General features: G+C 33.2%; 3 protein-coding genes across 4 annotated transcripts; 2 read left to right on the top strand and 1 right to left on the bottom strand.

Annotated features, from left to right (window-relative positions):
* The first annotated feature begins 18,669 nt into the window (after positions 1-18,669).
* Positions 18,670-22,789, top strand: LOC139865992 (transcription factor MYBS3-like). Its single transcript, XM_071854118.1, has 3 exons — positions 18,670-19,104; positions 21,035-21,243; positions 22,022-22,789. Exons 1-3 carry the CDS (start codon positions 18,825-18,827, stop codon positions 22,562-22,564), a joined length of 1,032 nt encoding a protein of 343 aa, XP_071710219.1. The 5' UTR covers positions 18,670-18,824; the 3' UTR covers positions 22,565-22,789.
* Positions 22,790-34,439: 11,650 nt separating this feature from the next.
* LOC139867564 (acid phosphatase 1-like) lies at positions 34,440-37,002 on the bottom strand. Of its 2 annotated transcripts, none has more exons than XM_071855933.1 (4): positions 36,312-37,002; positions 35,175-35,450; positions 34,771-34,981; positions 34,440-34,507 (listed from the first exon to the last, which is right to left on the bottom strand). In XM_071855933.1, exons 2-3 carry the CDS (start codon positions 35,393-35,395, stop codon positions 34,816-34,818), a joined length of 387 nt encoding a protein of 128 aa, XP_071712034.1. In that variant the 5' UTR covers positions 35,396-35,450; positions 36,312-37,002; the 3' UTR covers positions 34,440-34,507; positions 34,771-34,815. The 2 variants fall into 2 exon arrangements, with proteins under 2 accessions (XP_071712034.1, XP_071712033.1); XM_071855932.1 differs by having other exon boundaries at positions 35,175-35,447.
* A 7,064-nt stretch (positions 37,003-44,066) lies between these two features.
* LOC139867744 (uncharacterized) lies at positions 44,067-46,073 on the top strand. The gene has a single exon (XM_071856100.1). It carries the CDS (start codon positions 44,067-44,069, stop codon positions 46,071-46,073), a length of 2,007 nt encoding a protein of 668 aa, XP_071712201.1.
* The last annotated feature ends 26,016 nt before the right edge of the window (positions 46,074-72,089 follow it).

Raw genomic sequence — 72,089 nt, 5'->3', positions numbered from 1 at the left:
CTAATTTCGGAGGTTCTTCTATCGATGATTTATATCGATATCTGTCTTCTTCTTTTAGCATTTGAATTTCTTCTGTTGTTGGTTCATATCCATTAGCTATAAGTGTAGCTAACATTTCAGCTTCATCAATTGGTTCATTTCCTTCTCCTAAGGAACATTCTCCTGTTCCTTGTAATTCTGGAAATTCTTCTAATAATTCTGCATGTGCATCTATAGTTTGAATATAATAACATGTATCATCTGCAGATTGTGGTTGTTGCATGGCTCTATCAACTGAAAAGGTAATACTCTCATCCTCTATACTTAGGGTCAGTTTCTTACCGAACACGTCTATCATTGCTTTAGCCGTGTTTAAGAATGGTCTTCCTAATATGAGAGGAACTTGAGAATCTTCTTCCATGTCTAAAACAACAAAATCTACTGGAAATACTAAAGTACCAACTTTAACTAGCATGTTCTCCATTATCCCTCTAGGATATTTTATTGATCGATCGGCTAGTTGTATGCTTATTCTGGTTGGTTTCAATTCTCCAAGGTCTAGTTTAGCGTATAGTGAATACGGCATTAGATTTATACTAGCACCTAAATCAGCCAATGCTTCTATTGAACTAAGACTACCCAGAAAACATGGAATTGTGAAACTTCCTGGATCAGATAATTTTTCTGGTATCTTATTCAACAGCACTGCTGAACAATTGGCATTCATAGTAACAGCCGAGAGTTCTTCCATTTTCTTTCTATTCGTGATTAGATCTTTCAAGAATTTAGCATATCTTGGCATTCCTGAAATCACGTCAATGAAAGGAAGATTTACATTTATCTGTTTAAACATATCCAAGAATTTGGATTGCTCGGCTTCAAGTTTTTCTTTCTTCATTTTACTCGGATAAGGAAGTGGTGGTTGGTATGGTTTAACATAAGGTTTATCCTTAACTGTGTTATCTTCATTAACCTTTTCAACTACCGGTTCTTTTTCCTTATCTTGATCAGGTTGTGGTTCTTGTGGAGTAGGAATAGTTTCATCAGAAGTTACAGGTATTTCAGGTGGTTTAAGTGTTGTACCACTTCTTGTGGTAATAGCTTTAGCTGTTTCATTCCGGGGGTTAGCGTTTGTATCACTTGGTAGACTTCCCGGTTTTCTTTCACCTATTAACCTTGCTAGGTTACTTACTTCTTGTTCCAGATTTTGAATAGAAGCTTGTTGATTTCTAAATGCTTGAGCATTTTGTTCATTGGTTTGTTTTTGAGATGTGAAAAACTGCGTTTGAGTTTCAACTAGCTTCGTCATCATATCTTCTAAATTCGGCTTTTTATCATCGGTTTGTTGTGGTGGTTTGTTTTGAAAATTCGGTCTTTGCTGATTGTAAGTATTATTAGATAATTGTGGATTGCTAGGACCTTGTTGGTTGTTGTATGGAATATTTCGGTTATAATTCTGGTTTTGATTGTAAATCGGTCTTGGCGGTTGATAATTATTCTGATAATTATTTCCAGGCCTTTGGTTTATGTATGAAATATTCTCTCTTTGTTCCATTGTTAATTCAATACTGAGACAATCTTTTGTCAAATGTGGTCCTCCACACTGCTCACAACTAATTCGTATAGCATGAATATCCTTAGTCATCTTTTCCATTCGTCTCTCGAAAGCATCTATCTTTGCGGAAATGGAATCTAAGTCATGGCTAGAATCGGCTCTAGCTGCTTTAGATGATCTAATGATGTCTTTTTCTTGGTGCCACTCATGTGAGTGGGAAGCAGTGTTATCAATAATTTTGTAAGCATCAGTTTCGGTTTTCTTCATAATAGAACCACCAGCTGCTATATCTATGTCTTTTCTTGTAGTGATGTCGCATCCTTGGTAGAATATTTGTACTATTTGACATGTGTCTAAACCATGTTGCGGACATCCTCTTAATAACTTTCCATATCTTGTCCACGCCTCATATAGAGTTTCATTTGGCTTCTGTGTGAACGTAACAATTTCTGCTTGAAGTCTTACTGCTTTAGATGCAGGAAAAAATTGTTTAAGAAATTTGTCAATTAAAACGTCCCATGTATCGATCGCCCCTTCAGGTAACGATTCCAACCAATCTTTGGCTTCTCCCTTTAAAGTCCAGGGAAATAACATGAGATATATCTGTTCATCCTCCACTTCTCGTATTTTAAATAGTGTGCAGATCCTATTAAAGGTACGTAGATGTTCATTTGGATCTTCCTTCGGCGCACCACTAAATTGGCATTGATTAGTCACCATGTGTAAAATTTGTCCTTTGATTTCATAATCTGGCGCATTAATGTCTGGATGAGTAATTGCGTGACCTTGGCCAGTGCGTTTAGCTCTCATTCGGTCTTCCATACTTAAAGGTTCCAGATTCTCCATAATTGAATTTGTTGAATCGGTATCACTAGATGCTTCAGATTTAATAGTTCGTTCCTCAACAATCTCTGTTTGAATGATTGGTGGTTCCGGAGGAAAGTTTAATGGTTCAGGATCTACGAACCGTTCCTGAATATTTTCTGGATTCTCAATTGTGAGGTTTGTTTCAAAAACTGGATTATCGGAAATTTGAGCTGAAGTACTTGGTCGACTGGATGACGATTCTAAAGAAAAATCAACGGCGGTTATATTTGTTAAACGATGTCTTGATCGAGTTACAGGTGGTGAACGTACAAAAGGTGGTGAACGTCTTGCTCGGTGCATTCACTGAATATCCTATTAGTTTTTAAAAAGGAAAGAAAAATTATAATAAGTTATCCAATCAATAGACTTTTCTGATTTTGCCCACGTTTCGAATAGCCAAAAGATGCAGCAGAGGGGCAGGATTCGTTTGGTCTCAATATAATTGAGGACTGTTTGGCTCCAATAACCCGGTCCACGTACAAATCCAACTATTACTACGAACCAGAAAATTTTGATGTCTATCAATTTAACCACTTAAAATAAATTTTCGTAATTTTAAGAAATTTAGATAAGAAGTAGAATAAAAATCTATGTCCTAAAACTAGAATGGCGAGAAATAAGAAAGAAAAAGAGTTCGTCGCAAAAGGTCGAAAAAGAAAAATGGTTGAAAAATAAAAGTTAACGGAAAAATAAAAGAAACTTATAAAAACTTAAAAATACTTAACTAATTTAACCTTATTACTACAACTAACTTAAAATTATAATCGCAAATTGAAATTACTAATTGGAATGATAATTGATACATAGTAAAAGGTCTAAAAATATTAAAGCTTACAAGGAAAAACTAAATCCCAAATGGAAATAACTTAAAAAGAAACTAAAACTTAAAAAGGCGTCGCAAAATTCTAAAGCACCTAAATCTTAGTCTAAAGAAAAAGCACTTAAGGAATTCTACGGCAAAGCCTAAAAATCTAGGAGTAAAAATAACTATAGCAAAAACTAAGTTTAAAATTAATTATGAGCTAAAAAATACAAATATTACGCTACAATGATTAAAAAGGGTACAAAATATAAAAATATACAAAAAGTTGTAAAAAGTACAATTTTTATAAAAATATTATTTTTATATTATTTATTTTACTAAACTACTAATTTTACAATTTTAATAAAACTAATTAAACAAAATACATAAATATAAAGTAAAAAGTAAAAATAAAACTAAAATTAATAATAATAATAATAATAATTAAGTTAAATAATAATAATAATAATTAAAACCCCGTAATCAATGCTTGATTAGGGTTTTGTCCGTGTGTCAGAAACCCTCCGCGAGTCGCGGCAATTAAAGAGGAAAACCCCGCGAGTCGCGGGGTTCAGAAAAACAGTTGACAGGTTTCACTTTTTACGCGTTTTTCTTTATTTTTTTTTTTTTATTTTTTTTTTTCTGTTTTTAGTTTAAATAAACGATTTTTAATAAAATTTATATTTTTATAAATTAAAATAAAGATAAAGAAACTTATAAAACTTAAATATTTAACAAAATCCTAAAAATACTTATATTTTTGTTTTTCTTTTTATATTTTTGAATAATTAAAACGTAATTTTTACAAAAACGACTTTTAATAAAAGTAGATAAAAATCTTTTTTTTTTTTTATATATTAGCGTTGCGCTTCCGGCTTTTAAGATAGTTCCCCGGCAGCGGCGCCAAAAATACTTGAGGTCAAAGCAGAGGGGTATAAAATACTATTAAATTTTAGCAGGAAAATACTATTAAATACGATACAATTTTACACAAGATATTTATTTATTTATAGAATGGATATACTTAAACCTTGCTACAACACTTATAGGCAGTGTACCTAATCGTATAGTAGTGTAGTTTTTAGTAAGTCCGGTTCGTTCCACAGGGAAATCTTTAAACAAAGCTCAACGCTATATTAGTTTACTTTTATAAAAATACAAATATATATATAAGTAATATTATTATTATAAAGGGGGGTTTTTACCGTTTAATGACCGGATTGTCGATTTTAAAACTTTAGTCGCAGTTAAAACCTAATGTAAAATATAAAATAAATACAAGACTTAAATTAAAGCGTAAAGTAAATAACGATAATGAAATTGCGAATAAAAATGCGATAAAATAAAATTACGATAATTAAAAGGTACGATAATTAAAAGTGCGATTAAATAAAATAACAATAAATAAAAGTGCGATAATTAGAAGTGCAATTAAATATAAAATAAAGGAAATTAAATATGAAATAAAAGAATTATGCTTATTTAAACTTCCGTAATCATGATGTTTGACGTGTTGATTTTAGTTTTATGCCCATGGGTTAATTGTCCTTTGTCCTGGATTATTCAATATGTCCGTCTGGTTTTTGTCCATAACAGTCCATCAGTCATAAATATAAATTGCAAGTGTCCTTGTCAAATTATTATTATACCCGAAGATAAATATTCCAACTAATTGGGGATTCGAATTGTAACAAGGTTTTAATACTTTGTTTAATGAATACACCAGGTTATCGACTGCGTGTAAACCAAGGTTTTACTACTTTGTTAACAATTACACCAATTACCCTTGAATGTAATTTCACCCCTGTTTTAATTATTCTAGTGGCTATTAATCCATTCCCGTGTCCGGTTAAATGAACGATTATTCGTACATATAAATACCCCGCCCATCGTGTCCGATCGAGTGTATATGGTAATTTATAGGGACGCCCAATTGTAAATCTTTATATTAACATTAACAAACTTTCATTTAGTTAAACAAATATAAAGCCCATTAATAGCCCATAGCCTAGTTTCCACAAGTGTCGTTCTTTTGTCCAAACCCCAATTATGGTACAAAGCCCAATTACCCAATTTTAGTAATTAGCCCAACATCATGATTACTTCGTTTTAAATAAGCATAATAATAACTTAGCTACGAGACATTAATATAAAAAGGTTGAACATAACTTACAATGATTAAAAATAGCGTAGCGTTACACGGACAGAATTTCGACTTACACCCTTACAACATTTGCTAACATACCCTTATTATTAGAATTATAATTAAAATTAAAATATAAATTATAAATATAAATATATTTACGTTGAAGAGGAAGAGAAAAAGGATGATGATTTTGATCAGAATTCGGGTTGATTTATAGCCAGACTTGATTTTTGGGGCTCCGCGACTCGCGGCAAAATGGCCTTCAAACTCCGCGAGTCGCGGAGAGGTATTTTCAGTTTACACCCTTGGAGTTTCCTGCTGCCGACGGTTTTAAATATATATATATAATATATATATAATTAATATAATTAATTATATATTATATTATATTTATATATATAGTTAACTTGTAATTTTTAGTCCGTTGCGTCGAGCGTTAAGAATTGACTCTGGTCCCGGTTCCGGATTTTCGAACGTCCTCGCGTACAATTTAATATCTTGTACTTTGCGTTTTGAATCTTGTACTCTTGTGATTTTGAGACGTTTCTTATCAATAATTGGAACCTTTTTGATTGTCTTTTGTTCTTTTGAGCTTTTTGGTCGTTTGCGTCTTCAAATCGTCGAATCTGTCTTTTGTCTTCACCTTTTATTATTTAAACGAATATCACTTGTAAATAGAACAATTGCAACTAAAAGCTTGTCTTTCTTGAGGAATAATGCTATGAAATATATGTTCGTTTTTAGCATTATCACCTGTACCGTCTCGCCTTTCAGAATGTATAAATTAGCACCCACCTTTTCTCCTTTCATAAGTACAACCGTGCCTTTCTTGATTATCATGATCTTCTCATGTATCACCATCTTACAACCAAGATCATCTAATTGTCCTAAAGACAATAAGTTCTTCTTCAAACCCTCCACGTGTCGTACACCTTGAATAGTACGAACTGTACCATCGTGCATCTTCAGAATGATATCTCCAATTCCAATGATCTTTAGTTCATGATCATTGCAACTGTATAAAGATCCTCCTGAGATACGTTCATATTGTTTGAACCATTCTCTTCTAAGGGTTATGTGAAAAGTAGCTCCCGAGTCAAATAACCAGACATCAACAAATGTCTTTCTGCCTTCATTTGCTACCACTGCCTCACTAACCAAAGCAGTCCCATCTTCTGAAATGCTTGCGATATTTCCTTGAGGATTTGAGTTATTTAAACTCCGACAATCCTTCTTCAGATGACCTTTCTTGCCACAATTGTAGCATGTATAGGTCTTCTTCTTTTTAGACTTCGGTTTACCATGATTGTGACTCCCACTTGGGCCACGTTCCGTTGATCTCCCTCCTGACACCAATAAGGCCTCCACTTGTCGTGAACCGGCCTGTTTGTCTTCCTTGTTATTGTGCCGATTTTCTTCTTCTAGAATAGCAGCCGCAACTTCATCATAGACTATATACTCTGAGAGAACATTATTGGTTAAGTTAATAATGAGTTGATCATACGAATCAGGTAGACTCTGAAGTAAAAGTTCAGCACGTTCTTTTGGCTCTATATTGCAGCTTAATGAAGCGAGTTGAGGAAATAGAGTATTCAAAGAATTAATGTGCTCATTAACTGAAGTAGATTCATTCATGCGTAGCGCATAAAGTTTCCTCTTAAGGAATACCTTGTTGTGGAGTGATTTGGTCTCGTACAATTTTACGAGGTGATCCCAAATCTCTTTCGCCGTCTTCTTTTCTTCAATGCTAGACAAAACGCCATCTGCTAGTGCCAGATGAAGATTTGCGATAGCCTGGCCGTCCATCTCTTCCCATTTTTCATCAGTGACTTCAGCGGAACGTCTACTGATGGCCGCCAAACACTTATCCTTTCTCAGGATAGCTTTCATCTTTAGTTTCCATAACGAGAAGTTACTCCCGTTGAACTTTTCAATTTCAAATTTCGTAGACATTGCAATAATTACAATCTTCTTTTCGACAATATTATTTTTCTTGAAATAACACCCAAGGATTTTTAACGAGTGAAAATAATCTTACTTATTTTCTGATGTGGACGATCCACTCCCGTGGCAACCACATAGCATACGATAAGTAGATTAATACACACAAGATATTAGACCTTAGCTCTTGATACCACTTGTTGAGAAAGCGACACCGAATTATAGCAAACCGCTAGTAATAATTGAAATAATGACAATAATAGGACACCGAGATTTAACGTGGAAAACCCCAAAAGGGTAAAAACCACGGGCAAGGAAAGAAACGCTTCACTAATAAGAATAATAGGAATTACACTTCTCTCTAATTACAAGGATAAACATTAATCTTTATATCTCTTGTAATTAGGAGATTACTCACAAACTCTCTATTTAACTCTTTTAGTACATGAAAGAAAGAAATGATTTTGGGATGCTGAATGAACTATCTCATACCTCTATTTATAGTAAATGAGAATGCGGTTGGTGAGTCTAAACCTGAAACAATTTTGATACAAAATGGTAGGCACCAACCAAAAAATGGTAGGTGTGGTTTGCCAAGTTTGACTATCTTTATCAACCATCCACCGTCCAACTTTTATTTCAATATCCACCAACCACCCACTTTAATATTTCAACAGAACATAGGTTCTAGTAAACGGTAGCCCAACATCCGAATTCACACTTGAGAAGGGTCTTCGTCAAGGAGATCCTCTATCCCCGTTCTTATTCATAATTGTGATGGAGGCGTTGAACATTGTAATAAATGAGGCCGCAACTTGTAATAAATTCAAAGGTATATCAGTGGGTCACGACGGCCTGCAGATAACGCACCTGCAATACGCTAATGATTTTTTTCTTTTTCTTTTTTTTTTTTTTTTTTTTTTGGAGAAAGTTGATTAATGCTAAATATGGTGATAATGGTGTGTTGGCAGAAGCAAATAATGATAATATCCTTTCTCCTCTTTAAAAAAGGGATAAAAAAATGCGGATTAAGATGTGAAAAAATGGGCATTCCTTTTCTTGATTCGTTCAAAAAGAAGGTTGGGAATAGGGATTCTCTTGAATTTTGGCATGAAAAACGGCGGTCAGAGGAAAACATTAACCTATGCTCCAAGTTTCCTAGGTTGTACGCCTTGGAAAAATCTAAAAATTGTTTGGTTCAAGACCGAGTCGTGAATGGCAAAGAGGTCTAGTTGGGCAATGGGATTGGTCGAATCATGTAAGAGGCAGATCCTTAGCCGAATTAAAAAATATGAAGGGATTTCTTGCGGGGCTGCAACCATTGTCGGAAAGATCTGACACTTGGAAATGGGCTTTAGATACAAATCGGCGGTTCATGGTTAATAAATTAAGATCACTGGTTGATTATCACCTATTGGGTGCAGTTCCGGATGTCTCGAATATCATGTGGAGCAAGTTAATTCCCAAAAAAATTAATGTTTGCGTTTGGAGGTTAAATATGAATAGGTTACCGACGAGGGTAAATTTAATTTCAAGAGGTGTTTCGATATAAACGGTTACATGTCCTTTCTGCCAAGAACACGCCGCTGAAAGATTCAAGGTGTGTAATTATTCAAGATCAAGGTGTGTAATTACACACCTTGATAGGCAGATCATGCATGTCTCATCTATGGATCAAAAGCATATGTACCAAATTGAAGATTGGCAGGCAGATCCAAGGTGTGTAATTATTCAAGATCAAGTTTGAAGCAGGTGATTAGTTGGTAGTTGTTAGAGACCTGATGCTTGCAATCTTTTTTTATTGTAATTTGATATAGAAGAGGAGTTCACGAATTGTAAATGTTGAAGAGGAGTACATGTAATGTTTTTCATTGGTGAATAACAATCGAGCTTTCCAAAAAAAAAAAAAAAAAAAAAAAACATCCATGAATGAACACACAATTAAATAAATAATATAAAATTGACTCTTATTCGCATTCGGTAGATAACAAAATCAAATAACAAAATCAAAGATACCAAATATTTAATAGTTGAACACTACATCATTAAGCCCATGTCTCACGAAAAAAGAAACAAAAAAGATAATTCAAAACTAATATGGCCAACGTTCTTCTAAAGCCCACTCCACCAATTCATTTTCTTTTGATGTCCAAGTGTAAGCCCACTAATTACTTATAATTAGTTAATCATTAATTAAGTTCACAAGGCCCATTTTATGATCTTAGCCGCTTGGTGGAGATTAAGATATTTTGATATCCCAAAAGCTGGCTTGTCTTTTGGTCACGGTTGGCACCCTTTCTTTCGGTCGAAGCCACCACTCCCGGTCCAAGCCACCACTCCGAGGCCTCGTTGGTCAATCCCACGTTAGGCATGCATCAACCTTACAAGGGGTAGTGTAGAACTCACTCCCAAAAGCTAGCTTGAAGGAGGAGGGGACACCCACCCTTATAAGGCATCAACTAGTTTGTTCTCTAGTCAATGTGGGATTGTATCATATTTGCCGACCAAGAATCAATTTGACTCAGCCAACTATTGCTGCCTTCTTCGGAAATTAGTCCACAATCTCAGGAAACTACAAAGACGAAAATTGTAGGCATTTGAGTTTCGAGCATCAAAAATATTGAATCGTTTAAATTCGACCTCTAATGAGTAAGGTACAACAGAAACCGTGTATGGGCACAGAATTTAGCAATAACACTAACTTTTGCATCACTTCAATGTCGTAATAAATAATTATCAAAACTTTCTAAACGACGCAAATGAGTTGCAAATGAGCACGATATTGCCATTAATATATAGCTTTTTTTTTCGAAAGCAAGCAACTTTTTTAAGTATAAAAAATATAGATTAAACATGTGCGAATTAGACAATATCATATCATTATTATATTATACAAAAATCAATATAGAGGCTTAATAATGCAAATAAGTACAAAAGTTCCTATAATCGACTCAAATGAAGTGCAAATGAGCTCGATATTGACATTAACATGTAGATTAAACACGTACGAATTCAACAATATTATTATATTTATATTAGACAACAATTAGAAGGCTTAATTTTGAACTTTTTCAGACAATCAACCAGATTAAATATTTTGAAATGGTAGAGAAATTCTATTGGAAAAAACTAGCGAGACGCTATGAAAAAATTACAAAAATCGATCAGATTATATAATTTATTATTTTCAATATCAATTAAAATATTTTTAGAAAAAGTTAAGGATTGAATCAGGTATGGAGCCTTTTTACCTTTAATAAATGAGTATATTAGTGGATGAAAAAATTACATTGGTATCTGTTGTTTGTTTACATTTTTATGACAAAACCTTAACTTTATTTTTTGCATCGTTGGTACCTATGTTTTGCTTAAGTTTCGTGGTTGGTACCTTATGATAATGTATGTTAAGTTTTTAAGGTTAACCTCTTACATGTGTCACACCACCACATCCTTGCCACGGAGTTTACACTTCCACGGCGACGTCGGTGATGACGATGATTAAACAAGTTTGGATAGAAAATTGTTTGTTGCAGAACGAATTTCGGCAAAACCGTAAATATGTGTGTTTTCCGGTAACCAATTACGGAGACTGAAGAGTGATGTTGTGGAGGAAAATGATGCTTCTGCGGTTGCAGTTGCAGTTGCGGTTGCGGTTGAACTGTTGAGTCTGTAAGCGAGTGGTAGAGGTGAGATTGCAAGTGATTGATTGTTGAGATCTTGAAGATGATGAACGTGTTGTTTTAGAGCTTTTTCTTTTTGTTAATTTAGGTTCAGATGCTTTATCGTCATTTTTGTTCATCAGCTGGCAATCACTAATATTTAAGCAGTGGCAAAAGGCTGTTATATGACGCCATCATCATCATCATCTTAAAATTAGCTTCAACTGCGTTCCTTTCTATTTGTACTCACTCACTTTGATCAGAAACTCGCTAATCACAACGGAGTTGAACAAGATGAACTGTGTCACAACTTTTTTTATTTTCTTCATCCTGTTTGCAGTCCCTGCAATTTCCACAGGTTTGTTTCATTCCCTGAAGAGACTTGCAGTTGTAATAGATTTGATACATTGAAAAATGTTTGATATGTTAATTAAATTTTGTTTTTTTAGAGGTCACGTACAAATAAATATATGGATAAATAAATGTATGGAAAGACATATAAAAGAAGCTAATCGATGTAGTGTACTGCATCTGTTTGTTTCTGAAGATAATGTATGGATTTTATTCTTTATAGATATATAGTACAAATTGAGATCCCATGGTTGTGGTTTTTTTTTATTTATTTTATTTTATAATTTTGGGTTCTTGAGTTTAAAGAAGATGAAGGGAAAGGGTAAAAGAGGTTAATGGAGAAAAAAGGTAGAAGGAAAAAACGGGTTAACCAAATTGGGGTGAAATGACAAAAATACCCTCACTTATTTAGGGGTTAATCATCACTTTTAACGGACGTTATGTTAAGATACGAACCAAGAAACTTATTGAAAACTTAGATACCAACTATGCCAAAAATAAAGTTTAAGTGTTCTTATGCAAATCTCAACAAGTCACAGGTACCAACAACGTAATTTTTTCTTAGTGGATTTTGTTGAGTTATGGATTTTTGGTCTTTTTAATTAACTAAATCAAAATTTATATGAAATAAATATACTTAATGGCAAAGACTCCGAGTATGTGTATTATCAACATTATTATTCACAATAGTTCTTATTATCAAACATCACTAAGATTAAAAGATATGATGTTTAGGTCTTGCACCTGTAACTAAAAATATTCTTCTCCTAATAGCTAGAAAAAGAAAATGTCATTCCTTTAACTGTTTATACAATATACAATTATACTCCTCTTCATTGCACAGACCAAACAAATAATAATAATAATAATAATAATAATAATAATAATAATAATAATAATAATAATAATAATAATGTAGTTATACAGTAAGATAAAAGTTATTTACATGTGTTAATATTTCCAAATTCGCGAGGGAAGTATGGTCTCGGATATTTAGTTAGTGGGGACTTGAAAATTTTTCAAACTTAAGTATCAATGAAATTCTTCGTGGTAACGCACCTACTCAAATGACTTCATTTGGTTCCAAAATTTGGCAAGCGGTGGAATGAGTGTGTGTTTATTCCATTTGAAAATATCGGAACAATATGTTATTTCACGGAAAAATGTGGAACGCTCCGATTGCTCTAAATGTGATTCAAAATAAATCCTTTGAGTAGATATCAAATAGGACGATAAAGAAGAAGATCGAGTTGCTAGATTGGTTGAATAATCCAAGTGTTTATTTTTGTTCCTAGCTTATATAATTTGGGGTTGCTAGTTTTCGTGTAATAGTTTTTACTTCTCGTGTCATCGGGTAAACATTCCTTACTTGTAATTTTTCATGATTATTATTAATTCTATTCTTGCTTTGTAAAAAAAAAAAAAAAAAAAAAGTTATTTACATTTACACATGTAATACACGGAGTTAGACACAAAAAGGGTGTGAAAGAGTAACCCGATCCAATCTAACTCGTTGTTGCCATTCAAAAATACACGCTTTGACCTCTTCATTTTTAACTCGTTAAACAAAACTCGACATAAACAAATCCTAATTTTACGGAACAAATTCAACGTTCAATCAAAGGCTAAAGAAACAGAAAAACGTTTTATCACAAAATAAATCATGATTTTATTTTAGTAATAATACATTATACATCTTGAACCCGAGTAATATTCAAATGAAACCAACTTTGTTGAGATTCAAAGGACCAATCAGAATGCATCCACTTTTAAGTTGAAAAAAAAAATTAAAACTTTTTTATCTTAAAACATAAAAAATATATATATTTTTTTTTGAAAATTTGTTTTTTTTTTCAATCACATGTGATTGAATTTGACATGTACTAAATCACACGTCACTACTAGAATATGGACCTTTTGTGACGACACTTTTAGGGAGGACACTAATGTCCTCACAGAAAGACAGCTAAACGACAAAAATATGGGTTGGAGTTGATTTTTTAGTTTGACTAAAACTATTGTGAGGACATGTCGTCACAATAGGTGTTATTTATTTTATTTTTGATTTTCTTTTTCCAGTCAAAGAAGAAAAAATAAAGAAACGTTGCATATTTTTTTGACCAGACATATTGCAAGGACATGTTCTCACAATAGATAATTAATAAATCAATTTTAATTAAAACGAATTATATTTAAATTTTCAGTTCCCTCCAAAATAAATAAATAAACGCCGGAAACCTATCGAGAGGACTTGTTCTCACAATCGGTAATTAACTTTTTTAAAATAAATCTATTTTTATTAAAGCGAATTAAATTTAAATTTTCAGTTCCCTCTAAATTAAAATAATAACCCCTGCAACCTATTTCGAGAACTTGTCCTCACAATAGGAAATTAAATTCATTTTCTTAATAACTTTTGTTAAAACTAACTATATTAACGTATGCCGTATAATGTATGTATGTATATATTAACGTATTGCTAGTACTTGTTCTCACAATAGGTAATTATAAATTTTGAATACATTTTTATTAAAATTATTATATTTGATCTTTGATATATTGTTAACCTTTTTAATAATTTTAATAAATGTATGTACGTATATATGTGTTTGTATAATGAATGTCATATACAACATCTATAATCAATGTATGTATATGTAAGTATGTTTGTAAGTATTAATGTATTAATACACTATACATTAATACATGTATAATGTATTCATGTGTGTATATATGTATGTAGCTCTGTATACAGTATATATAAGTGTAAGTATATATGTATGTATGTGTGTGTATATTGTATTTATGTTTGTATATGTATGTATGTATGTATGTATGTATGTATGTATGTGTATAAGGTTTGTATGCGTATATATGTATCTATTATGTATATGTGTAATGTCATATACATTACGGATGTATAATAAATGAATGTGTGTGTATATATGTGTTTGTATAATGAATGTCATATACAATATCTATAATGAATGTATGTATATGTAAGTACGTTTGTAAGTACAATGTACGAATGTGTCTATGTATGTATGTAGCTCAGTATACAATATATATATATATATATATATATATATATATATATATATATATATATATATATATATATATATATATATATATATATATATATATATATATATATATATATATATATATATATATATATATATGTGTGTGTGTGTGTGTGTGTGAAAGTATATATGAATGTATGTGTGTATAATGTATTTATGTTTGTATATGTAAGTATGTATGTATGTATGTGCGGTGGCGGAACTTAAGGTGGTCCAATGATCCTTAAGGTCATCTGATGAGCCTAAAGGTCGTCTGATAAGCCATAATGTCGTCTGATAAGCCTTAAGGTCATCTGATGAGCCTAAAGGTTGTCCGATAAGCCTTCAAATCATCCTATACCCATAAGTTCGTTCAATAAGACTTTGGTTCTCCGGTAAGCCTTACACTCCTTCGATAGGCCTTAAACTTGTCCGTTAAGCCTTGGGCTCGTCCGATAAACCATACATGTATCTGATGAGCCTTAAGCTTATACGATAAGCTTTAAGGTCGTCCGATGAGCCTTAAGATCGTTCAGTGAGTCATAAGGACATCTGATGAGCCTAATGGTTATCCCATGAGCCTTTAGGCCATCCGATGAGCCTAAAGGTCATTCGATAAGCCATACACTCGTCCGATGATCAATACCCTCGTTCGATAAGCCATACGCTCTTCCCATAAGCCATACGCTCGCCCGATAAGCCTTAACCTCGTCCGATAAGCCTTAAGATTGTCCGATAAGCCTTAAGGTCGTCTGATGAGCCTAAATGTCGTCCGAAGAGCCTTTAGGTCATCCTATACCCATAAGCTCGTCTGATAAGCTTTTAGCTCATCTGATAAACCTTAGGCTGGTCCGATAAGTCTTACGCTTGTCCGATCAGCATTAAGGCTCATCCGATAAGCCTTAAGCTCGTCCGATAAGCCTTAAGGTCGCCCGATAAGCTTTAAGGTCGCCCAATAAGCCTTAATGTGGTCTGATGAGCCTAAAGTTTATCCGATAGGCCTAAAGGTCGTTTGATAAGCCTTAAGCTCGTACGATAAGCCTTAAGGCGGTCCAATAAGCCTAAGGGTCGTCCAATAAGCCTAAAGATCATTCGGTAAGTCTTAAGCTCGTCTGGTATGCCTTTATCTCGTTCGATAAGACTTCATCTCGTTTGATAAGCCTTAAGCTCACCCGATTCCCTTCTACTCGTACAATAAGCCATAAGCTCCCCCGATACCCTTAACCTCGCAATAGGTAATACCGTAATATATAAAAATTAAATACTTGGATTTTTATATTTTAGGTGGGAACAAAAAAAATTAAGTTTTGAAAAAATTTAAAAATACCATATTGTGAGGACATATCCTCGCAATAAGTAATATATAAAAACTAAATACTTGGTTTTTTTTTTCATTTTGGTGGGAACCGAAAAAATCAAACTTAGAAAAATATATTTAAAAAAATTAATTATAGCCTATTGTGAGGACATGTCCTCTCAATAAATGTCTTAAAAAAATTAAATACTCAGTTTTTTCATTTTGGTGGGAACTGAAAAAAATCAAACTTAAAACGTCAGATTAAAAAATTTAAATTATATCCTATTGTGAGGACATGTCCTCTCAATAGGTGTCCTCACAATAGGTTACCTTAAAAATCAAGCATCTTTACACTTTCTTCACTTTTCATCATCAAACCCCAACCCAACCCACTCCGTAAAATGACGAAGATAAACCTCCAAAAGCATTCATTTCTTCACCAAAAATCACGAATAAGAGCTTAATATCAAACCCTTTCGATCCCTAATCTATTATATCAATTCATTTCACGTTTCAATCCACAAAATTTGAGGTAATCGTCACTTTTTCCTTTACTTTATAAAGTTAAGCTTTTAGTTAAAATCTTAGTAGTTTCTAGGATAAACCGAATAATTTTTGTTGCTACGTATGTTCTATATGATTGTAAATGTATTGTATGAAACCTATTCACTTGATTTTACATGAATTAGCAAGAATGATTCGGTCAAATTTTGTTGAATTTTGTTTTTGGTTGAAAATGTTTCATATTTTGATTAAAGTGGTTTGTTTGATGATAGTTTAATTTTTATGAGAAGTTTTGAAATGTTAAATCATAGGAAGTTCTTGTATTAAGTAGTTACTATTGAAAGTTGATTTTTTTATTGATTGTTGATTTTGACCATTAAAATTGTTTAACTAGTTGTTGACTAAACTTATTTTAAGCACTACAACATATGTAGGATCTTGTTGTGTTGATTGAGCTTTAGTTTAACAAGGTTATGTCTATATTTTAAAAATTAAAGTAGGTTTCTAATTAGTTAATTGCTAGGAGTTTATGGCTAAAACAAATGATAAGTTAGCTAGTTAGTAATCAACTAATGAATTGAACGTAGATTATATCACTTAAAAAACAACATGTATCATTTACTTAGAATGCAAAATATAATAAAAGGTCCTCATTGTATATGTGTGTGTTACTTATAGATATTTATACCTACATAGGTAAAGTCATTGCTTGGAAAAATTAGCACCGTCAAGAGAAGAAACTTGATACTCCGTAAAATGGCGAAGGCATTTAAGGCACAAGGACGAAAACTAGAAAGTTTAATGTATTGTTCCGAGGTTGTTATTTTGTTTTAAACTTTTAGTGTCCGAATTAGAAGTTTTAAACTTGTTATTTTTAAGATGCTAAACTATATATTGTATTTAATGATATATACCGTTATTTATTTTGTTGTTGATATTGACGATGTTGATATTATTAATATTGTATTGTTGATAATCTGGAAATCATGAAACTGGAAAAACGACCCGACAAACTGGGATAGAAGCTGCAAATACAGCAGCTTTCTGCTTTATTTACAGCTTACCTATTGTGAGGACACGTCCTGGCAATAAACATATTGTGAGGACACAATTTCTATTTTAAAAAACAAATTAATTAACCTATTGTGAGGGCATGTCCTCACAGAAAGTTTTTTGTATTTATGTATTTATGTTTGTATATGTAAGTATATATGTATTTATGTTTGTATTTATGTATTTTTGTAGATGAAATTTTTTTTAATTATTTATCTATCGTGAGGACATTGTCCTCACAACAGGTATTTATCGATTCATTTTCATTTTTCTTTTAAATATGTTATAGCGTGAACATTGTTGTCACAATTGACTTATTGCGTCGGGGCTATAGCGAGGACTCTATTGTGAGGACATGTTCTCACAATAAATCTATTGTGAAGACTTTTGCACCTATTGTGAGGACTTTTGTCCTCCCTAAAGGGTCATATTCTTGTAGTGCGTGATTCTGCATGCCAATCACATGTGATTGTAAAACTCAATCATAATCATATGTCAAATTCAATCACATGTGATTGAAATCTTTTTTTAGTAAAATGACAAATTTCAGTAAGTTTGTGCTAAAACTTTAAACACCAAGTTTATGATCAAATCACCGAATTAAAGTTTGAAATTTTGAAAATATGATCATGAAACGCTAACAAACTTGATCAAATCACCTAATTAAAGTTTGTTTCCGGTTGAAATTTTATTTTGAAAAAAAAATTGAATTTTTTCAATCACATGTGATTGAATTTGACATGCAGAATCACATGTGATTGTGTTTTACAATTACATGTGATTGAGTTTTACAAATTGGATTTGACATACTAAAAAAAATTTAAAATAATTTTTAAAAAAGTTTTTTCAAAATAAAAAGAATAATTTTAAAAAAATATATTTGATTTTTTTTCAATCACGTGTGACTGTCGCGCTCTTATTAATCCGTTGGATTTCAAGCAAATTATTGGATTCAAGGGATTACAACTCCCCATTTAATACAAAATATTATTTTTCCCTGTTATAGAAGACAAGATAAGATGTTTGGGTAAGTTTGTTTTACCTAACTTATTTATAAGTTTATTGTAATCTAGACACTGAACTCGATTGGAAGAATTGTTAAAATAGTCCACATTTTCCTACTTTAACGTATCAGTTTTACTCTCGGCTCTCATAAATAAATAATAAATATATAAAAATAATGAGATATATTTGTTTATAACATTGTAAAATTATATTTTATAATAATAATATTTTTAAAATTTCAACTGGGTGGATTACTGGATTTATAAGAAGTAATTTTTAAATTAATAACTAATTAATTAATTAATTTAATTTTAATAAAGAAAACAATTGTCAAATCAAATTTACTATTGGTAGAAAGCAAAGCAAAGGAAGGCACGACGTTATCTATTTGATTTATGCCACACACAAATCTCAAATAATACGCCGACCGACCAGTTCCTACTTAAACTCAATAAATTCATCACAATTTTTTTTTTCTTTTTTTCATTTCACACACACACGCATGCAATCAAAAAAAACAAACTAAATAAATTCAAATTAAATAAATAAATTTCCGGCTAATTAATCCGGCGACCGAGCGAAGCCGAGTCACTTCTTACAATGACTCGGCGATGCTCTCATTGTAGCAACAACGGCCATAACTCACGAACGTGTCCCTCACGTGGCGGTGTTAAACTGTTCGGTGTTAGATTAACTGACGGTTCGATTATGAAAAAGAGTGCAAGCATGGGGAATCTATCGGCGTTATATCATTCATCTTCTCCGGTTGCCGTTTCACCGAATTGTTCTCCGGTCGCTCCTGATCCCGTCGAAGGTTATCTTTCCGATGATCCTACTCGCGCTTCTTGTTCCGCTAGAAGACGCGCCGATCGCAAAAAAGGTCAGTTTATTTTACTAATTAATATTTGTAGTTATTGTTCTTGAAATGTGATTGGATGATATAAGAATGAAATTAATATTTAATTCAATGATATTTATGAAAATGGTGATGATTAGGATCCTTATTATTGTTGATCTATTATATTCTTATTTGTTTGCTAATTAATGTATTTATTTTATTTTATTATGTATTTAATTATATGTGGACGGATATAGATTTATGTATTTATTTTATATAATTAAAAAATGGAAATAGATAAATAAATGTGATGAGGTGGTTATGAGTGGATGAATGTGTTTGCCTTTTTATCACCTTTGGATGGATTTGTTTGACTATGCATTGTATCATCTTTTTTGTGCTTTCCTTATTTGTTTATCATTTTTGTTTTGTACTAGCATCCTCAAAAGGAAATAGGTAGCTGCATTTTGCTTCCTTGGAAAATGTATTAATTAAACCTTACTTAAAATTTTGTTTTATGTGTTAAACTTTATAAGACAATTCCCAACCTTGCCTGTGATATCACACATAGTTGGACACTTTTTGGCCAAAAGTAAAAACGGGATGTGATGTGGCACTGACATTTTCTAACCGCTGTGTCAGTTTTTGTGTGTCAAATATTGAGTATGGTGATATGGTAAAATGTGATTGGAAGTTGGGATAAATAAATTAATAATATATAAAGTAATTTACTAAAATATGATTGGTAAAAAAAAGCTGACCTTTTTTTTTTAGTCACTTTCGTGACTAATGCCCCTAAAATGTCAAAACTGACGCCCCATTAGAAGTGTGAGTCGGTGTCAGTTTTGGCCACATGTGTTGCCACATCATCTGACTAAAAAAACTGACGCCCCATTAGAAATGGTCTTAGTTTCAATGGAATGTATTAATTTTCAGTTATCGTTATGTTTATTTGACTAGTAAACGCCTTAACGGGTGATGTGGCACGTGTTTTTACGTCACATATTGGGGGCCATGATGATTAAAAATATCTAAAATAGATCTTTGGATACATTTAATAGCAATAACTGAAACTTTCATACAATATTTGACTAGTAAACGCCTTAACGGGTGATGTGGCACGTGTTTTTACGTCACATATTGGGGGCCATGATGATTAAAAATATCTAAAATAGATCTTTGGATACATTTAATAGCAATAACTGAAACTTTCATACAATATTTGACTAGTAAACGCCTTAACGGGTGATGTGGCACGTGTTTTTACGTCACATATTGGGGGCCATGATGATTAAAAATATCTAAAATAGATCTTTGGATACATTTAATAGCAATAACTGAAACTTTCATACAATATTTGACTAGTAAACGCCTTAACGGGTGATGTGGCACGTGTTTTTACGTCACATATTGGGGGCCATGATGATTAAAAATATCTAAAATAGATCTTTGGATACATTTAATAGCAATAACTGAAACTTTCATACAATAGAAAAACTGTTTAAGTGAATACAAATGATTAAATTTTTGGTATAGTTTGATGTTTCTGGCACTTAACCCTTTGTAGTACTCATATATGGTTAAGAAATAGAAGTATTCTTGCCAAATTAGCATAAGATCATATCATATATGGTTAATGGTTATAGGAGATACAAGTATCTTCTGAATTGTCTTGTTTGTTTTTGCATGCAATTAATTATTACTGTAGCAAAGATTGAGTCCCCAATTCTTTAACATCAGGGATGCTCTAGTACTTTAAACTCATTAGGTTAAAATGCAGGGCATAGTAAAATGTTGACAGTAAAAGTATATTGATGAGATACCCTTAATTTGTCAAACATGGCAGATTTACTTTGATCCATACAACGACAACATGATCTTTTGAACTGCTAAATCAACATTTGCATAATTTTCATGACTGATGTTTTTTTTTTTTTTTTTTTAATAATTATTTGTTGAATAATATATGCAGGTACTCCATGGACAGAGGAGGAGCATCGGTTGTTTCTACTCGGTCTTCAAAAGTTAGGTAAAGGAGACTGGCGTGGCATCGCACGTAATTACGTTTTATCCAGAACACCTACTCAGGTTGCCAGCCATGCACAAAAATACTTCATAAGACAATGCAACACTACTAGACGAAAAAGACGTTCTAGCGTTTTCGACATGCCTCCTGATTCGGTTCGTTTTACTCCTTATTATCAAATCTTTTGCATTATACACTAAAATCATTGGTTATATGTTTGAAAATACATCAAACTTTACCCTGCGTATTCAACTTTTATTTATATTTATTATTATCAACCTTTTTTGTGTGTGTAACCGATCGTCATCATGTAACTAGGTAACTAGTACTGTATTGTTTAAAAACATACACTGTCGTAAAAATCCCTGATTACTCTTGATTAATCCCCGATTACTTCTTTTTTAGAATAGACCGTTTTGATTTTTCAAAATCCGTTTAATTAATAGGTCAATGTCGGTTAATGGGTCAAAATCAGATTTATTGGTCAAAGTCGGTCAAAGTCAAAATTGGTCAACATTAATATGAACTTAAACTAGAATTTTAGAGTTATTGAACAAATGAACGATCCTCTATTCCTCTTTATATCCAGACAATTATGTTAAAGTTTATTATTTGGTTACTTACAAGTACAATTTAGAGTTGTTGAACAAATGAACGATCCTCTATTTCTATACTTACAAATACAATTTTAAAATTTATTATTTGAAGTATAAAAAATCGAATCCGATTAATCCTTGGATTGCTGATTACTCCTTTCAAAGTCCCGCCCATTACTCCGCGAGTACCGAATTTTGCAATCCTGAAAACATAGCAACTTAAATTTACCACGTCATCAAAACCATTTAATGTCATTGGTTTACAAATTATAATAACATCTCAGATACATACATTAACAATAATTAGAAGTTTGATTCCACTATTAAAATGTTACAGGCTACAGAAGCACCAGAAGATCAATTCATGCTCCCTCCAACTGCAGACACAGATAATCCCGACAACAACCCCGAGTGTTCATTAAAACTCTCATTAAAACCCGATTCCGATCAAATTTTGGATCCCGCTCCTTCTGAAATGAAAAACGACAACAAAGAAGAAGTTACACCATCAACAACTGTACAGAGTGAACTTCCACCGTTAATACCCGCGTTTTACCCAGCTTACATACCCATTCCGTTTGCGGTTTGGCCGATCCCACTTGAAAAACAACCAACACGCCAACCAGATATGTCTCGACATCATGTTGTGAAACCAATCCCGGTTCTTTCGAAAGAACCAGTGAATGTAGATGAGTTAGTTGGGATGTCGAAACAGCTAAGTTTAAAAGATCATGAGCATCATCATCACATCGAACCTTTATCATTGTCGTTGAAATTACTGGCAGAACCCTCGAGGCAGTCGGCGTTTCATGTTAGCAAATCGGTGATTGGTAGCTCGGGTATAAACAATGGTGGGAGTAATGGTTTTAAAGCAATTTGATGTTTTGGTTTAATACTTGTTCCTTTGAACCTTGCTATATGCAAGTTAGATTAGTGTTGTTTTTGATTCAAAACTATAAATCTATTCTTTTTGTTTATATAAAAATGGTCTGATAGGGAAAATTTTATGGTAGGTGTTACTTGTTTGTCAATAAATACATTTATATCTTGTAGTAATATACTGATGTTTGATGAGTAGTGATGACAGAATATATTGTTGAAAGTAATTTATATTGTGTTTTTAATATTTTCTCATGAGATTAACAAATATCTTTTTGAATAACGTTAACTTTCTGTTAAATGAGAAGGTTTAGGTTGACTAGCTTTCTATAACTGTTGAACTAAATTTTACCATATTGACAAAATGAAATTAACATGCTTAATGATGAGATTTGACTATAGGTTCACAGAACCGGTTTTGGACCGGTTCCGGTTCCAAAAAAACCGGTTTTTTCCGGAACCGGTTCTGATTTCGGATTCGGTTATTTTGATCGGTTTTTTTTCGGAATCGGTTTTTATTCGGTGCTCGACCAGTTTTTTTCGGATTTTTTTCCCGGACTAGTATTTTACCGGATGCGATTTTTACCGGAATTTTTTTTACCGGATCGATTCTTATAACGTTTGAAAAACAATATAAATAAATTATAACGCTTACCACTATAAATAATATAAATAACAACATATTTATTTATAACGCTTACAAAGTTACAAGTTACAATTGATTTACAATTGATTTACGACTTGTAGGTGTAGCAAGATGTTTTCGTAAAGAAGTGTTACTCACACTTGAATAAAAATTCCCACATCTTCTACAACGAGCTTTTTCCGCCCCATCATTCATTACACACAAGTCGAAATTAGCCCAAACATCGCCTTTTCAACTAGTTGTTTTTATGTGGCTAACATCGTTGTTGGTGTATTTGCGTGAAGATGTTCCAACGGAACCGGAAGCGGAACTGGAAGCGGGTGTTTGAGAGTTATCCATACTAACTAGTAACTAGTGCGTTATTGTTAATTATTGAATAATTAGATATTTAGATTTAGAGAGATATTTGAGAATTGAGAGTATGAGAAGGTGTGATTTTAACCAAAACTAATACTATGTATTTATACTAGACTAATGGGGGTAAAATTGTCAAAAAAAAGTCCAAAAAACTGCACAAAAATTAAAAAAAAAAAAAACGGCTATTTTTTTTTTGACCGTTTATAGCCGAAAACCGGTTGAGAACTGGTTCTCAAAAAAACTGGTTTATGTCCGGTTTTTAACCGGTTCGCGTTTGAAAATTGTAACACCCTGATTTTTTTTTTTTTTTTTTAAAATCACAGCGGAAGACTGAATTTACCTAAATAACCTTAGTTAATATTTACAACTATAGTTAAGAAACCAACTTAGTTAATATTCAATACAGCTTTGCAAAACAACGGTGTTACGTAAAATATTTCAAAATATGACAACATCAGAGTTCGGCTAATAGTCAAACATGTCTTCAGCCCGTCCGTAACACCCATCCTAATCAGCAGTACCTAAACCTGCAAGGGTGGAAATGTGGGGGAATTAGCACACAGCTAAGTGAATGGATACTATCTAACAGACCAAGCATAAGTAACTAAACATGCAAGGGATCACAATTATGCTAACGTCCTAAACTAGCATATAACAATAAATGACAATATGAGGATCGGCGGCTTGTACGAGCACACGACTTAGTTGATCAAGCTACAGTCTACCGATAGTCCGCTTTACCGATTTCACTGCATAACCGTCCAGACGCAACACATGATTCCTTCTATGCTATAATGAACAATCAGTAACTCATGACCCGACCAGGCTACCACTGTCGACCTCACATCAACCCTACCTTGCTGCCTCGGAGGGTTCCCAACCTTGCTGCCTCGGTTGGTGTCAAACAAACAGTGCGCACATAAGATCACAGATAAATAGTCATGCAATCGTCCTAACTAGCATGGCAATATCTAACTACGCATGGTAATCGCACAGAACATAAACATAGTAATAAAGAGTCTGAACAAGTAGCGTGTCAGCTACTTAATACTCTATCCGGAGATAGACCCACTCACCAATTACCAGCAACGGCTCAGATTCTAACTACTGAGCTTTCTCTTTATCCTTTTCACCTGAGAATAAACATAACCAAGTCAGTAATAATGTCTTGATATCATCCCAGCAACAAGACAATAACATCAATATATAAACACTTGAACACTTAACAAATCTGACGTGTCAACCGTACGAGTGACACTCACCCGCACGTCTGAGGAACTTTAAACGTGCGGTTGACACCTCACTCGTACCTTTGGTCCTTGGCCAAATACCTAATTAAACAACAGTGGATCCGTACGGTTGACCACACGAGTGACATATGACTCGTACGAGTCACATCTCAACCGTACGATCCAACTTTCAAATATACTAGTTCAAGTATCCACTCACTCGTGCGGTTCACCATGCGGTTGACCACCTCAACCGTACGAGTGAAATCTCACTCGTGCGAGTGAAAGCTCACTCGTGCAAGTGAAAAGGATCATCAATAGTAACATGTAATAACATTTTCCAACCTATATTCAACATATAATCAATCATTCATAAGCCTATATCAAGAATTCAACCCATAATAACAAATTAACGCATGCACACTAGACACACACGCTAATACATCTATTTCTGACCCAAATATATTCTGATATAGCTTCTAAAAAGTTTACCATTGGATCGGATTTTTCATTACGATTCCAACGATACTTGATTCATCAAAAACGGAGTTACGGTTTGAAAGTTATGATCAAAACAAGTTTCCACAAACCGGACCCTGTGCTCACACGTGTGACTGAGGCCTCACTCGTGCGAGTGAGCCCTCAAACGCGTGGTTGACCCTCAAAAGTGTGGTCACTCGTACAAGTGACTTGTCACTCGTGTGGGAGCTGAAGAACAGCTCCTGCACGCTGATTTTCGCGTTTTTGGCCCAAAAACTCGATTTTTGCAAGTTCTAACCTCAAAACCACTTGAACAACATCATATAAATCATATAACAACTATTTCTAACATCAATTAACATATGCAAACATAAAACATGAAGATTCAAGCTCAAAAATACCTAAAACCCACTTTACACCCAAACCCATTTCTTTAAGAATTAACACACGAATTTAAGCAAACAAACCTGGTTTGATGATCACAAAGATGATATAAATCAGTTCCTAAAGCTCCACAAATCGATTTCAAGCTTGGATCAAGTTAGGGTTTCAAGGGAGTAAGAGTTTAGGTACGAGCTAGATTTTCTAATTTGGGGAAAATGCAAGAAAAGTCTGGAAGCAGGCTTATAAATGGGTTAAAACCCATACCCCATAACACACGGGTATTTACCAGTTATCTAATATCTTTCGTACTTCGTTAGGAGGTCCTAACGGAGTCCAAATTAAATAAACGAACCTGTTCTGCGACCCTTGTCACAAACTAGTCTTAACTACATAATCAATTAATAATAAACATATTATTAAAATAAAAGCATATTTTAAACACAAATATAAATCTCAGGGCAATTAAGTAATCTTACTTCTAACCCCGGTTTCAGTCTGTTACAAATCCACCCCTTAAAGAGATTCCGTCCTCGGAATCTGGTCATTCATAGTCACAAGGGTCAAAGGTAACAACCATCCTCATCAAAGGTCACATCGAGAACCAAATCAAAACACATATTACTGCTACATGCACTACCTAAGTAGGTTCATTACTCAACAAGTCTTCTCAATTGGCAACTCAACATCCAAATTTATCAAATTGAACTCTTACTGTCACCGAGTCAAACACCAACTTTTCAATTACGATTACCATCAAATGGTCAATTGTGACATAAGTTGGTCCACTATTTCCATTTACCCAACACAACAGTCAGACAATCTATCACACGATTGCCTACAGTATCACACTCGTCCTTTTTCGAAGTAACCACATACCAACAATCAGACGTATACCAAAAACTACGCAAGTCATTTTCTACCCGAGTGTTTAAGTTAAAAAGGATAACGATCCATCAATTCTACTTCAATTACGATTAGCACCATTTCAACATGAGAAAACTCATAAACAATACATCGACCCGTCATCAATCTAATAAATTTCCACAAAGTGAGTCGTATCTAGTTTCTATTTACCTACTAAATTTTAGAATCATAGGTAACTGTCCATTATTTAGCCCATCAATTTATAACAACAATCTGGTTTCTATGGTGTTTTAAGAAAAGTCCACGTCAAAACTGACATTGCATACCAATTCTCGTAGATACCATTGGTAATCCACCTATAAACCATCTAACCAAACCTTTCAGTCAGGTTCTCGAGATTACACATAAGATGACTCCATAAAATTTTCCAATTCTGTTGTTCCATGTCATCAATTTGTTGCCATTATCTCACATGAAAACATAATATCAACACTAATTTCCTCACAATAACAGTACTAATTTCATTGAAATTACCCAAATCTATAATCAAATACCCATTCTCAACCCGGTATTTGAGAATTTTATCATATTTCCTGCAACAATGTCTTTATCTACTAAATATTCCATCGACTAGCATATGCCTCTAATCATATCATCAATAGTACTAATTATTACGAACACAATACTCTCATCACATCTCACAATTTAACCCTTATTAACCAATAATAAATCAACTTCTAGATCCAACACAACGATCGTTACCATGTCTGAAAGGTTAACTTCCTGTCAAGTTTTCCTCTAGAAGATAATATTGATCTCAATGTAACTTAAAATTTTCAACCCATTGAAACAATGTTTTCCAATTAATATATCCAATCCCACCTGGTCACAACATACAACACTGTCAATCAACATCATATCCATCACCTACTGTATCTTCTCCGACTTTCAAAACTACTATATGATTCACTACAATGTATTTTCGTTGGCCAGACGCAATACATTGTCTCAAATCATATTTTCATTTCAAATATCTCGGAGCAAGATCCTAGTCATGTTCATCAGTCTATCCATTACTACGTTCATGAGTCACTGTTAGTTACAACCCACTAACAATAAACAATTCCAAAGAACACAAGGTTGACAAACCTATACTTTAACACACAATTATAACACTTACTGTTTGTCGACACCTAATTCACTACCACACCGTTCTGGGTTCATACTGAAAATCCCAATCTAGTGCTTCTTACAACCTCAGGTTTTCTGAACTATGAATTATCCTGAAGATTAAATATCTAACAACGCTTTCTAACTCAACTGTATAATAACCAGTTCTGATAACATCCAACAGTTCCCAAGAACTCAGTCTTAAATCACTTTTAGCTATACAGTATTGGAAGAGTCAATCTCTATTTCAAGTTCCACCTAAGGTCAAATTTTTCTTTGGTTAACTTCAACAATGAATCGGTCACTCTGTCAACATATGACAATTTGTAAGAACTCTCAGTTCAAAACACAATCAACCCATAAACATATACTATCTCAAAATAGGTTCAATTATTATTCACAGACACACGCTCACATCAATAATTCCATGATCGTTGAACCTAAATTTACCGATTTTTAAGGTTCCTTAATGCAACAATTAACCAGTTACTACAAGTTAATTTCCTAAAAGATTTCAATCATCAATTGAAGCTGTTACACGACTCCCATAACATAAGAATTTATCATGTCAAATCATTCCATCTTATTGACATACTGATCACAATTCCAAACGGGGTCGAACACTCGACATTATCTTCGGGTCTTGGCATCTACCCAATACCAACCCCCATTTAAAACAAGGGTTTCCCCTGTTATCTAAAGATAACCTACAGAACACTACTCACACATCCCAATCTTAGTCTAACTCACGCCCGAGACTCAAGGTCAACACACACCCAAAAATTCGATCCTCAGTCAGGTCAAAGTTCGTCTCTATTTTCCCAAGAGACCAATTCAAGAAAGTCGCCCACATTTATTCTAAGAACCACATGAAAGGTCATATCAGGCTACGAAAGGAAGACAGATCCTTTGGATAACCCTACGGATCCTACACAATAAGTCCAATCATACTACGATATCACTAAACTAGTCACACTCAGTGATTCAGTCACGGTCTATTAAGCATATAGACTAATCGCCTCATAAAGTCACTCAATAGAATCCCAATCACTGGTCAACAATTAAGGGGACTACTACCCTAATCAGTCTCTACGAGTCACTACGTACATCCCGTCTGTCAACTGTAACGGAACAACACCTCATATAAGCCCCATCATAACAATATGTCAGGTTTAGACTAATGGACAATTTACTAAAACCATGGCAACGTGTCACTTAAATTAGATCCCATACATAACTACACAACAAGGCACTTATCACATATCATCTTTCAGTTTCGACTTACATATCATGAAATCACATAAAACATAACAATATAACGCCATGTTCAAGTTATTCGTCCATAACAAATGCACTATCGCTAATTCTGAACTCTACAGGCCACTATGTGTGTCCCGTCTATCAAAAGGAAAAAATAACTCATATCAACCTTACACAAAAAAAATCACATAGAGTTCCATACTCAATATGAAACCAACAGTTATCACTAATCATGGCAAGCATATCTAATGCAATCACATCTGACAAGCCTCAGTGAATATGTCAATCACAAAAAAAAAAAATCATGGAACCACGTCAAAGGGAACAAAATCCCAATAATGTTGATGGTAGCTCCAGACATATCTAATGTAACTGGAGTCGTCAAACCATCGACTATTTCTGTTATAGAAATAACAATTACATTACCATGATCCCCACTAATTACAACAGATTACAAGCACACATAACCAAATGTATACAATCCAATATTACACTACTAATTACAATAATGTAATGAGAACGCACATTCATAAGAAAGAAGACATCTTCTTATCTATCAACACATCGATCCCACCTGCACCCCAGACCCACTCCACTATTGATTACAATCATTGCAGCAATGGTAGCCAGAATCAATTTTGATTGTCATTGTTTCATCTCATTTATCTTTTTCTTTTGTATCTCGTAACTTCCTTTATCACTGCAACTCATATACATCTTTATCCACTTGATACTTTAATGCGACACTCCTGGCTAATCAAAATCAATCTTGATGTCATCAACGGATCTCTGACAATGCTGAGGGTCAATGGGGCATCTGCAGGATTTGATCGATCTTCATACATGTCTTATCACATCACTTCACACAAAACTTAGTAGATAATAAGTTAGTTCAATCACAACTAACGCACATACTATCCTGTATTCACTTAACCCCACCCACGGACATGTTTGACTATACTCAAGGTTTGAGAGCAATATACACGCATGTACTTGCTGTCAAACCTATGCTCTGATACCAACTTGTAACACCCTGATTTTTTTTTAAAATCACAGCGGAAGACTGAATTTACCTAAATAACCTTAGTTAATATTTACAACTATAGTTAAGAAACCAACTTAGTTAATATTCAATACAGCTTTGCAAAACAACGGTGTTACGTAAAATATTTCAAAATATGACAACATCAGAGTTCGGCTAATAGTCAAACATGTCTTCAGCCCGTCCGTAACACCCATCCTAATCAGCAGTACCTAAACCTGCAAGGGTGGAAATGTGGGGGAATTAGCACACAGCTAAGTGAATGGATACTATCTAACAGACCAAGCATAAGTAACTAAACATGCAAGGGATCACAATTATGCTAACGTCCTAAACTAGCATATAACAATAAATGACAATATGAGGATCGGCGGCTTGTACGAGCACACGACTTAGTTGATCAAGCTACAGTCTACCGATAGTCCGCTTTACCGATTTCACTGCATAACCGTCCAGACGCAACACATGCGTCCTTCTATGCTATAATGAACAATCAGTAACTCATGACCAGACCAGGCTACCACTGTCGACCTCACATCAACCCTACCTTGCTCCCTCGGAGGGTTCCCAACCTTGCTGCCTCGGTTGGTGTCAAACAAACAGTGCGCACATAAGATCACAGATAAATAGTCATGCAATCGTCCTAACTAGCATGTCAATATCTAACTACGCATGGTAATCGTACAGAACATAAACATAGTAATAAAGAGTCTGAACAAGTAGCGTGTCAGCTACTTAATACTCTATCCTGAGATAGACCCACTCACCAATTACCAGCAACGGCTCAGATTCTAACTACTGAGCTTTCTCTTTATCCTTTTCACCTGAGAATAAACATAACCAAGTCAGTAATAATGTCTTGATATCATCCCAGCAACAAGACAATAACATCAATATATAAACACTTGAACACTTAACAAATCTGACGTGTCAATCGTACGAGTGACACTCACCCGCACGTCTGAGGAACCTCAACCGTGCGGTTGACACCTCACTCGTACCTTTGGTCCTTGGCCAAATACCTAATTAAACAACAGTAGATCCGTACGTTTGACCACACGAGTGACATATGACTCGTACGAGTCACATCTCAACCGTACGATCCAACTTTCAAATATACTAGTTCAAGTATCCACTCACTCGTGCGGTTCACCATGCGGTTGACCACCTCAACCGTACGAGTGAAATCTCACTCGTGCGAGTGAAAGCTCACTCGTGCAAGTGAAAAGGATCATCAATAGTAACATGTAATAACATTTTCCAACCTATATTCAACATATAATCAATCATTCATAAGCCTATATCAAGAATTCAACCCATAAAAACAAATTAACGCATGCACACTAGACACACACGCTAATACCTCTATTTCTGACCCAAATATATTCTGATATAGCTTCTAAAAAGTTTACCATTGGATAGGATTTTTCATTACGATTCCAACGATACTTGATTCATCAAAAACGGAGTTACGGTTTGAAAGTTATGACCAAAACAAGTTTCCACAAACCGGACCCTGTGCTCACACGTGTGACTGATGCCTCACTCGTGTGAGTGAGCCCTCACACGCGTGGTTGACCCTCAAAAGTGTGGTCACTCGTACGAGTGACCTCTCACTCGTGTGGGAGCTGAAGAACAGCTCATGCACGCCGATTTTCGCGTTTTTGGCCCAAAAACTCGATTTTTGCAAGTTCTAACCTCAAAACTACTTGAACAACATCATATAAATCATATAACAACTATTTCTAACATCAATTAACATATGCAAACACAAAACATGAAGATTCAAGCTCAAAAATACCTAAAACCCACTTTACACCCAAACCCATTTCTTTAAGAATTAACACAAGAATTTATGCAAACAAACCTGGTTTGATGATCACAAAGATGATATAAATCAGTTCCTAAAGCTCCACAAACTGATTTCAAGCTTGGATCAAGTTAGGGTTTCAAGGGAGTAAGAGTTTAGGTACGAGCTAGATTTTCTAATTTGGGGAAAATGCAAGAAAAGTCTGGAAGCAGGCTTATAAATGGGTTAAAACCCATACCCCATAACACACGGGTATTTACCAGTTATCTAATATCTTTCGTACTTCTTTAGGAGGTCCTAACGGAGTCCAAATTAAATAAACGAACCTGTTCTGCGACCCTTGTCACAAACTAGTCTTAACTACATAATCAATTAATAATAAATATATTATTAAAATAAAAGCATATTTTAAACACAAATATAAACCTCAGGGCAATTAAGTAATCTTATTTCTAACCCCGGTTTCAGTCTGTTACAAAAATGGATCCAGTTTTGAACCGGTCCGGATCTGGAACTGGTTTCGGTTTTTGGCAGAACCAGTTCTGTCAGAACCAGTTTTCGGTTCTAGACCGGTTTTTCCTGAAAACCGGTTCTTGTGTGCACCTACAGATTTGACCAATTCAATCTTCTTCTCAAGTATTTATCTTATTAGATATGACCAATGTCAACTAAGTTCTCCCGTTTTATCACTATAAGGTTTTGAGCTTAATTGTCTAATTTGTGGTGAAGCTTGAATGAAATAGTTAAGGTAAAAAATTATTTTAGTGTAAATGTAAACGGTCAAATAAATAAAGTTTTTCTTGGACAATTCAAAGAAGAGGAGTATAAACACTTAAATGAATAATGTTTTCTTTTTTCTTAGCAATTCGGGGAAGAGAGATATTTTTAGTTTGAGGTGCACGACCTAAACAGGTTATTTTTCATCCTAGCGAAGTTTGATAATGAGAACTATTGTCAATAGTATTGTTGATAATGCAAATACCCGTCTTCACCATATTGAGCATATTTTTTGTTCATACAAATTCTGATTTAGTTAATTAAAAAATTCAAACATCTGTAACTCAACAGATCAATTCACAAGTTACTCAAATATTAAAGGGTCAAGGACTCCTCCTAGTCCCCTAAAAGCTCCTGGTTGAAATTAAAATTGATTTCAATCATTTATATTTTATACCTCGTGTAAATTTTAAGTTTTAAGTATTAACTAGTTGTTGAGCCCTCGCTTCGCGCCGGGGGCTCCGTTTTGAATGTGAGTTAAAAAAAAAAATTCGACATCTAACATTGAATGGTTGTTCTTTTTGTGAAAGTTGGTTCTTTTAGCGTTAAAGTTAGTTGATCTATTTTGTAAAAAAGAATGTTTTTCGACATCTTTTGGTAGCATTGAAGGGTTGTTCATTTTAAGAAAGTTGCTTCTTTTATCGTTGGAGACAATAAAAAAAAAAATTAGCACAGTAGTGAACTATGTGGGTCCCACTGTTTGAGCGCAGTGTACAAGTCGGTAAAGCGTGGTGGGTGTTATTATTCAGTACTTTTGGTGTTAATGATGGAATAAATAATAATTTAGAATATAGGTATAAAGTGGGGGGTTTGATTTGTATTTTAATGAAAGTTAGGGGGTTAGGTTTGTGAAAAGTGAAAAATTAAATAGTACTGTTCATAACAAATAAGACAAATTTTGTCTATTAGTTATATTGATAAATTATAAGTAGCAAGAAAAGGTCTCCTCTTCGTTGGGAGAAAAGAAAAAAAAAAACAAGAATGGAGGAAAATGTCAATCGATTTATAAGGGGAAAAAAAAGTTGAATTACTAAAACACTCAACGGTATCCATGTCAAAAAACGAAAATCGCGTGTGAAGGAACGAATCTCAAAACGACAAATGAACCTTGCATCATTAGTACCATGTATAATAATAAATTGTTTTTTAGTTTTTACAAAAAAAAAAAAAATTTTAAAGATTTTGCCAACGACAGCTCTTAGGGCTATCGTTAACAGTGAACACGCTTTTTTGTACACAGATGTTACTCGTCAATTTTGAAATAACAGTTGTCGTTAGCAAAATCAATCGGTTAGTTTCTAACAAATTGTAAACACCTTTGGCGGGACTAAGTAATTAATGTTTTTATTGTGCGAGATTAGGTAATATTATTGTATTTGTTCTTTTTGAAGTAGAAGTATTATTTGCACTTGTTATTCTTCAAATCTATTCAATGTTGTTACATTTTTCGAATAAAACAAAGAAAATTCTATCTGTTCTTGTTGAAGTAGAAGTGTTATTTATTATTACAAAGTGTACAGATTTTGCATGACTAATTAATAGTGTCACCAGCTCATACATGGACGAGATTAAATTAAATGTCCAAATCATTATATTCTTATTGCATTCCTATTGATATTTTTATTGCATTCTTATTGATATGATCGAGCTCCTAAAGAAGCTACATGATGATATTGGTCTATAGCCGTCCATGCATGAGCCCCCCCACCAATTATTACTTAATTGGTTTCTCTGGTGGTGAGGTTAATTAAGGATTGTAGAACATAGGATTGGGCAACTTGAATGTACGATCACCATTATAATCACCAATCAAATCGCTCCATTGATCTCCCATATTTCCATGGATTCTGTATCCTTCTCTTACTAATTCTGTCCTTTTTTTGGTCTTGTACACTTGTTCGCTTGTCCCCTGCTCTGAATCCGCCCTGAAAACGTACATCGTTCACAACATTAACCCTCAACTAAGGGATTAAGTTTTGTAAAGCTAGTGAAACAAAACCCTAAAAACAACTCTATGATTAGGGTTGTGTATTTCATTTCTTTATATACAGTAATAGTTACACTTTATAATATGTACATCTAACCGCTATAGGTACTTTTTAAGAGGACTTTAATATACTATATACTATTGTCTATATTTGACAAGTTTAAAATATTTAAAGAATAAGTATTTTTTGTAATTACTTACTTTAGTATAAGTTTTTCCCAAGTATTGTAACCAGCATTCCTCAAATTAGCAATCCTCGCATCTCGTAGTCTCTCTGATGATTCCGAAAGAAACACAATCTTTGAAACCCATTTCAATCAAGTTGCGGTACAATACACGCACCAAAATGTTTGGTGTAGCAACCCCTTGTGCCAACCACTCTTGAAACATTGTATCATTATGCGGAATTGCTCTGCAATATCAACAATTCAGTAATTAAAGGGTAGAATAAATGGAAAAAGATAATACAATGTTATGCTTATAGCAACGTCCCCAAGAGCTAAAACAATGAACTAACCAAATATTTCTAAGTTTGAACCAAAAACTTATGATTAGAGATATTGGTTATTCACAACTTTAAGCTTACAAAGACATACAGTTATTACCCATATTGAACAGTAGGGAGAGCATAATAATCAATAAGAGAAAGGACAGTTTGATCAACATCCAAGATCCAAGCATCCTTCCCATCGCCAGTGAGCTCAACACTTTCAGCATGCGTGATCGCCACAGATACAGCAATGAAGCAATCGTAAAAATATTGTGGGCCAGTCATGTAATCCCTCACGTAGCTTATGCATTCCTCCGGCACTACCTCCCAATTCATATCGCGCAAGTTGTTGATTTCCACCGATAATCGCCAGCTCAGACAATGGCCACTACTACAAAAAAGGGGTTTAGAAACCGGTTTTTAGGACTTTCGAAACCGGTTTTAAAACCGGTTCCTATCTATGGGGGTTTCTAAAGTGGAAACCGGTTTTAAAACCGGTTTCGAAACTTAATTTTGGAAACCGGTTTTTAAAAAAAAACAGATTTCTATTCTAGACAATAAAAACCTGTTTTTAATTAAAAACCGGTTTCCATTTTTTTTTTTTTTTTTTTTTTCATCTTATTAATAACAGTATATTTTCTCTTAGTATTAAGAAATTATGACAACTGACTTTGCAAAGGTACAAATACGAAGATCAAACTTTAATTATAAATACAAGTGGTTGTCGAGTAACAAAGAGTTAGATGTTAATTCAAATAAAACGATTATTACAAGCTAGAGATCTAACTAGAGATCTAATAATGTTTTTGTTCAATCTTTGGAAATGACAAGGTGCTTAAAAAAAACTTGCATCAATAATCTAATGACTTGGCAGTCTCTCACTCCCTTGTGTATCTATTTAGCCTTTGACATGGTCTTTAACTCTTCAAGCAATCTTGTTTCCACAAAAGATTATCCAGTATCAAAAATTGATGGATACCCAGCCAAGTAATATCACATGGCTTTATAGTCCATGTTGTAGCAAAATTAATTTTTGCCAAACACTTGCACTACTATCACTTTAGAACGGACATCCAAATACCCCCAGCTAAACATCAAGTTAATTTTGTTCAGTGCTAATAAAAAGTTACTGAATCTGGTTCCCTTGACATCAACAAAAATTGCCAATAGTCTACATGAAAAGTTGGGTATTAACACACAAATAAACCAACAGTAAATATACAATATTAACAAATAATACTCGGTATACTACCTTAACACGATAATAGAGAATCTGGCCAACTAAGAACGGAAAAGATGTGGCTGTCGTATTGCAGAGACACTTGTGGTGACGACACTGCTTGTTAGGCGATAGTTAAGGTTGTGTACATTCGAGTTGTTGGTTACGAGGGCAAAGTGAGGGTTTAAGGGGTGGTGATGATGGCTATCATTTGAAGAGGGAGGTGGTGGCGATTCATTAAGGCTAGGGTATCAGTGAAGGTTTTGTTTATAAAAAAAATACTTTGAGGTAATACTGATGTTAAAATTGGCGGTCAAATACAAAATATTTCATTGAAAAGCTAGTCCGCCAAGAATATAGAAACATTTTGGAAGTTTAGAGACCTCTTTTTAAAAAGTAACCGGTTCTGCAAATTTGGAAACCGGTTAAATATGAAAACCGGTCCTAACACAAAGTTAAGAAACCTCCTCTACTAAACACAACCGGTTCCGCAAGTTTCGAAACCTGTTTTTAGGGGTAATATTTAAAACCGGTCCGTATAAGGGGTTTCTAAACTCTATTTTGTAGTAGTGGGCTTTCAACAACTTCATCGTCAAAATCCGATTTTGGGAGGACACTACGGATTAAATGGTGGCCATTCAGTATTGAACGTGATGTTGCAGTTGCTACTGTAAGAAAAAGAAACACTAATAACAATTTCATAACTACTAAATTTTGGAGTATTAACCTTTAACTTTTCAATATATTACATATTTGCCCAATCAAAGGGCATGTAGCCTTCAATATACAGTGGTCCAACCCAAATTTTAACACAAATTAAACGATATAATATAAATGGATGCTTTCTGTAACCTCACAAGTCATAAGGAAACAAAATTATTATATGCCAAGACGGGACCATCACTTGTATTTTGTGACACGTTTATATAATGGTACCCTCCAAGTTTTGTGTATTTCCAATTATAAGATAAGATATTTAATGCAAGGGGTTTAATATCTATCTATCGATACATTATTATAAAGCACGTGCTATAAATTCTACGTGTCATTCTGTCAATTAAATGAGTTAAATAATTATATGTGTCATTTTATTATTAAACTGAATTAAATTTAATAATTAGGAAAAGGATTAAAATATTATAAATATATTAAGAAAACATATTATAGATCGTAGTTACCATATAAAAATAAATCTTTTCTATATAAAGAAATTGAATGAATCGATCCTATAAGATTACAATGATAAGTTAATATTTTTATAAGTTGTTATATTATTGCAGGCTTGCAGCTAACGAGATTATATATATATATATATATATATATATATATATATATATATATATATATATATATATATATATATATATATATATATATATATATATATATATATCAACGGACCAATGGATGGAAATATAATTATGATTCAGGATTCAATATATTACTCCTTCCAAACACGGGCGGAAATATGTGGGGGCAGGGTGGGGCGGCCGTCCCAGTGGATTTGTAATTTTCAACGTAAAAATTTAGAATTTTTCGATTTTGCCCTGTGGATTGATTTTTCCCCCCAAAAGTATCCATATTTTGTCTCCAAAGTCTCCATATTTTTCCCAAAAACCTTCGTATTTTGCCAAAAAAACCTCCATATTTTGCACACAAAAAATTGTCATGCTTTTATAAAAAAATTCACCCCTGGTGAAAAAAAAAAAATTCTGCTTCCGCAATTGCTTCCACAGTTACCTTTTGAATCAGAGATTCTCAACTATTAGTTTTAAAACAAACTTTTAGGGACTCATGTTTGGTCTATTAGCGATTCTTTGTCAATTGAAGTTAGAATAATTCTAACGGACGGGCTTATAATCTATGCGTTGGTATTCAATACTAATATTTTTGATACAAATATTGTAAAGGATTTTTTCTATTGTAATTGTATTATACGTTTGACAAGTATCAATATTAACGTTATCAACTACTAATTTATACAAATGTCGTGCAACGCACGAGCTCAAAACACTAGTTATATATGTGAATCATGCATATCATTAAGGGCAGATAAAGAAGGCGAATATTCGAATAATCACGTTATTATATCTTTACAGCAACTCAATATGTTCAAACTTCACTAACATAACATCTTACGATGGTAATATCGCTTTATTCATACATATTTATATTTATATACATTTTATTGGCGTTTTGTTAGTTATCTAGGTTAATATCATGAACTTTTGATACTTAACCTTGAAATTGATTTTATGTAAAATTGTCAAAGAAGGTGATAAATGGAGGAACTTTTGACGGATATCTTTAGATTTTCGGTACAGTCACACTTTTAATCATATCTCCTTAATTCGAATCATATCAAGTTGATATATGTGACAACCCGGAAATTTCCGACCAAATTTAAACTTGATCTTTATATGTTTCCGACACGATAAGCAAGGTCTGTAATATTGAAATCTCAAAAACCTTGAACTGTGTTCATGTAATCAATTACCCTTTGACTGTGATCGACGATTCACGAACATTTATGTATATATAGATATATATAATATAGTTATATTAATTGAAAACGTTAACAAAGTATTAGACGTATAATACTTTACATAAACGTATTTGTTTCAATCACTACTACATTCTGACTCATTTAGAGCCCGTCATTTAGACGTGTTCACTATATAACACGTCTAATTTATCACACGGAACACGTCTAATTAAGATTTCTACCTAAAAAAACACGGAACACGTCTAATTAAGATTCGCAACACGTCTAATTAGATATCTTCAACACGTCTAAATAAGTTTAACACCTCTAATTGGTAACCACGTCTAATTACTTTTACCGGGAACACCTCTAATTGACAACACGTCTAAAAAGTATTCCAACTAACACGTCTAATTATGTCTACCAGGAACACGTCTATATGAAATAACAACACGTCTAATTGACAACACGTCTAATTAGATTTGCCGAGAACACGTCTAAATGCTTAACACGTCTAATAAGTTTCAAATCACACGTCTAAATAGTTTGTAACTAACGCCTTTAACTGTGACATGTCTAAATAAGTTAACGTGATATATATGTTAACGATCTCCGTTTAATCAACCTAACCCTTAAAGTTCTGTTAATTAGTCTACCTAAATTACCGAACACGTCTAATTAAACAAACAATGTAACGGGTTATTTAGGGTTCCATATTGAACGGGTTAATAAACAAGCACATCTAATTAATAGGAAGTTAGTTAGTTATAGAAGAGTTAGGAAATAATTTGATAACTAGGAATGGATTTTGATAAGTATATGTAATATAATTATAATATTATAAAATTTTATATACCTTAAATAAATAAGATTTATATTGAAGTTATAAATAATATAAAATATAAAAAATCTTTTCATAAATATAAAAACACACGTTTTTTTAGTGTTTTTTTCGGCTTGCTCTTGTTTGCTTGTTTTGCTTCGTCGCAGGATTCAAAGATAATGGAGACTTCAAAATCATCAGAGGTAATTGAATATTTCTTTTTCTTTATACACTTGGGCGTTTGTTCTGAAAGTTTGTATAAATATATCACATGATTCACACATGTTTGAATCAGGCTTATAAATCAGGTTTATAACACATGTTTGATTGGATCTATAGCACAAGAATTTGACTATATAACACACCATGATTCACACAATTACCCAACACGATTGTAGACATGTAGTGCAGACCTGGAGCAGAACTGGACAAACAAACGACACACAACCATCTAACTGTTTTAACACGCCAGATTACACAACACGATTCTAAACATCATACAACACTATATTAACAACATATAAACTTTATTAACATCATATAAACACACTATATGTAACCTATAACATATAAACCCTTATTATGCAATGAAAGAAAATTATACTATATAGTAACAATGGGCAAACACAACCTGATAGTAGTAGCAGAACCAACCGGGTCAACTTAAACAAAACCTGGATAACAACTCAACGCTATGTTTGGTGAAGTAATAACAACTCAAAACCTGGATAACAAAACCTGGATAACCTAATTATTTACCTGCTGCACAATATGGCAACCAAAAGAAAACCAAACATATAAACCTATTCTAATATATATATATATATATATATATATATATATATATATATATATATATATATATATATATATATATATATATATATATATATATATATATATATATATATATATGCCTAATTCAGAAACCAACCTACGTTTGGTGAAGTAATAACAACTCAACGCTCACTCCAATTTAGGAAAAAACCCATGAGGTAGTATACATGTCAAATCAGACCCAATAACCAATATGATAAGCAATGTTGACCTTATAACCACCTTCAGTGGCAATCATAACCCAAAGTACAATCTTTACCCTAATCATAACCCTAAGTACAGTTGCATTGGCAAATTACCATAAACAAAGACAGTTATATTAGCAGATCAAAACTTCATACAAAAGGAGCATCACAAATATTCATTAGCTCCAACATAAAGTAGAATCACAACTATACATTAACAAACATAGTTATATTAGCATCAATAATATTCATCACAAATTACAATTTTATTGGATTGTTCTCACTCATACCTGTGCCATCTTTGACGAAAACATTTTTTGAAAGCTTCTGTAATAAGATTCTTTCAGACTTCCTTCTTCTTGGTGGAGGACTGGGTTTCATTCTGAAATTTATTAGCTCTGCATCAATATGTCTAATCAGTGGATCTTGCTCTGTATTAACTTCTTCCATCAACATTTCTTCATCAACATTGTTAGAAAACTCTGCAACTTTTTCTGCTTCATTAACCTTTTTAGACACTCCATCTTTTATTTCTTGAACCACAAAATCTTCTTCTTTATCCACATTTTCTTCTTCGTCTTCGTTCATCACCATCTGGACATCATCATATGAAACATACTCTGCATCTTCTTCAATCACTGCATCTTCTTTTTCATTGATGTTGTCATGAACATTTAAATTTTCATCAAGCTTTTCTTTTTCAACATCCTGTTCATTAACAAACATGAATAACTAAATGTGGTAAGTAATTTAAAAGTCTAGAAAAAAATAACTTTTAGTTAAATCGGTTACCTTTATGTGTTTCGATTGTTTCACTATTTTTTTGGTGAATTTCTGATGTTCAACATCCTCATCATCATCAACATCCTTTTCATTTTCACCTTCCCCTTCATCAGCACCTTCCACTAAATTATCAACTTCCCATTCATCAGCACCTTCCACTTCATCTTCATCATCAGCCCTCTCATCAACATCTTTTTCATCTTCATCATTCTCTTCATCGTCAACATCTTCTTCATCATTATCATCATTATCTTCATCATCAACATCCTCACCATCATCACCCTTTTCATTTTCCTGAGCCCATTCATCAGCACCTTCCACTTCATTATCACCTTCATCTTCATTATCAGCCTTCTCATCAACATCCTTTTCATCTTCATCATTCTCTTCATCATCAACATCTTCTTCTTCATCATCATCATCATTCTCTTCATCCTCTTCATCATCAAGCTTTTTCTTTTCCTGAGACTTCTCATTAGCACCTTTCACTCCATTATCACCATCATCTTCATCATCAGACTTCTCTTCATCATCAACATCATCTTCATGATCAGAATTCTCATTAACATCCTCTTCATCATCATCATCTTCTTTCTCTTCATCATCTACATCTTCATCATCATCATCATTCTCTTCTTCATCATCATTATCTTCATCAACAACATTCTCTTCATCATCATGCTTTTGGTTTTCCTGAGACTTCTGATTAGCAAACATGAAATATAAAATGTAGTAAGTAAGCGTTTAAATATTGTAAGAAACATAACATCAGTTAAATCAGTTACCCTCGTTCCTTTATCGTCTGATTTCTGTTTCTTTGTGATTTTGCTGTATCCTATTGTGCTACTTATACCCCTTTTTCGACCACCGTGTTCCTTCCCCACATGAGTTAACAAGGCATCCCTGCCTTCTTTATCCGTCCTAACCTGGGAAAAAAAACACAAGTAATCAATTATAAAAAAATTATGAGTTGGTTAGTCTAAAAATACAAATATAAATATATTACAATTTTCTCTATAAGCGGCGCAAATGTTTCTACTGCCGTCTTCCCTTTGTCATCCGTCTTCATCCTGCCCAGCACGTAATACCTCGCTGCAGGATCTTTGATATTGTGGTATGGTGTACGTTTATGAGGATCATTTGCTTCTGTATCCTATTGTGCTTTTTTCCCACGATATCCCGAACGACCAACTCGAGCATACTTTTCTTTTTCTTTCTGTAAAGCGTTTTTCCTGCCTTTTTCTCTTAGTTCCTACACAGTTTTAATGCGATTAAATGCCTTTTTCAAAGCGTTACAATATCACAATGTACCTCCAAACCTGATACAAATCAGGTTGAATAGCACTTACTCGTCCAGCAGGCGTATCTTCGATTTCACAAAATTTTTCCCATTTTTCTGGAGTTATGAAATCGTAATTTTTTACTTCCACATAAGGAAGCTTGCCTTCATCCATATACGTTCTTAACTTGTGCTTAAATCTCGTAAACGCTGTGTTGCATTTTTGCAGTGTTGTTTTTCGTGCAAAATCGTCTTCAATATTATGAAGTTCCTGTATAACGTAATCTAATGTAAGTGTTGAATGTTGTAACATATATAAATAAAAAGTAATTAAACAAAATCTTAGATTTTAATACCTTTATTTTGCTCCATAAAGTTTGTTTTTGATCAGGAGACACATGCTTCCAATCCTTTACAAGGAAATCACAAGTGCTCCTAGTTAAGACGCCAATGTTGCTCGAAAAAATAGCTTGGGTTTTTTCAATAGCTTGGCCAAACTCGTCAAATTTAATCTTCAACTGAACAACCGCTGACTTCTTTTTCAGTTTATTTACACTTCTTTTTTTTATTTTTTTGTTGCATCTGTACACAAAATGCAATAGAAAAGATACACATCAAATGCAATAGAAAAGATACACATCTAAGCACCTGCATATACAAATTGAGATAATAGTACAACAAACACAGGCTTATACACCTTAATATCATTTCAAACACATGCAGTCTTATTATTGTGTTATGAATAACACAGCAAACATATCACACATACACAATATGCAATAACAAGGAAATTGACCAACTCATAACCAAACCCATTTCAAAGACTAAATGCGCGACAATAATATTCACGTTTTTTTCTGATAAAAAAAGTAATAAATTTAGATTATCAAATATACAAAATTAATTATTAATTATAATTAATGATAGGAATTAACCTTTGAAATACACTCTTTTTCTCTTGTAATAAGTTGCTTCGTGTAAGGCGTGGTAGCAAAGTAGAATCGTGCAGAGACCGAATCTAAAATAGAACAGAAATCGAATAGGGTATCGAACAATTAGGGTTTACAGATTCAAGTGATTTGGGTTACTTCGCGGTTTTTTTTTAGAACACAGACAGATAAAAACTCAATTGAGGTAACAAAAGAGAAATGATAATGAGGTAATGGGATTATGATCGATAAAAACTCAATTGATTTTGATTTAGGGTTTTTTTTAACAGTAGACGATACATGATATTTTTATAGAAAATAAATGTAAATCAGTCAGGTTAACACAATTGCTTAGATGGTTAGGATGTTGCTTGGTAGAGAGGAGGTCGTGGGTTCTAGTCCCTTTTCCAACTTTTTACATTCTTAATTATTAATAATGTATTAACTTTTTTCAATGTTGCTTGTAGATGGATCGGAATACTTGGATGTACGAGATAGGTCGCGCTACCTTTGAGTTTATGGATAGTGTAGATGAATTTATTACAGTTGCCGAGACTTATCAACTAGAAAAAGGAAACACCGTAATTAGTTGTCCTTGTAAGAAATGCAAAAATGCACGGTGGTATGCTGATTCAACCGATATCAAAAGTCATCTAATTGCACACGGATTTATGAGAGGGTACATATGTTGGTCTTTTCATGGTGAGTCATTAGCTGACCTTAACCCATCTGTTTCGGATAACGATACCGATAATGAAGAAGATTCATACAATAGTGACAATAATGTTAATTTTGATGACATGTTTGACGATTTAGATATGGAGGATAATGTTGCTGATAAGTATCATGATAGATTACAACAACTATTTGTTGACGCTGAAAAACCTTTATATACCAGTTGTATGAATTTTACAAAACTTTCCGCCGTGATACAACTGGTTAATTTAAAATCAAACAATGGTTGGAGCGACACAAGTTTCACTAGCATGTTAGAGTTGTTGAACAAAATGCTACCAGAAGGTAATGAGTTGCCGATTTCAACATACCAAGAAAAGAAATTAATGTGCCCAATGGGATTGGAAATACAGAGAATACATGCTTATCCAAATGATTGTATGTTATACAGGAATGAAGACAAAGACCTTCATCAATGTAAGGTATGTGGTTCATCTAGGTATAAACGTGGAAAACCGACTGATAATGTTGATAGTGATGTGTCGAAAAATGGACCTCCTGCAAAATTATTGTGGTACTTGCCTATCATACCAAGATTAAAAAAATTATTTGCGAATGAGAAAGATGCAAAATTATTACGTTGGCATGCTGAAGATCGTAAAAATGATGGTAAAATGCGACATGTGGCCGATTCACATCAATGGAAAAATTTTGATAAAGATTTTGAAGAATTTGGGGATGAGATACGTAATATAAGGTTCGGACTCAGTTCAGATGGAATTAATCCGTTCAGAGATTTAAGTAGCCGTCACAGCACGTGGCCTGTTCTTCTATGCATTTATAGCCTACCGCCTTGGCTATGTATGAAAAGAAAATACATAATGATGTCTCTTTTTATTCAAGGCCCAAAGCAACCTGGAAACGACATTGATATTTATTTGCAACCATTAGTTGATGAAATGATGGAATTATGGAGTACCGGAATACACGTTTATGATGCATACAAGAAAGAATACTTCCAACTACGGGCAATGCTTTTTTGCACCATTAATGATTTTCCTGCTTATGGTAATTTGTCTGGATATAGTACGAAGGGGAAAAAGGCATGTCCTATTTGTGAGGAAAATACTCACTCGATATGGCTCACAAATTGTAAGAAACCGGCATTTATGGGGCATCGGAGAGAGCTTGCTGAGAATCACCCATATCGTAAAAAGGCGGATTTATTTGATGGTACTATAGAGGATAGAAAACTACCACCACCATTGGATGGAGAAACTACACTCTCCAAAGTTGCTAATATAAATGTTGTGTTGGGAAAGAAAGGATTTGGTCCTCCAAAAGGTATTTGGAAGAAAAAGTCTATTTTTTGGAAATTACCCTACTGGAAGCATTTACGAGTCCGACATTGTATTGATGTTATGCATATTGAGAAAAATGTGTGTGAAAGTTTGATAGGGTTACTGTTGAACATTCTTGGAAAAACAAAAGATGGAATTAAAGTTAGAAGGGACATGGAATTAATGAATATCAGACCAGAGCTACAACCTAAAGATATTGATGGAAGGTCCACCAAGTTTCTTCCTCAGGCCTGTTATACTATGTCGAAGGTCGAGAAAACTAAATTTTGTCAATGTTTACATGGTATTAAGGTTCCATCAGGATACTCTGCTAACATTAGGAAGTTGGTTTCGATGAAAGATTTGAAGTTGCTTGGTATGAAGTCACATGATTGTCATGTACTAATGACCCAGATGATTCCTATCGCAATTCGTGGAATTCTACCCAACCGTATTTGACACACAATAACAAAACTATGCTTATTTTTCAACATGATTCATTCAAAGGTGATTGATCCTGATGTGCTGGATGAATATCAAAGAGATATCATACTTACTCTTTGCGAACTCGAGATGTACTTTCCACCTTCTTTCTTTGATGTCATGGTTCATTTGGTATCTCATATTGTAGGAGAAATAAAGGCATGTGGTCCAGTTTTCTTACGGTATATGTATCCATTTGAAAGATATATGGGTATCTTGAAAGGTTATGTAAGGAACCTTAATCGACCAGAAGGCAGTATCGTTGAAGGATATGCATCCGAAGAGGTGATCGAATTCTGCACAAACTATATGGATGGGTTTAAAAGTGTCGGGATTCCACAAAGTCGTCATGAAGGAAGACTATCAGGTCAAGGGACACTTGGGTGCAAGACGGGCTATTCAAATGTTGCCGATTATCAAGAGGCTCATTTTAATGTCTTACAACACACTACATCTATTGATCCGTTCATACAAGAACACATGTCATTCTTGAGACAAAAAAACCCTAAAAAGAGTGCAAAGTGGTTGGCAAATCAACATAAAATAACTTTTTTAGAATGGTTGAAAGACAAAGTTAGGAGGACACTTCCAAATATTGATAAAACGGTCGAAGCTTTGGGATTCGCCCCTAAACATGTGTTCCAATATCAAGGATATGACATAAATGGGTATACCTTTTACACTAAAGCTCAAGATAAAAAGAGTAAAACGCAAAATAGCGGTGTCACGGTGATAGCCTCGTCGAAGGAATTCACCATGGTCAATCGTGAAAATAGATCAAGGATCGCTAAAAAATCTTATTATGGTGTCATTCAAGAAATATGGGAATTAGATTATGGTGATACGTACACTATACCCTTGTTCAAGGGTAAGTGGGTTGATAATGATCGCGGTGTTCAAGTTGATGAAGATGGTTTTACAACTGTTAATCTTTCCACCAATGGATATAAAGAAGAACCATTCATTCTAGCAAAACTAGTTACTCAAGTATTCTTTATCGAAGACCCAAAGGATCCTAGATGGCATGTGGTTCAGTATGGAAAATGACGGATTGTTGGTGTCAAGAACATTATTGATGAGGATGAGTACGACCAATTTGACGAGTTACCGCCATTTTCAGTCGGTGTTCAACCTTTGAATGAAGTTGTTGTTGGAAATAATACAATCTACTTTAGAGAAGACCATCAGGAAGGAGACGAGGTTGCAGACACATAACAATTGTTAAAACATATGATTGATTACCTTTTTTTTTTGTACACACATGAGTATTTTTTTAATGACTTATGCAACATGTCTTTTTATGTCTTTTGTTAATTTTTTTATACCATGAAAAATTTACTTTATGTTATTACCTTTTAAATTAATAATACCAATCTATACAATACAAATACAAATAATTCTAAAACACACACACACACACACACACATATATATATATATATATATATATATATATATATATATATATATATATATATATATATATATATATATATATATATATATATATATATATATGTATGTATATATATATATATATAAACATATATATGCACATTTTTCAATATTAATACCGGGAACAAACCGCGATCACAAAACCATCCAACTTCTTCGTATACCCTAAACCATCCCACTTCATCATCAAACCACCGGAAATACCCTACTCCATCATCATAGAACGGCGACTATTTGACGAACGAACTCGATTTCATCCTCACGGCTGAAGAATCGTCTCAAATACAGGTATTGATGGTTTTTAAGTTATCTAATTGTTCTTTACTCAAATATTCTTGTTATAGACGTAATGACCATAAAATCATACTATTATACTTAAATCGAGTTGTGTGATTAGGAAAAAATAATCGAAAATTAGGTTATATACATGCACAATTTGTCTTAGATTATTCAGAAAATGGACACATTGGGGTTTAAAAGTGGTTAATAGATGCTGCAGAAAGAGTCTACTATATTTTGTGTTAAAGACGAAGTGCCCTAAATATCAGACTATTATACCTAAATCTAGTTGTGTTAATTTGACCTTAATTATTATTGTTACCTACATAACTGATATGTACATATATGTTGATTTTACAGAAGCAGAAATAATCTCTGACGTTGTCATTTATGGCTACCGACAATCGTCCACCATCGTTCATCCACATAATACAATTAGCAGATAAGCTTGAACTGGTATTGTTTCATTGTTGTTTTAACCTTAAAATTATATATTTTATAAAGCAAAACCATTGTAAGACATATCAAGTTATTATGTTTTGTTACAGGCTTTGCCACATGAATGGTATGTTGACCATTATGATACCATGGTTCCAAGACATTCTGTTATCATCCACACCCTGCTAGGATATAAATCTAAAGTTACATTTTCGATGAATGATCGTAGCCGTATGATACATGGCGATGGCTGGTTGAAGATCATGAATGATCTTGATATTGGAGAAGGTGATATCCTACTAATGATTGGAATCGACAAAAGAAACTACGAGTTGGCTATTTACTCACCTAACCTGTTTCAAAAGAATTTTTTTGATCCATTCACATCTTTCAATGTATTGACTCGAATTCAGGAAAAAGTGTATGTAAATGCTCCATACAGACGTTTCCCTTCATTCATGAAATTCATCAACAATCCAAATGAACCAGGATTGGTATGGTCATTTTTCGCTCTCGCATATGTAACACACATTTAGTATGTGTACATGATTATTATCTTAACAAATTAGTTTTATATTTCTTTAACAAAAATAGCATTATTTTTGATTGGATGTAGATACTGCCAAAGGAATGGTTAACAACTACTTTTGGAAACTCTGGACCCAAACAACAAATGATTGTTCACTTTCAAAGATGGTACAACAAAAGGGTGGTGGTAATCTCAGTTGAAGATGATGTTATTTTGTGGGAAGGATGGTCTGAGTTTCTTACAGACCTTAAAGTGGCGTCTGGTGATTGTATGGTCTTTTATGCAACTGATTCAGAAAATCTTGAGCTGGTGATTTATGACCACCATGGTGTAGAAAAGGGTTGTTTATTGACTTTTCAGCTGATGGATGATGATGTTTCTACTAACTGGGAAAGAGGATCAACTTCCCAATCCATTCCTGAAATCATTTACATTGATGACAGTTCAGACAGTGATACCTCAGAAGATGAACCAATGCCTCAACAACATCAACATCCTGATCGTGTTGAAATATAAAAATACCTTTCTAGTAACTTGTTGGTACGCTTCTTATCTTTTTAAAGTTTAACATTCATCAACTGATAAATGGTGGTACACTACTTGTCTTATCTTTTTACATATCAACGTTTTATGCTTCATCATTATAGAATAACAATTTGGTTAAACCGTTGGCTAAATATGTATTTTCTTTTTCGTTAGCGTCTTCCAAAGGAGTTTATTGGACTTCCAGGACTGAGGAGTGGGTGTTATGTGAGTTGCTTTAATCATGATGGTGATGAATTCCAGTGGCGTTTGAAGCAGGAGACAGGGAAAAAGAAACCAAATCTGGCAGTTACTTACGGTTTTCCAGAGTACCGATCAATCAATGGCCTGATTCCTGGTCAATATTATGAACTCACGTACAATCTGGAGCAACAAAACTTTTATCTTTAGTTGGTTGATTTAAACAATTATACTTACTTTTGGTGTATAAGTGATGTACAATCTGGATGTTGTTAGGTTACATATTTTTTGTTGCACTTGTACCATGTATTTAAGTGTGTTTGTTGTAAACTTTTGGATATGGTAATGTTTTCCAATGACGCATGCAGTTTAGTAATATTTACTTCTTGCATTACTTTTAATTACAAATCTACAACTCAATGCAATTTTAAGCATTTACCAATGATGGAACAATAGACTCATTTAAAACATACATTTCATTAGAAAATCTTCTACATTTACTACATTGAAAAAGCCAAATATATACAATTTACCATGACAAGTGAACCAGCTTTTAAGGTTGTTACTTGTGACGCACAACTTCAAATATAATCAAACTTGGATTAGATAAAATAGTTTATTGTACACTACAATGTTCCATTACTAAACAAGATTAAAGAACCTATACATCGAACAATAATTGTATGCGATTAAGGGAGTAATTTACCAAACATCAACATCGACTATTAAATACGAACATAATTTACATATCATAATATAGAATTCTTACATACATTAGTAACTCTAAAACATAAATTGTTCTCCGATGAGGAACTAAAAAAGTTATCAAAACATGTACACGTGCAATTCGTACATAGACTATAACTACTCCACAAATTAGAGTTATTAAAGCTGCATTATCAAAAGACTATTGACCCTAATGAGATTGTTAAAGTGGGTGGCTTCCATCCATGACCATGAAAAAACTCTTGTACCAACGTGAGAACCCAATCATACACCTATCACCCACTTTGTACCCATTCAAAGCCACAAAGTACTCCCAGTCTTTCGAAACAAAAAGCTTTTTTTTGGTTACATCTGAAATGTCCCGTTCATATTGATTATAAGCGTTCCATATTAATTGATTTCGTTGCGAGGTTTTGACCTCTACATGATACGTTTTTCAAAGACTGCATTCATTTTTAAAACAACCATAACCTTTATTTTATCAATAAAGGTTTTAAAAACATTACGTAGATTCTCAAATAATGATAATCTAAAATATACAGTTTACACACGACCATTACATAATGGTTTACAATAGAAATATATTACATCGACATATGTTTCTTGAATGCAGTTTTTACACAATATCATACAATCATGGACTTCAAATCTTGTCCTTATTTTAGTATGCAACAGCGGAAGCTCTTAGTATTCACCTAAGAATAAACATGCTTTAAACGGCAACAAAAATGTTGGTGAGTTATAGGTTTAACCTATATATATCAAATCGTAACAATAGACCACAAGATTTCATATTTCAATACACATCCCATACATAGAGATAAAAATCATTCATATGGTGAACACCTGGTAACCGACATTAACAAGATGCATATATAAGAATATCCCCATCATTCCGGGACACCCTTCGGATATGATATAAATTTTGATGTACTAAAACATCCGGTACTTTGGATGGGGTTTGTTAGGCCCAATAGATCTATCTTTAGGATTCGCGTCAATTAGGGTGTCTGTTCCCTAATTCTTAGATTACCAGACTTAATAAAAAGGGGCATATTCGATTTCGATAATTCAACCATAGAATATAGTTTCACGTACTTGTGTCTATTTTGTAAATCATTTATAAAACCTGCATGTATTCTCATCCCAAAAATATTAGATTTTAAAAGTGGGACTATAACTCACTTTCACAGATATTTCCTTCCTCAGAAATAAGACTTGGCCACGGATCGATTCACGAACCTATACAAATATGTACATATATATCAAAGTATGATCAAAATATAATTACAACAATTTTTTATTATATTTTAAAGATTTGAGTGTATTAAGTCAGCTGTCCTCGTTAGTAACCTACAACTAGTTGTCCACAGTTAGATGTACAGAAAATAAATCGATATATATTATCTTGAATCAATCCATGACCCAGTGTATACACGTCTCAGGCTAGATCACAACTCAAAGTATATATATTTTTGGAATCAACCTCAACCCTGTATAGCTAACTCCAATATTACTGCATATAGAGTGTCTATGGTTGTTCCAAATAATATATATACATGGGTCGATATGATATGTCAAAATATTTGCATACGTGTCTATGGTATCCCAAGATTACATAATATATTAGAATACATGTATAATACAATATAAGTTAGCTAGGATATGATTTGTATAGATTTGTTAAACATTTCCCGTAGCTAAAAAGATCAAAAATATCCAATCTTGTTTTACCCATAACTTCTTCATTTTAAATCCGTTTTGAGTGAATCAAATTGCTATGGTTTCATATTGAACTCTAATTTAAGAATCCAAACAGAAAAAGTATAGGTTTATAGTCGGAAATTTAAGTTACATGTCAATTACTAAAGAAGTAGTCATTTTCGTCGAAAGAACGACATCTTGATGACCATTTTGAAAAACATACTTTCACTTTGAGTTTAACCAAGATTTTTGGATATAGTTTCATGTTCATATGAAAAATCATTTTCCCAGAAGAACAACTTTTAAATCAAAGTTTATCATAGTTTTTAATTATCCAAACCAAAACAGCCCCCGGTTTCACTATGACGGCGTATATCCGATTTTATGGTGTTCATCGTGTTTCATGGTTTTAAATCATTAAGTTAGCATATCATATAGATATAGAACATGTGTTTAGTTGATTTTAAAAGTCAAGTTAAAAGGATTAACTTTTATTTGCGAACAAGTTTAGAATTAACTAAACTATGTTCTAGTGATTACAAGTTTAAACCTTCGAATAAGATAGCTTTATATGTATGAATTGAATGATGTTATGAACATCATTACTACCTCAAGTTTTCTGCATAAAACTATTGGAAATGAAAAAAATGGATCTAGCTTCAAAGGATCCTTGGATGGCTTGAAAGTTCTTGAAGCAGAATCATGACACGAAAACAGTTCAAGTAAGATTTTCACTCGAAATAAGATTGTTATAGTTGCAGAAATTGAATCAAAGTTTGAATATGAATATTACCTTGAATTATAAAGATAACCTACTGTAAATAACAAAGGTTCCTTGATCTTAGATGATTACTTGGAATGGATTAGAAAGCTTGGAAGTAGACTTGCAAACTTGGAAGTATTCTTGATTTTTATGAAACTATACTTATGGAATTTATGAAGAACACTTAGAACTTGAAGATGGAACTTGAGAGAGATCAATTAGATGAATAAAATTGAAGAATGAAAGTGTTTGTAGGTGTTTTTGGTCGTTGGTATATGGATTAGATATAAAGGATATGTAATTTTGTTTTCATGTAAATAAGTCATGAATGATTACTAATATTTTTGTAATTTTATGAGATATTTCATGCTAGTTGCCAAATGATGGTTCCCACATGTGTTAGGTGACTCACATGGGCTGCTAAGAGCTGATCATTGGAGTGTATATACCAATAGTACATACATCTAAAAGCTGTGTATTGTACAAGTACGAATACAGGTGCATACGAGTAGAATTGTTGATGAAACTGAACGAGGATGTAATTGTAAGAATTTTTGTTAAGTAGAAGTACTTTGATATGTGTCTTGAAGTCTTTCAAAAGTGTAAGAATACATATCAAAACACAACATGTATATACATTCTAATGGAGTTGTTAAGTCTTCGTTAGTCGTTACATGTAAGTGTTGTTTTGAAACCTTTAAGTTAACGATCTCAATTAATGTTGTTAACCCAATGTTTATTATATCAAATGAGATGTTAAATTATTATATTATCATGATATTATGATGTATGAATATCTCTTAATATGATATATACATTAAAATATCGTTACAACGATAATCGTTACATATAAGTCTCGTTTCGTAATTCTTGAGTTAGTAGTCTTGTTTTTACATATGTAGTTCATTGTTAACACACTTAATGATATATTTAAATATTATTTTATCATGTTAAATATAGTGTATCAATATCTTAATATGATACATATGTATTTAGTAGACGTTATCATAACGATAATTGTTATATATATCATTTCGAGTTTCTTAACTTAGTAATCTCATTTCTTATGTATATCACACATTGTTAATATAGTTAGTGAGATACTTACTCATCATAATCTCATGTCAACCATATATATATGTCTATATATACCACAACATGTAGTTTTTACAAATTTGTAACGTTCGTGAATCGCCGGTCAACTTGGGTGATCAATTGTCTATATGAAACTTATTTCATTTAATCAAGTCTTAACAAGTTTGATTGCTTAACACGTTGGAAACATTTAGTCATGTAAATATCAATCTCAATTAATATATATAAACATGGAAAAGTTCGGGTCACTACAACATCTGTGGCCTGTTTTATGTCCCACCAATGGAATGTCCCTTCCATATCCAAGCATATATAGGTGCAGCCAGCCCTGAGTTCTCGGATGCGGTTAAAGTCCTCAGGTAGTTCCTAAATGACATTGACATATTATTTGTTAATGATTTCCTAATTATTTTTCATTGCTATATACACAAATACGTTTAACTGTTTCTCTAAAAAAGTATCTAACTCACCCAAAAAGTTCCCCTTGGTATGTCGAAGAAGATGTATGTGACATCAACGGTGCTCCATATGTTGTACCTTTCAGCTCTATTCAGCTGGTCAAGGGCGAGTGCACGTGTTTGACTAGTAGAGGCATCATTGTTTCCAGCTGTATTTGTGATTCAATTCATTAATATGCAAACAAAGAACAAAATACTCAATTACATCACAGATCAATTGTTAGATTTAAAATGGTTAGATAAAATGTATATGCTGTCATTTTCAAACCTAAGCAAAATATATTGGTATTGTAGCTTGAAAGTTCACAATACATATTGCTGTAACATAAATGAAACCCTAAGTAACCTGTTGGGAATCTGCAGATAATTAGCAAATAATATATACATGTGCAATATCATAAATGAACATTTGGTATGAACTTAAAGGTATAACACAATAAATTTACAGACTCACACCTGCATGAGTGTAATTCCAAAGAAAAACACTGATATTATATATGCACATAACTATGAGATAAAATCGATTTAGGTTCAAATAAAAAAGCATAAATACATGTGAAGTGTAGATCTGTTGTTTGATTTTAATGATTTACAATAAACAAATGTGATGATAAACCTTGTTCTAAATTTTTTAGGTTTTCAATTCGAAAAACCCTGTGCTTACAGTTAATAAACAACAAATTTTGTTTTAGAAAACACATTAACCTGAGCTCGACATGGTGGGAGATGGTTGTAGTTGATCGCTATTGCAAGTACAGAGATGGTGGCAGGTGAAAAGATACTCAGTATGAGGTACTTGAGAAGGTGAGGGATTTTTTGTATTGCATTTTTTTTAAACAGATATTTTTTAAAATACGGGATCCTTTTTGCCTGGGCCGGGTCAAGTAGCGTATTACGGTGTATTAAAAAATACCAAATATTTTACTATAGGTAAAATACCTAAACTTCTTCATCATCAAACCAGCTTAATGGCCAAATCCCACCATTTGGTCTCGAAAATTTCAAATTAACCGCCAACCTAATTAACACCACTAATTGACACAAAACAACCCGATCATAATTGATGTCGTAGGGGGTGTATACAAAATAGTATTATTTTTAGTGCGAAAATACTATTAAATACGATACAATTTTACACAAGATATTTATTTATTTATAGAATGGATATACTTAAACCTTGCTACAACACTTATAGGCGGTGTACCTAATCGTACAGTAGTGTAGTTTTTAGTAAGTCCGGTTCGTTCCACAGGGAATCTTTTTTTAAACAAAGCTCAACGCTATATTAGTTTACTTTTATAAAAATACAAATATATATATAAGTAATATTATTATTATAAAGGGGGGTTTTTACCGTTTAATGACCGGTTTGTCGATTTTAAAACTTTAGTCGCAGTTAAAACCAAATATAAAATATTAAAAATAAATACAAGACTTAAATTAAAGCATGAAGTAAATAACGATAAATGAAATTGCGAATAATAAAAGTGCGATAAAATAAACTTGCGATAATTAAAAAGTACGATAATTTAAAGTGCGATTAAATACAATAACAATAAATAAAGTGCGATAATTAGAAGTGCAATTAAATATAAAATAAAGGAAATTAAATATGAAATAAAAGAATTATGCTTATTTAAACTTCCGTAATCATGATGTTTGACGTGTTGATTTTAGTTTTATGCCCATGGGTTAATTGTCCTTTGTCCTGGATTATTTAATATGTCCGTCTGGTTTTTGTCCATAACAGTCCATCAGTCATAAATATAAAGTGCGAGTGTCCTCGTCAAATTATCCTTATACCCGAAGTTAAATATTCCAACTAATTGGGGACTTAAACTGTAACAAGATTTTAATACTTTGTTTAATAATTACACCAGGATGTCGACTGAGTGTAACCCAAGGTTTTAATATTTTGTTATCAATTATACCAAGTGTCCTTTGTACATAATTTCACCCCTGTTTTAATTATTCTAGTGGCTATTAATCCATTCCCGTGTCCGGTTAAATGAACGATTATTCGTACATATAAATACCCCGCCCATCGTGTCCGATTGAGTGTATCTGGTAATTTATAGGGACGCCCAATTGTAAATCTTTATATTAACATTAACAAACTATCATTTAGTTAAACAAATATAAAGCCCATTAATAGCCCATAGTCTAATTTCCACAAGTGTCGTTCTTTTGTCCAAACCCCAATTATGGTACAAAGCCCAATTACCCAATTTTAGTAATTAGCCCAACATCATGATTACTTCGTTTTAAATAAGCATAATAATTACTTAGCTACGAGACATTAATGTAAAAAGGTTGAACATAACTTACAATGATTAAAAATAGCCTAGCGTTACACGGACAGAATTTCGACTTACACCCTTACAATATTCGCTAACATACCCTTATTATTAGAATTATAATTAAAATTAAAATTAAAATATAAATTATAATTATAAATATAAATATATCGTATGAATGAGGAGAAAAAAGATGATGAAAATGATCAGAATTCGGTTTGCTTTATAGGGAGTTTCAAAACTGGGGGCTCCGCGACTCGCGGCCATTTTGGCCTTCAAACTCCGCGAGTCACGGAGAATGAAATTACAGCTCACATCTTTGGAGTCTTTCTCTGCCGACGGTTTTTATTTATAAATATAATATATATATAATTAATATAATTAATTATATATTATATTATATTTATATACCTAGTTAACTTGTAATTTTTAGTCCGTTGCGTCGAGCGTTGAGAGTTGACTCTGGTCCCGGTTCCGGATTTTCGAACGTCCTTGCGTACAATTTTATATTTTGTACTTTGCGTTTTGAATCTTGTACTCTTGTAATTTCGAGACGTTTCTTATCAATAATTGGAACCTCTTTGATTGTCTTTTGTTCTTTTGAGCTTTTTGGTCGTTTGCGTCTTCAATTCGTCGAATCTGTCTTTTGTCTTCACCTTTTATTATTTAAAAGAATATCACTTGTAAATAGAACAATTGCAACTAAAAGCTTGTCTTTCTTGAGGAATAATGCTATGAAATATATGTTCGTTTTTAGCATTATCAAATATTCCCACACTTGAGCGTTGCTTGTCCTCAAGCAATATCGTCTTAAAATACTAGAATCACTTCTTTATTCTTCACACTTTGTACATCAGTGATTTCTATACGGCGGTATAAACAATGGTAGTAACGATATGGTTTACAGTCCCACATGACTATAAAAATTTAGATCCATTAAGGAAATTGGATCTTTATGAAAACATTTGATCTTTTGAAAATTAAATCTAGTTTTAACCTAGATAAGTTTTCCGGAATAACCCTTTACCGGTGTTTGCAAAATATTTTTGTGGGTTTGGTGGGTTTCAGATTTGAAAATTTTAGCTCAAAACTTGCGGTTTTGTGTCACCCACTTGCTAACCTTGTATTTGGAAAGCAACACGTCCAGTTTACTTGTCCCGTATATTACTTTTCGGTAAACTACCGTCCGGTTGAAAGGAAAGCGTTGAACAAGCAACTGTTAAGGCAATGTCTCCTGACATGCTTTTAATTATGGTCTATAACGTGTCGGACGCAATTACTATCCTTGGTAGGAGCAATAGTAAAGCTCACCCTTATAATTTTTCGGTATGGCACAAGGTCCTGTCTTTGACCACTATGCAACCACCGTTCTTACGGTTGACACCCGATTTAGTTCTGGTGACCTAATGAATTCCAGGTGAATTCCTAGGATTTTACGTTCAATGGTAATGAACGCATTGAAAATAGGGTTTTCAGAAAATAAATCGGTTTGTAATTTTGATCAAAATATTTTCTCGTTCAAGCTCGAGTTTAGATATCATTGAATTCCATGAGTTTGAATTCTCAATCTTTAAGGTCAATCTCTATGATTGAGTAATATCAGTCTTAAAAGCTGATTTTTTATCTTTAAGGAGATTATCCTTTCTGGGGATCTGATTCATTAGTCTTATCCGGCTAATTTGCATGGTGCCCCCCCATTGTACGAGATAAATCCTTCTCATGGTTAGGATAAATCTGACCACTTGGCGACCCTGTTTAATGCTGAGGTCCGTGGATTTCCTGCTGATTTTAGTGATGACTTTTCTAGATTTTTCGTCAACCTACAGCTGGTCTGGACGACAACTTCATGACCTAAATCAAGAAGCGCGTTTCTTTTTCGGAAGACTTTACTTCCTTTTAATGATGGAATTGATTCATCGTGTAGATCCATCTCTTATTTTCTTTCATCGGGTAAACCAGTTTAGTTTAGTCCAAAGCAAAAGTATTTTCAGTTATTTGTACAAAAATATGTGATATATGTTTAAGATAACTTGGTAGATTTTCCCACACTTGGCTTTTATTTTCCTTTTTATCGTCCTCTATTCCATTTTAAATGAATTTTAACATTTTGGTTTGTTTCTCAATTTATGTCCTTTCCGAGGTAACAATAATTTCGGTGTTAAAACCTAGTTTTATCGTTCATAAATATGTATAAACATGATTTTGAGTTCATTTAATTGAAAATTTTGAAAAATTTTACTAGAATTGGGTAGTCAGTATATAAGACTAGGGCTATTCTTTATTATCAGAGAGCACTAGATTCTAATACAACTACTGCTTTACTAGTATTTTTAATGGTAACCAAGTGTTTAAGATAAAAATTTTAAAATCCGAAAGAATTTAACCCCTTCCCACACTTAAGATCTTGCAATGCCCTCATTTGCAAGAAATCAGTAACAATTTAAATTATTGAGGGTGATTTGTGTGAAAATGATTAAATTTTTACCAAAGTTTCCAAATATATTGGCGTTTGTTTGCTGAATGATAAATGGTGCACATCATTTGTTCATTCCGTCTTGTTGTTATTTCACATATATTTTGCATCTTGTCGTCAAAATTAGTTGCTTTTGCTGAACTTAATGCCAGTCTTTGAAAATGCGTTGTTTTACCCTGTTGTGTACATAAGATAAACTGCAAACATATATACATATTTTTGAAGTTTGGTATATTACCCCACATTCAAAAATTATTAAAATCTAAGAATAAAAGTTAGATAATTATAAAAATGATTACAATATTAACAAAAGCATTAAACGTATCAATAATTACAAATTACAAAAAAAAAAAAAAAAAACTAAGTATACTAGGGATGATACTGGTACCAATAGGGGTTCCAGGCATAACCATAGGTGCTATAGAATGCTTCGGCAGGGTTATACGTAGGATATGGTGGCTGCATCTCTATAGACCAAGGAGGGAAGATGGGTTTCGGTGTAGGAATATAGTTTCTACCTATATGTTGGCAATGAGCTATGATTTGGTTCTGATGAACTTGCCAATCTTCAAATGCTCTCTGTCTAGCATTTTCGTATTCCTGAGAAGCTATAAACCTTTGCATTTCTTGCATCTCATTCCCCCCTCCTACATTACCTTGCTGTTGGTTTCTCTCCACCTGTGGATGTCTACCATGGTATTGTACTGCGGCGTTATTTCGCCTCTTCAAAACTTTCGCACCATGGTATACATTTAAACCTATAGTATCGCGGGGTTCTGGTTCTTCTACTAATAATCCCCCCCGACTTATATCCACACCGAGATATTCACCAATCAAAGTAATAAAAATACCACCTCCTATTATGCTATGCGGTCGCATCCCCTGAACCATAGCTGATAAATAATAACCCACACAATATGGTATACATACAGCGCTTTGTGGGTCTCGAATACACATATGGTTAAACGAATCTTGTTCATTTACCTTTTCCTTGTTCTTACCCCTTTGTGTAATCGAATTAGCTAAAAACCTATGAATCACTCTTAATTCGGCTCTATCTATATCCAAATAAGAGTAATTTCCCCCTTTAAAACGGTGATGGCTTGTCATTTGACTCCACACACCGTGTGTATCAAAATTTTCATCTATCTTTCTACCGTTTAGTATCAACCCTCTACAATCAGCGGATGCTAACTCCTCAGGCGTATATATACGTAAAGCCTGAGCCATGTCCAGTAAAGACATGTGGCGCATCGAACCGCCTAACAAAAATCTAATAAAAGAACGATCGGTTAAACTAGCTACCCGATCATTCAACTCTATACTACATAACAATTCTTCACACCATACTTTATATACAGGTCTACGCATGGTGAATAAACGTACCCAGTCATTAAAAGTAGAATTACCATACCTCTGTACAAGTAATTCCCTAATTGGCCCGGCCAATTCTACAGCTTCTAAGGGTCCCCATTCTATGACCCTCGGTACCTCAACAACCTTAGAATGAAGAGTATGCAAACCCCTTTGATATTTTGGATAATCTATCCAAAGTCTGTCAAATCTCAGGTTCGGGTGCAACTCTTCCAAGTGCATATCAGAAAAGGTCATGACTGGATGAGGTATATCCTGCTTGTAGTAGTTATCCACCTCCTGTTGTTCCGCATTCTCAGCAGGAGCATTGCAGGCTTGGGATGAAGATTCACCCCTTTCAGTCTGCAAAACACATCAAACACAAATTTTGTGCATCCAAATATGCATTAGTGTCAGCAAAATCATCAATCAAAATAATTACAATGACATTATCAATTTATATCAAACTTAAGCTCATTTTCATATTTTCATCAAATCTACACTTTTTCAAATAAGCATATACGAAAATGTTCGCCTAGTTCATAATCATTCAACTCAAATAACATGTCAAAATAATCATTACTAGCAATTAAACAAGTCTCAAATGGCATTATCTTTCAAAAATCAAGTTCATGAATTTTAGACTTGAAAAAGTCCACTTTAATTCTCAAAATCATGTTTAGGCTCAAAGTTTGTATCATTTAACTACCTAGACATGTTACACTACTCAATTTAGCAACAATTCATGACAAAAATCGGCCATAACCTGTTTATATCAAAAAGCCCCAAATTTGCTCAAGAACACAAACCCTTGATTACTCAAAATTTGAAGTTTAAGGCTTCTAATCATGTTAAACAGCATCAATCTAGGTTATACAAGCATAATACATAAACAATTTAAGCATAATTACACTAAAAAGCATCAAAATCAAATTGGGGAAAAAATAGCTCAAGAACACTAATTTCGGATTAAATGGTGTTTAGGTGTAGAAATTTACCGTTTTTCTTGAGTAATTCCTAGATAGCATCCTTCTCAACATGATTTTAGTAAAAGATTTGGTGATTAACGGTTAAAAATTGTGATTTTGGGGTGTATTTTTCGGGTTTTTCGTGGGTTTTTTTCGCAGTTTGTTTGAGTTGTGTAGTGTGAAACTGAGCTGTTGCAGCTCTTTATTTTTTTTCTGTAATCCGGTACTCCCGCGACTCGCGGTGAAATACCCTTCAAACTCCGCGAGTCGCGGAGTTTGCTCTTTTTTTTTTTTTTTTTTTAAAATCATTAACTTATGAAACAATTAAATACTTAATTTTAAAATTTTGTTTCCCTTGTTATTTAGGACGAGGTCGTTTCGGATCGATGTCCTAGTCCGTCCTTCGACAAAATTTTAAAATTTGTCTTTTTGTAGCGATTGTTTTAAAAGCTAAGATTTTTGGGTTTTTTTTTTCAATGTTTTTTGGCATACTTTAATTCAATAAGATTAAAAATAATGATAATAAAAGTTCTCGTCCCTTCCTCGGGTAAAGCAATTTCGGTTCAAAGACCTAGTCTTCAACTTACGACGAATTTTAAAAATCATATTCTTAACTTAATGAGATAAAGTAAATTTTTGTTTTTAAATTCACACAACTTAAATATAAAATTCAAAATTAATATTAAAAATTCACACCAAACTTAAAATTTGAAATGCATAAAATTAAAAATTCATATTTTAAAAATTAAAAGTTCACACCAAACTTAATTTAAAAATTCATATTATAAATTCACACCAAACTTATATTAATTTTTTCAAATATTTACAATTTTAAAAATATTGTTTTTACAAAGTTTACAATATTAATTTAAGATTTAAATATTAATTTTAAAAACATGGTAAAAATAAAATTAAAAATCTTTTTGGCTTTTTATCCCACTTTAGTCAATCAAATATTATCAAAAATATGCGCCCCTCTTTTCGGTAAAGTAATTTCGGTTCCAAGACCTAATTTAACTCATGACGAATTTTTGAAATATTTTGGGTTGATTGATTAAAGATATTTATACCTTAAGAATAAACGTTAAATTTCGCAGTGATGTAATAAATTTTTGAATGATATCAATAATTTCGGTCGCCAAACCTAATTTTATTCAATACCAATTTAATACTTTTTAGCGAACAAATTAGCGTTTATTATCAAAAGGTTAAAAATAAAAATAAAAATAAAAACTGTACAGACATACCTGTGAAATAGATTTCTTAATTATATGATCTATCCCATTCATAAGATAGTCGGTTTAATTGGTTTTCCATGGCTACATAGGCGTAACCTCGAGCATTCAGTGTCTTTTCTTCTAAACATATGAACGGTCCGTCTCTGCATAAAGTAACAAATTCGGTATTTGAACAGGTTTGATTATTTGAACATTTACCTCCATGTGACCATTTTCCGCATTTGTGACATCTTTCTAGGTGTCGTGCTCTTCTTTTTGCTGCGGATTTTGATTTTCCTTTACCAAATTGTAACTTATTATATTCGCATCTGGATTCTTTTCTAACTCCGTCCATTCTTTCTCTGATTACTGATACTATTTCACTTGGTAGTATGTCATTATTTCTTTTAGTGATCAAAGCGTGTAGCATTAGACCATGGTTTAGTTCACAGGCAGTCTTCATTTTGTAAAATCCTAAAAAAATAAAAATTCAGAATGGGGGGAGAAGACTAGTTCTTTAGGGTCTGCTAGGGAAAGACCATTCGGGTTCCATTTTCGAGAACTACACAAAAACAGACAATCTAACTCTAATAGAAATACATATTATCCTTTAAAGACTTGATTCTCCCCACACTTAGTTAGCTGTGGTGTCGAAATTGTGATTAACTTCGTTGTCGACTTCCATCGGACCATGTATGTAATGTTTAACTCTGTGACCATTAACTTTAAATTCAATCCCATTTGAATTTATTAATTCTATCGTTCCGTATGGGAAAACTCTTTTGACTATGAATGGTCCAGACCATCTTGATTTCAATTTTCCAGGAAATAGCTTGAATCGTGAATTGAAAAGAAGAACTCTGTCTCCTTCTTTAAATTCTTTTGAACTTCTGATTCTTTTATCATGCCATTTCTTCGTTCTTTCTTTATAGATTAACGAATTATCGTATGCTTCATGTCTTAATTCTTCTAATTCGTTTAGTTGACTTAATCGTAGACGTCCGGCTTCATGTAAATCAAGATTACATGTCTTCAAAGCCCAAAATGCTTTGTGTTCAATTTCTACTGGAAGATGACATGCTTTTCCATAAACAAGTCTAAAAGGTGTGGTTCCAATTGGAGTTTTGTAGGCTGTTCTAAAAGCCCAGAGTGCATCCTCCAATTTAATGGACCATTCCTTCGGATTTGATCCTACGGTTTTCTCTAGAATACGTTTTAAAGCTCGGTTGGTATTTTCAACTTGTCCACTTGTTTGTGGATGATATGCGGTGGAGATTTTATGAGTTACTCCATATCTTTTAAGAACTTTCTCAAGTTGATTATTACAGAAATGAGTACCCCGATCACTTATTAAAGCTTTCGGTGTTCCAAACCTTGCAAAAAGATGTTTTAAAAAGTTGACTACAACTCGTGCATCGTTAGTTGGGAGAGCTTGTGCTTCCGCCCATTTAGATACATAATCAATGGCTACGAGTATATATAGATTATTATGTGATTTTGGAAATGGACCCATAAAGTCAATACCCCAAATGTCAAATACTTCACATACTTGGATGACATTTTGTGGCATTTCATCACGTTGACTTATTTTTCCGGCCCTTTGACAAGCATCACAGGATTTGCAAAGAAGGTGTGCGTCTTTGTAAATTGTAGGCCAATAGAATCCAGCTTCATAAACTTTTCTTGCTGTTAGTTGAGGCCCATAATGCCCTCCTGTTGGTCCTGTGTGACAATGGTTTAAAATTTTACTAGCTTCATCTCCAAATACACATCGGCGTATTATTCCATCGGGACAACTTTTAAACAGATGTGGATCTTCCCAAAAATAGTGTTTTATATCACTGAAGAATTTCTTTCGTCTTTGGTACGATAATCCTTTTTCAAGGAATCCACAAACTAAGTAGTTTGCATAGTCTGCAAACCATGGGATTTCATTATAATCTATCTTCAATAGATATTCATCAGGAAAGTTGTCTTGTATGGCCGATTCATTTAGAACTTCTAATTCGGGATTTTCAAGACGAGAAAGATGATCAGCGGCGAGATTTTCTGCTCCTCTTTTATCTCGGATTTCAATATCAAACTCTTGTAAGAGTAAGATCCAACGGATTAATCTTGGTTTAGCATCTTGTTTTGAAAATAGGTATCTAAGAGCAGAATGGTCGGTATAGACCACCGTTTTTGCTAGAACGAGATATGATCGAAATTTGTCAAAAGCAAAGACAATAGCAAGGAGTTCTTTTTCAGTAGTTATATAGTTTGTTTGTGCTCCTTGTAACGTCTTACTAGCATAATATATAGGTTGAAATCGTTTTTCAATCCTTTGTCCTAAAACGGCTCCCATTGCAAAATCACTTGCATCGCACATTAGTTCAAATGGTAGATTCCAATTTGGTGTTATCATGATCGGCGCATTAGTGAGTTTCTCTTTAAGAATATTAAAAGATTTGATACACTCATCTAAAAAGATGAATGGCGCATCCTTTTCTAGGAGTTTATTCATAGGAGTGGCAATTTTAGAAAAATCTTTTATGAAACGTCGGTAAAAACCGGCATGCCCTAGAAAACTCCTAACTCCTCTAACATTTGTGGGATGTGGAAGTTTAGCAATTACATCTACTTTAGCTCTATCCACTTCAATTCCTTCTTTTGAAATTTTATATCCAAGAGTGATGCCTTCTTTAACCATGAAATGGCATTTCTCCCAATTAAGTACTAGATTTGATTTTTCGTATCTAATTAGCATTCGTTCCAGATTAACTAGACATGATTTAAATGTATCACCGAAGACTGAAAAGTCATCCATGAATACTTCCATGCATTCTTCTATCATGTCGTGAAAAATCGCCATCATACACCTTTGAAAGGTTGCAGGGGCGTTGCAAAGTCCAAATGGCATGCGTTTGTAAGCAAAAGTACCATAAGGGCACGTGAATGTGGTTTTCTCTTGATCTTCGGGTGCTATTGGAATTTGAAAATATCCGGAAAATCCATCTAGAAAACAATAGTAACTATTTCCGGCTAATCTTTCCAACATTTGATCTATGAAAGGTAAGGGAAAGTGATCTTTTCTGGTGGCGTCATTTAATTTTCTATAATCAATACACACACGCCATCCTGTTACAGTCCTAGTAGGAATAAGCTCAATTTTCTCATTTGTAATGACAGTCATGCCACCCTTCTTAGGTACGCATTGAACTGGGCTTACCCATGGACTATCAGAAATTGGATAAATTAAACCTGCATCAAGCAGTTTAATAATCTCTTTCTTAACTACATCTTGCATATTAGGATTTAGTCTTCGCTGGCGTTGCACATGCGTTTTATGACCTTCTTCCATAAGGATTTTATGAGTTCAATACGAAGGACTTATGCCTTTAATATCATGAATCTTCCATGCAATAGCTGGTTTATGAGCTTTCAACACAGAAATGAGTTGTGATTTCTCATTTTCAGTAAGAGAAGACGATATTATTACAGGTAATTCAGATTCACCATGTAAATAAGCGTATTCCAAATGGTTTGGAAGTGGTTTTAACTCTAATTTCAGAGGTTCTTCTATCGATGATTTATATCGATATCTGTCTTCTTCTTTTAGCATTTGAATTTCTTCTGTTGGTTCATATCCATTAGCTATAAGTGTAGCTAACATTTCAGCTTCATCAATTGGTTCATTACCTTCTCCTAAAGAACATTCTCCTGTTCCTTGTAATTCTGGAAATTCTTCTAATAATTCTGCATGTGCATCTATAGTTTGAATATAATAACATGTATCATCTGCAGATTGCGGTTGTTGCATTGCTCTATCAACTGAAAAGGTAACACTCTCATCCTCTATACTTAGGGTTAGTTTCTTACCGAACACCTCTATCATTGCTTTAGCCGTGTTTAAGAATGGTCTTCCTAATATGAGAGGAACTTGAGAATCTTCTTCCATGTCCAAAACAACAAAATCTACTGGAAATACTAAAGTACCAACTTTAACTAGCATGTTCTCCATTATCCCTCTAGGATATTTTATTGATCTATCGGCTAGTTGTATGCTTATTCTGGTTGGTTTTAATTCTCCAAGGTCTAGTTTAGCGTATAGTGAATACGGCATTAGATTTATACTAGCACCTAAGTCTGCCAATGCTTCTATTGAACTAAGACTACCCAGAAAACATGGAATTGTGAAACTTCCTGGATCAGATAGTTTTTCTGGTATCTTATTCAACAACACTGCTGAACAATTAGCATTCATAGTAACAGCCGAGAGTTCTTCCATTTTCTTTCTATTTGAGATTAGATCTTTCAAGAATTTAGCATATCTAGGCATTCCTGAAATCACATCAATGAAAGGAAGATTTACATTTATCTGTTTAAACATATCCAAGAATTTGGACTGCTCGGCTTCAAGTTTCTCTTTCTTCATTTTACTCGGGTAAGGAAGTGGTGGTTGATATGGTTTAACATAAGGTTTATCCTTAACTGTGTTATCTTCATTAACCTTTTCAACTACCGGTTCTTTTTCCTTATCTTGATCAGGTTGTGGTTCTCGTGGAGTAGGAATAGCTTCATCAGAAGTTACAGTTATTTCAGGTGGTTTAAGTGTTGTACCACTTCTTGTGGTAATAGCTTTAGCTGTTTCATTCCGGGGGTTAGCATTTGTATCACTAGGTAGACTTCCCGATTTTCTTTCACCTATTAACCTTGCTAGGTTACTCACTTCTTGTTCTAGATTTTGAATAGAAGCTTGTTGATTTCTAAATGCTTGAGCATTTTGTTCATTGGTTTGTTGTGGTGGTTTGTTTTGAAAATTCGGTCTTTGCTGATTGTAAGTATTATTGGATACTTGTTGATTGCTAGGACCTTGTTGGTTGTTGTATGGAATATTTCGGTTATAATTTTGGTTTTGATTGTAAATCGGTCTTGGCGGTTGATAATTATTCTGATAATTATTTCCAGGCCTTTGGTTTATGTATGAAATATTCTCTCTTTGTTCCATTGTTAATTCAATACTGAGACAATCTTTTGTCAAATGTGGTCCTCCACACTGCTCACAACTAATTCGTATTGAGTGAATATCCTTAGTCATCTTTTCCATTCGTCTCTCCACAGCATCTATCTTTGCGGAAATGGAATCTAAGTCATGGCTAGAATCGGCTCTAGCTGCTTTAGATGATCTAACGATATCTTTTTCTTGGTGCCACTCATGTGAGTGGGAAGCAGTATTATCAATAATTTTGTAAGCATCAGTTTCGGTTTTCTTCATAATAGAACCACCAGCTGCTATATCTATGTCTTTCCTTGTAGTGATGTCGCATCCTTGGTAGAATATTTGTACTATTTGACAGGTGTCTAAACCATGTTGCGGACATCCTCTTAACAACTTTCCATATCTTGTCCATGCCTCATATAGAGTTTCATTCGGTTTCTGTGTGAACGTAACAATTTCTGCTTGAAGTCTTACGGCTTTAGATGCAGGAAAGAATTGTTTAAGAAATTTGTCAACTAAAACATCCCATGTATCAATCGCCCCTTCAGGTAACGATTCCAACCAATCTTTGGCTTCTCCCTTTAAAGTCCAGGGAAATAACATGAGATATATCTGTTCATCCTCCACTTCTCGGATTTTAAATAGTGTGCAGATCCTATTAAAGGTACGTAGATGTTCATTTGGATCTTCCTTCGGCGCACCACTAAATTGGTATTGATTAGTTACCATGTGTAGAATTTGTCCTTTGATTTCATAATCTGGCGCATTAATATCTGGATGATTAATTGCGTGACCTTGGCCAGTGCGTTTAGCTCTCATTCGGTCTTCCATACTTAAAGGTTCCAGATTCTCCATAATTGAATTTGTTGAATCGGTATCACTAGATGATTCTGATTTAATGGTTCGTTCCTCAACAATCTCTGTTTGAATGATTGGTGGCTCCGGAGGAAAGTTTAGTGGTTCAGGATCTACGAACCGTTCCTGAATATTCTCCGGATTCTCAATTGTGAGGTCGGGTTCAAAAAATGGATTATCGGAAATTTGAACTGAAGTACTTGGTCGACTGGATGATGATTCTAAAGAAAAATCAACGGCGGTTATATTTGCTAAATGTCTTGATCTAGTTACAGGTGGTGAACGTACAAAAGGTGGTGAACGTCTTGCTCGGTGCATTCACTGAATATCCTATTAGTTTTAAAAAGGAAGAAAAATTATAATAAGTTATCCAATTAATAGACTTTTCTGATTTTGCCCACGTTTCGAATAGCCAAAAGATGCAGCAGAGGGGCAGGATTCGTTTGGTCTCAATATAATTGAGGACTGTTTGGCTCCAATAACCCGGTCCACGTACAAATCCAACTATTACTACGAACCAGAAAATTTTGATGTCTATTAATTTAACCACTTAAAATAAATTTTCGTAATTTTAAGAAATTTAGATAAGAAGTAGAATAAAAATCTATGTCCTAAAAACTAGAATAGCGAGAAATAAGAAAGGAAAAGAGTTCGTCAGAAAAAGGTCGAAAAAGAAAAATGGTTGAAAAAATAAAAGGTGACGGAAAAATAATAGAAACTTATAAAAACTTAAAAATACTTGACTAACCTAACCTTATTACTACAACTAACTTAAAATTATAATCGCAAATTGAGATTACTAATTGGAATGATAATTGATACATAGGTAAAAGTCGTCTAAAAATATTAAAGCTTACAAGAAAAACTCAATCCCAAATGGAAATAACTTAAAAAGAAACTAAAACTTAAAAAGGCGTCGCAAAATTCTAAAGTACCTAAATCTTAGTCTAAAGAAAAAGCACTTAAGGAATTCTACGGCAAAGCCTAAAAATCTAGGAGTAAAAATGACTATGGCAAAAACTAAGTTTAAAATTAAATATGAGCGAAAAATACAAATATTACGCTACAACGATTAAAAAGGGACAAAATATAAAAATATACAAAAAGTTGTAAAAATTACAATTTTTATAAAAATATTATTTTTATATTATTTATTTATTAAAACTATTAATTTTACAATTTAATAAAACTAATTAATACTAAATACATAAATTAAATAAAAAGTAAAAGTTAAAATAAAATTAATTATAATAATAATAATAATTAGGGTTAATAATAATAATTATTATTAAATACCCCGTAATTAATGCTGAATTAGGGTTCTGTCGCGTGTCAGAGTCACTCCGCGAGTTGCGGTATTTAAAACATCAAACCCCGCGAGTCGCGGGGTTCAGAATTTCAACTGACAGGTTTAATCTTCAACGCGTTTTTCTTTATTTATTTATTTATTTTATTTTCTGTTTTTAATTTTTTCTGTTTATAAAAAAAAATATGTGTATAAATAAAACTTATATTTAAAACTTAAATAAAAATAGAATCACTTTATAATTTTATAAATAAAAATCTTAAAACTAGATTTATATATATTTTTTTTATATTTTTTTATATTAGCGTTGCGCTTCCGGCGTTTAGAAAGTTCCCCGGCAGCGGCGCCAAAAATACTTGATGTCGTAGGGGGTGTATACAAAATAATATTATTTTTAGTGCGAAAATACTATTAAATACGATACAATTTTACACAAGATATTTATTTATTTATAGAATGGATATACTTAAACCTTGCTACAACACTTATAGGCAGTGTACCTAATCGTACATGTAGTGACCCGAACTTTTCCATGTTTATATATATTAATTGAGATTGATATTTACATGATTAAATGTTTCCAACATGTTAAGCAATCAAACTTGTTAAGACTTGATTAATTGAAATAGGTTTCATATAAACAATTGACCACCCAAGTTGACCGGTGATTCACGAACGTTAAAACTTGTAAAAAAAACTATATGATGACATATATATGGTTATATATATAGTTAACATGATATTATGATAAGTAAACATATCATTAATTATATTAACAATGAACTACATATGTAAAAACAAGACTACTAACTTAATGATTTTGAAACGAGACATATATGTAACGTTTATCGTTGTAACGACATTTAATGTATATATATCATATTAAGAGATATTCGTACATCATAATATCATGATAATATAATAATTTAAAATCTCTTTTGATATTATAAACATTGGGTTAACAACATTTAACAAGATCGTTAACCTAAAGGTTTCAAAACAACACTTACATGTAACGACTAACGATGACTTAACGACTCAGTTAAAATGTATATACATGTAGTGTTTTAATATGTATTTATACACTTTTGAAAGACTTCAATACACTTATCAAAATACTGCTACTTAACAAAAATGCTTACAATTACATTCTCGTTCAGTTTCATCAACAATTCTACTCGTATGCACCCGTATTCGTACTCGTACAATACACAGCTTTTAGATGTATGTACTATTGGTATATACACTCCAATGATCAGCTCTTAGCAGCCCATGTGAGTCACCTAACACATGTGGGAACCATCATTTGGCAACTAGCATGAAATATCTCATAAGATTACAAAAATATGAGTAATCATTCATGACTTATTTACATGAAAACAAAATTACATATCCTTTATATCTAATCCATACACCAACGACCAAAAACACCTACAAACACTTTCATTCTTCAATTTTCTTCATCTAATTGAACTCTCTCAAGTTCTATCTTCAAGTTCTAAGTGTTCTTCATAAATTCCAAAAGTTCTAGTTTCATAAAATCAAGAATACTTTCAAGTTTGCTAGCTCACTTCCAATCTTGTAAGGTGATCATCCAACCTCAAGAAATCTTTGTTTCTTACAGTAGGTTATCATTCTAATACAAGGTAATAATCATATTCAAACTTTGGTTCAATTTCTATAACTATAACAATCTTATTTCAAGTGATGATCTTACTTGAACTTGTTTTCGTGTCATGATTTTGCTTCAAGAACTTTGAGCCATCCAAGGATCCATTGAAGCTAGATCCATTTTTCTCTTTTCCAGTAGGTTCATCCAAGGAACTTAAGGTAGTAATGATGTTCATAACATCATTCAATTCATACATATAAAGCTATCTTATTCGAAGGTTTAAACTTGTAATCACTAGAACATAGTTTAGTTAATTCTAAACTTGTTCGCAAACAAAAGTTAATCCTTCTAACTTGACTTTTAAAATCAACTAAACACATGTTCTATATCTATATGATATGCTAACTTAATGATTTAAAACCTGGAAACACGAAAAACACCGTAAAACCGGATTTACGCCGTCGTAGTAACACCGCGGGCTGTTTTGGGTTAGTTAATTAAAAACTATGATAAACTTTGATTTAAAAGTTGTTATTCTGAGAAAATGATTTTTATTATGAACATGAAACTATATCCAAAAATTATGGTTAAACTCAAAGTGGAAGTATGTTTTCTAAAATGGTCATCTAGACGTCGTTCTTTCGACTGAAATGACTACCTTTACAAAAACGACTTGTAACTTATTTTTCCGACTAGAAACCTATACTTTTTTTGTTTAGATTCATAAAATATAGTTCAATATGAAACCATAGCAATTTGATTC

This window comes from Rutidosis leptorrhynchoides, chromosome 9 (genome assembly GCF_046630445.1).
Source record: "Rutidosis leptorrhynchoides isolate AG116_Rl617_1_P2 chromosome 9, CSIRO_AGI_Rlap_v1, whole genome shotgun sequence".
Classification (NCBI taxonomy): Eukaryota; Viridiplantae; Streptophyta; class Magnoliopsida; order Asterales; family Asteraceae; genus Rutidosis; species Rutidosis leptorrhynchoides.
The sequence above is the reverse complement of the archived record's forward strand: the minus strand, read 5'-3'. Positions and strand labels throughout refer to the sequence as shown.

Coding starts and splice junctions, on each gene's coding strand:
- LOC139865992 (XM_071854118.1), top strand. CDS start 18,825: ATGACTCGGCGATGCTCTCATTGTAGCAACAACGGCCATAACTCACGA. Junction 19,105..21,034: donor ACGCGCCGATCGCAAAAAAG/GTCAGTTTATTT, acceptor TAATATATGCAG/GTACTCCATGGACAGAGGAG. Junction 21,244..22,021: donor TCGACATGCCTCCTGATTCG/GTTCGTTTTACT, acceptor AAAATGTTACAG/GCTACAGAAGCACCAGAAGA.
- LOC139867564 (XM_071855933.1), bottom strand. CDS start 35,395: ATGAATTGGGAGGTAGTGCCGGAGGAATGCATAAGCTACGTGAGGGAT. Junction 34,982..35,174: donor CTCCCTACTGTTCAATATGG/GTAATAACTGTA, acceptor TTGATATTGCAG/AGCAATTCCGCATAATGATA.
- LOC139867744 (XM_071856100.1), top strand. CDS start 44,067: ATGGATCGGAATACTTGGATGTACGAGATAGGTCGCGCTACCTTTGAG.